Source organism: Mobula hypostoma, chromosome 1 (assembly GCF_963921235.1).
Source record: "Mobula hypostoma chromosome 1, sMobHyp1.1, whole genome shotgun sequence".
Lineage (NCBI taxonomy): Eukaryota > Metazoa > Chordata > Chondrichthyes > Myliobatiformes > Myliobatidae > Mobula > Mobula hypostoma.
Window position 1 is genome coordinate 120811438 of NC_086097.1, and position 72089 is coordinate 120883526.

Sequence of the window (72089 nt, forward strand, 5' to 3'; positions counted from 1 at the left end):
GACAGAGGCAGAAGAAAGGAAATTATAAGCAACACACACAAAATTCTGGAGGAACTCAGCAGGTCAGGCAGCATCTGTGGAAAAGAGGAAACAGTCGATGTTTCGGGCAGAGACCCTTCATCAGGGCTGGGAAAAAAGATGAGAAGACAAAGTAAGAAGGTGGGAGGAGGAGAGGAAGAAATATAAGGTGCTAGGTGATAGGTGAAACTAGGAGAAGGGGAAGGGGTGAAGTAAAGACTTGGGGAGTTGTTGGGGCAAGGGATAAAGGGCTGGAGAAGGACAAATATGATAGGAGAGGATAGAAGACAATGGAAGAAAGGGAAAGGGTAGGAGCACCAAGAGTTGCTGGGCAGGTAAGGAGTTAAGGTGAGAGGGAGAAACAGGAATGGGGAATGGTGAACGAGGGTTGGGGGTGGGGGAATCAATTACCAGAAGTTTGAGAAATGGATGCTCATGCCATCAGGTTGGAGGTTACCCAAACAGAAGATAAGGTGTTGTTCCTTCAACCTAAGTGTGGCCTCATCACAATAGTGGAGGAGGCCATTTATTGACGTATCAGACTAGGAATGGGAACTGGAATTAAAATGGGTGACCACTGGGAGATCCTGCTCCTTTCTCTGGCGGATGGAGCATAGGTGCTCAGTGAAGCGATCTCTCAATCTAGGTCGGGTCTCACCAATATACAAGAGGCCACAGTGGATGCACCAGATGCAGTAGGTGACCCCAGCAGACTCACAGGTGAAGTGTCACCTCACCTGGAAGGACTGTTTGGGGCCCTGAACAGTAGTGAGGGAGGTGGTGTCGGGGCAGGTGTGGCATTTATTCTGCTTGCAAGGTTAAGTTCCAGGAGGGAGATTTGTGGGCAGGGATAAGTGGACAAGGAAGTCGCATAGGGAGTGATCCCTGCAGAAAGTGGAAAGTTGGGGGTGGGAAAGATGTGCTTGATGGTGGGATCCTGTTGGACAATTATGTGCTGTATGTGAAGGCTAGTGGGTACCAAGTGAGGGCAAGAGGAACCCTATCCCTGGTGTTGCAGCAGAAGGATGGGGTGAGGGCAGATGTGCGCAAAATGAAAAAGACGTGGGTGAGGGCAGCATTGATGATGGGAGAAGGAAAGCCCTTTTCTTTAAAGGAGGATGTTTCATTAGTTCTGGAATGTCAACCCTCATCCTCAGTGCAGATGCAGTGAAGACAGGGGAGCTAAAAGAAGAAGATGGCAATTTCACAAGTGACAGTGTGGGAAGAGATATAGTCCAGGTTGCTGTGAGAATCAGTGGGTTTATGAAAGATATCAGTAGATAGACTGTCTCCAGACATACAGATTGAGAGATTAAGAAAGGAGAGGGAGGTGTCAAAAATGGATCAAGTAAATCTGAGGGCAGGGTAGAAGTTGGAGGCAAAGGGAAAATATAGGCCAGTTGACCTGAGTTCAGTGGTTGGAAAGACGTTGGAGTCTATTATTAACAATGAGATTTCAGGATACGTGGAGACATATGATAAAATAGGCCAAAGTCAGCATGGTTTTCTAAAGGGAAAATCTTGCATGACAAACCTGTTGAAATTCTTTTAGGGAGTAACACACAGGATAGTCAGAGGAGATAGGGAATGTTGTTTATTCGTACTTTCAGATGGCCTTTGACAGGGAGCCACACATGAGGCTGCTTAACAAGGTAAGAACCCATGGTATTACAGGAAAGGTACTAGCATGGATAGAAGATTGGCTGAGTGGCAGGGGGCAAAGAGTCGGATTAAAGGGAGCCTTTCTGATTGGCTGCCAGTGACCAGGGTTGTGCCGCAGCAGCCAGTGTTGGGGCCGCCTCTTTTCATGATATAGGTCAATGATTTCGATGAAGGAATTGATGGCTTTGTGACCAAGTTTGTGAAGGATGATGTTAAGATACGTGAAGGGGCAGGTAATATTAAGGAAACAGGGTGTCTGCAGAAGGACTTTGACAGATTGGGAGAATGGGCAAAGAACTGGCAAAACGATTATAGTGTAGGGAAATGCATTTTCATGCATTTTGGTAGAAGGAATAAAGGTGCGGACATTTTCTAAATTGGGAGGAATTTCAAAAAGGGATGTAGGATTCCTCATGCAGGATTCCCTAAAGGTTAACTTACAGTTTGAATTGGTGGTAAGGAAGGCAAATGCAATGTTAGGATTCATTTTGAGAGAACTAAGATACTAAAGCAAGGACATAATGCTGAGGCTTTATAAGGCATTGGTCAGAACACACTTGGAATATTGTGAGCAGTTTTAGGCCGTTTATCTAAGAAAAGATATGCTGACATTGGAGAGGATTCAGAGGAGGTTCACGAGAATGATCCCAGGAATGGAAGGTTTAAAGTATAAGGAACGATAGATGGCTCTGGGCTGTACTCACTGGAGTTTAAAAGAATGAGAGGGGATCTCATTGAGACTTATCGAATTTTGAAAGGCCTAAATACAGTGGAAGTGGAGAAGATGTTTCCTATAGTGGGGGAGTCTAGGATCAGAGGGTACAGCCTTAGAATAGAGGGAACTACACTTAGACCAGAGGTGAGGAAAAATTTATTTTGCCAGTGAGAGTTGAAATTGTGAAACTCATTACCATGTACGGCTGAGCAGGCCAAGTCATTGGGCATATTTAAGGCAGAGATTGGTAGGTTCAGGGTGTCAAAGTTGTGGGGAGAAGACAGGAGAATGAGGTTGAGAGGGATAATAAATCAGTCATGATGGAATGGCAGAACACACTTGATGGGCTGAGTGGCCTAATTCTGCTCCTATGTCTTATGGTTTAATGATCTTATCTGTAGGAAAAAGGTTCTGATTTACCTATGCCTATCATAATTTTATATACATCTATTAGGTTGTCCTGCCACCCCAGTTTCATGGCAAACCCAGCCTATTGATTCATTTCTAATAACTGCAGATGTCTGATCCAGACAACATCTTGCTGGATCTCCTCTGTACTCTCCAACAGGGTGCAGTGACCAAATCTGCATACAGTACTCCAAGGGCAGTCTAACTACTTTCCATAAAATTGCAACACGACTTTTATTTTCTGACCATTGTGATTCTAATCATTTGGATTAAAGTTTGAGTAGTTCATTTGAATGTGGTTTTAAGTTCACTGCTCTTTGTGGTACTTGGCTGAACCAGCTTAGAGAAATATCCTTGTCCATTATTCAAACAATCTGGAGTCATATCAGTGCTTATATTGGTATATGAACCATTTGAAGGTAATTTCCTCTTGAAGTACTTTGCTGTGTTAGCCCAAATCTACATTGACCTCATTGGTTTCATATACTTACATTCTTATATTCTGCCTGCTGTTGCTGTGGAAAGTTCTTCTTCTGTGAAAGATATCCTATTTTTGGACTACCCTTGACTTACTATGTTGGCTTTAGACTTCCATGTTGTAGTTATGTTTCTATCTTTACTACACAATTCTCACCATAAAGTATGACATGGACAGGTTTATTAAAGTGCACTCAGTGGCCACTTTCTTCAGTGCAATGTACTCCTGCTCGTTAATGCAAATACCTAATCAGCCAGTCATCTGGCCGCAACACAATGCATAAAAGCACGCAGACATGGTCAAGACATTCAGCTGTTGTACACACCAAGCATCAGAATGGGGGAAGAAATGACTTTGACCGTGGCATGATTGTTAATGCCAGACAGGTCGATTTGAGTATCTCAGAAACTGCCGATCTTCTGGGATTTTCATGCACAACAGTTAGAGTTTAGTGCAAAAAAACCAAAAAAAGCAATTCAGGAAGTGGCAGATCAGTGGATGAAAATGAAAGAGGTTGGAGAAGAATGGCCAGACTAGTTCAAGCTGACAGGATGGCGATAGTAACTCAAATAATCATGCACTACATCATCCTTGCTTTTATATTCTAGTCCTTTCAAAATGAATGCTAACATTGCATTTGCCTTTCTTACTAACAACTCACCTGCAAGTTAACCTATAGAGAATCCTGCAGTAGGACACCCAATTCCATTTGCATTTACGATTCCTGTATTCACTTCATTTGTAATGGTGTCAAAGGTTATGGAGAGAAGGCAGGAGAATGGGAGTGAGAGGGATAATAAATCAGCTATGATAGAATAGCAGAACAGACTTAATTGACTGCATGACCTAATACCTCACCTATGTTATTATTCTCCTTTCAAATCCTTCGTCTCAGAGATAGCTAGGTTCTGGTGAGAGCCGATACAAATGTTGGGAGAATAAAAAGATTGGACTTGGTAAATATAAATTGTCAATAGTTCACCTGGACAGGTTCTGTGATGTGTCTTTCCATGACCCTACAACTGTACCTCTCCTCCAATTCTAATATTTCAGAATTGAAATCATTCTGGAACATTTGCACTACATTGGCACAATGAATCAAGTGAGATATCTTTAGTTTTTCACTGAACCGGAGGACTTGGTTTTATATTGTATGTCTCTGAAACATTCCATTCAATGGAAAAGCTCTTATATAGTATTAAACGCAAGAGATTCTGCAGGTGCTGGAAATCCAGAGCAAGACACACAAAATGCTGGAGCAACACCGTAAGCCAGGCAGTATCTATGAAAGGGAATAAATAGTTGATGTTTCAGGGTGTGACACTTCATCAGGACTCATCTCCCTTTATTGGGATTCTGATGAAGAGTCTTGGCATGAAACATTGACTATTATATTCTTCTCCATAGATGCTGCCTGACATGCTGAGATTCCCCAGCATTTTATCTGTGTTACTCCTATATTTTTGTGTTGGCGCAAGGCCAAGTGGTTAAGGCATTCGTCTAGTGATCTGAAGGTTGCTAGTTCAAGCCTCAGCTGAGGCAACATGTTGAGTCCTTGAGCAAGGCACTTAACCACATTGCGGGCTGCTCAGTAAAATTCTCACTGATTTGATTTGATGCAAATAATGAAATTAACTGTATGTTTTGATATTTCAATGTATGTGACAAATAAAATTCATCTTTAAGGTCTTTATCTTTAATGACTGCACTTTCCAACTCATTATATTAACAATTGTTGGTTACATTATGCACAACTATCCACTGGTTGCAAGACTTCACTCAAGAATTGTACTAGTCCTCACACAAAGTACACCAAGGAACTCTCATACTGTTCTTGAACAGAGTTTTACCAATAATCTCTCCCTGTACGTTCCTGTACATGATTCTAACTCCATAATCAAGTTCGCAGATGACACCATGGTGGTTGGCCTGATCAGAGGGGATGGCGAGACAGTCTACAGGGAAGAGGTCCAGCACCTGGCCGCGTGGTGTGCCGACAACAACCTGGACCTTAACACCCAGAAGACCAAGGAAATCATTGTGGACCCAGGCATGCTAGGAGCCACAGTCACGTCCCCATCTACATCAACGGAGTTGTAGTGGAGCACGTATCAAGCTTCAAATTCCTTGGTGTCCACATTTCTGAGGATCTCACCCGGTCCCTGAACTCCTCCATCCTGGTCAAAAAGGCAACAGCGCCTTTATTTCCTGCGGAGCATGAAGAAAGCTCACCTCTGTCCCAGGACACTGATGAACTTTTACCGCTGTACCATTGAGAGCATACTCACCAACTGCGTCTCAGTGTGGTATGGCAATTGTCCCGTATCAGATCGCAAAGCACTCCAGCATGTGGTGAAAATTGCCCAGCGGATTATTGGCACCAAATTGCCTACCATTGAGAACATCTACCATAAATGCTGCCTGGGCAGGACGAAAAGCATTATCAAGGATGCATCTCACCTTAACCATGGACTTTTCACTCTCCTCCCATCCGGTAGGTGCTACAGGAGCCTCCGCTCCCGCACCAGCAGGCACAGGAAGAGCTTCTTCCCTGAGGCTGTGACCCTGCTGAACCTCACATCACAGCGCTAAGCAGTATTGCATCCATATTGTACTGTCTCAGTACTTTCATATTTGTGTGCTGTAGCACTTACTTTTTATTCACAGTTATTTTGTAAATAACACTATTCTTTGCATTTCTGGTTAGATGCTAACTGCATTTCATTGGCTTTGTATCTGTACTCGGCACAATGACAATAAAGTTGAATCTAATCTAATCTTATCCACACTTGCCAGGGCTCTCTAAAAGTCGGTTGCCTCTGTACTAAAGAATGCAGCCAATACCTCAAAATTTCAATGTGGTCAGGTTGCAAGCTTCACCTTTTTTTTCTGTACAGATCTTTTAACACTAGGCAGAGAACATTATAAAAGGACCCAGAACCTGAATATTGAAACAGCTACAAATAATGCTGTTTCCTCACTGCTCAGTGTACTTGACTGAATTAGAACTTATTTGCCTGAGATTTTTCAAATGTATCCTTAGCATTAGCAACACTTTTCACTGTAACAGACTTGGAAAAATGTTCCCATCCATTTTATGTCTGAGTTCAAATATTTTTGACTATTCATAGCACCAAGGCAGCCCACATAAATAGGAACACGTCAGTAGATGGTTTCCTCTTGTGCCAAGATGCCACACTCAGGGTGGAGAAGCAACAACACCTTGCATGACATCTGGATTGCCTCCAAACTAAATGCATGCATTTTGATTTCTCCTTCCAGTATAAAAAATACCCCTCTTCCTCTATTCCCCACTCTGATTTTTTATCTCTTTTCACTGCCTATTACTTCCCCTGGAAGAGGGAAACGGTAGTGATAGAGGACACGATATTCAGAGGAACAGACAGGAGATTCTGTGGACATGAACAGGACACCCAGATGGTATGTTGCCTCCCAGGTGCCAGGGTCAAGGATACCTTGGATTGCATCCACAACATTTTGAGGGGGAGGGAGAGCAGCCAGCTGTCTTGGTGCATATTGGTAACAGTGGCATAGGAAGGAAAAGCAAAGAGGTCCTGAAAAGAGATTTTAGAGAGCTAGGTAGAAAGCTGAGAAGCAGGACCTCCAGCGTAGTAATTTCTGGATTGCTACCTGTGCCGTGCACCAATGAGGATAGAAGCAGAATGATTTGGCAGATAAATGCATGGCTGGGAAGCTGTTACAGGGGGCAAGGCTTCAGGTTCTTGGATCATTGGGATTTCTTCTGAGGGAAGATTAACCTGTACAAAAGTGACATGTTGCACCTGAACCCAAGGAGGACCAATACTCTCACAGGCAGGTTTGTTAGAGCTGTTGGGGAGGGTTTAAACTAACTTGGCAAGGGGGTGGGAACCGGAGTGAAGAGACTCAGGATAGGACGGATGGCAAAAAAAGCAAAAGTAGTGTACAGTCAGACTGTCAGAAAGGGCAGGCAGATGATAGGACAAAATTGCAGCCAGCAAGGTAAGTACCAGTGCATTAGGAATGCAGAGTCAAAAAGACAATACTCAAAGTGTTATATCTCAATGCACAGAGTATAAGAAATAAGGTGGATGATCTTGTTGCACTATTACAGATGGTCTGTTATGATGTTGTGGCCATCACTGAATCGTGGCTGAAGGATGGTTGTAGTTGGGAGCTGAATGTCCAAGGTTACTCATTATAACGGGGATAGGAAGGTAGGCAGAGGGGGTGGTGTAGCTCTGCTGGTAAAGAAAGGCATCAAATCAGTAGAAAGATGTGACATAGGATCATAAGATGTTGAATCCTTGTGGGTTGAGTTAAGAAGCTGCAAGGGTAAAAGGACTGTGATGGCAGTTATATACAGGCTTCCAAACGGTAGCTGGGATGTGGACTTAGATTACAATGGGAAATAGAAAAGGCATGTCAAATGACAGAGTGTGAAGCAAAGTCATGATGGCGCTAAACAGTGACTCTTTTCTTGCATTTTCGTAAACAGCTCTATACCTATCTTTGGTATCTCTTATTTTCCTTTTCAAGGTTCTTTTGAAGACCCTGACCTGGAGTTACACTCTGACTTCAGTTCTTTGCAGGAATGGGACCCGCTCTCAGGGCCTCATGACTGGATGCTTTTTGATATCCCAAGGACGCGGCCTGGAAGACTAATGTGCTTTCAGGGTGCCGGATTTTTGTGGCTCTGGAGATGGGCTGATTTAAGGCGGGTGCCCCTGACCTAGACATCGCGGGAGAATACGGAACATCAGGAGTGGCGGGCTAGCTGCCAGCTGTGTGCCCTGAGACCTGAGCCCTTGGGGCTGGGAGCTCGGAACATGCAACACAACAGACTTTTAACACCATAAATCAGCGAGTTGTTTGTTATGCCTCCCCGCTCACTGTGAAATGGAAACATCTCTTTTTCCCTTATTAGGGATGCAGTGAGAGCCCGTGGTACATCCAATTACCGGGTGAATGAGTAGTCTTTGGTGTACTGCAAGTCTGTGTCTTTATTGAAGCTCTACTACATGCTTGAGTGCTCCGTGGAGGGTGCCGATGCTCTTTTGCTGGTGGCTTGGAGGGGGTTGAGGGGGTTGTTGCCTTGCTGCTGCCTGTGCGTGGGAGGGGGGAGCTGGGGGGGCCTATAGGGTTCTAGATTTAACTGTCATTCATTCTTTGGGGAACTCCTCTGTTTTTGTGGATGTTTGTGAAAAAAGGTAATTTCTGGATGTATATTATATACATTTCTCTGACATTCAATGTCCCTATTGAAAAAAAGGGCAATCTTATTATAATCGTGGGAGATTATAACATGCAGGTAGATTGGGAAAATTAGGTTGGTAATGGATCTCAAGAGAGTGAATTTGGTGAATGCCTACAAAATGGCTTTTTAAAACAATTTGTCATTGAGCCTACTAGGGGAACCGCTATACTGGATTGGGTGTTAGGTAATGAATCAGAGATGATTAGGGAGCTTAAGGTAAAGGAACACTTCGGAGCCACTGATCACAATATGATTGAGTTCAGCTTGAAATTTGATAGGGAGAAAGTAAAGTTTGACGTAGCAGTATTTCAGTGGAGTAAAGGAAATTACAGTGTATGAGTGAAGAGTTAGCCAAAGTAAAATGGAAGGACATGCTGGCAGGGTTGACTGCAGAGCAGCAATGGACTGAGTTTCTGAGGAAAAAATGAGGAAGGTGCAGGATAGATGTATTTCAAAAACAAAGAAAAACTCAGATGACAAAATAGTACAACAGTGGCTGACAAGGGAAGTCAAAAGCTAATGTAAAAGCAAAAGAGAGGGCAGACAACAAAATAAAAATTAGCAGGAAGAGAGAGGATTGGGAAGCTCTTAAAAACCTACAGAGAGAAACTAAAAGAATCATTAAGAGGGAAAAGATGAAATATGAAAGCAAGCTAGCAAACAATATCAAGATGGATAGAAAAAGCTTTCTCAAGTGTATAAAAAAAAATAGAAAGATAGGAGTGGATATAGAACAGCTGGAAAATGAGGTCGAAGAAATAATAACGGGGGGCAAGAAGATGGCAGATGTTGGTTTTGTGGAACGATCCATGTTCCAAACCTATTCTGGTATCTGTCCCCCACTTTTCCTTCGCTACATCGACGACTGCATTGGCGCTGCTTCCTGCACGCATGCTGAGCTCGTTGACTTCATTAACTTTGCCTCCAACTTTCACCCTGCCCTCAAGTTTACCTGGTCCATTTCTGACACCTCCCTCCCCTTTCTAGATCTTTCTGTCTCTATCTCTGGAGACAGCTTATCTACTGATGTCTACTATAAGCCTACGGACTCTAATAGCTGTATCCGTGGAAACACATTCTCTGATTTAAACGACTTATGCCAGCAGCAGTAATCATGAAATATATGGCTAGGTACCAAGAAATGACGCAAAAGGCTAAATTACTGGTGGTAGTTCTGACCTGGCCTCCCTGAAGCACAAAATCTCTGGTGCTCTCTACACAATGGATAGAAAAAGTTAAAAGCTTTGGCTCTGCATGTTGCCAATATATACTATACGTGGATATAGAAGTCTTATATGAAACAGCCTTTGGCTAGTTATCTGCACTTGTTATCATCAAGCACCTTCTACAATATTTCTTCTACTCAGGCTCTGTTTTGAAGATGAAGTACAATGTGTAGATATAGTCAGCAGAAGCAACTGTGGTTGCAATTCCAGCATAGCTGTCAATCAAACACAGTATGTGACTGCATTAGTTATGTCAGCAGCCTTGTAATCTAGGGGATGTGAGCTCAACTCTCACCACTGCCACCTGAGAATTTAAATTCAGTTTGAAAAATCAGGGCATATGCATTTGTATGAATGAACGTGACCATAACCCAGACAGTAGACAAAAACCTTTGAGGTTACTATTAGAAGATAGAACATAAAACAGTGCAACATGGGAACTGGCCCTTTGGCCAATACAGTTGTGCCAAACTAATTATGCAAACAATGTCTAAGTACACTATCCTTTCTGTCTCACATGCTCCATATCCCACCATTCTCTCCATATTCATAAACCTGTCTCTTATGTGATAACACTGGCTTCACTCTCTAGAAAGCCCTAAGCTCAAAAGAAGATTTTAAGCCCCATCTGATATAGGTATCTAAAGTTTCGAGTAGCCTCACTATAGCAGGTAATACTGTATTAACCTACTCTTCAAAGACTAACTACTTCCTTGTATAGTCTCTGCGGTGAGGTCTAGTTGAGTGAGGGTCCCTCACTGCCAAGGAGAAGATACTTCCAGCTGACAAAGTAGTTTAAACACTGTTTATTTTACTTTGTATTTTTTAATTTATATAAATAGTCCTTAACTCATATTTAACACTCATGGAGGATTTCTGATTTATAAAAGATTAGCAAATTACAAAAAAAAACAAACACAAGTACAATTCTTAAAAACTAAAAGATCATACCAATGAGTTGTAGAAGAATGAGGCGCCCGTTGGAGAAAGCGAAGGTTGAGGAGTGAATTCTAGTTCTTCTTTCTGTCACCCCATCTTCTGTCATTCTCTTTGTCATTCCTTACAATCCCTAGTGCTTTCTAGTGTTTTGCTATTAGTTGACATTATTTGCATGTGATGTTTTGCTGTGACAAAATAATCCGCACTGATAGTCTCAAAGTTTCTGAGGAAAGAGATTCCAGACAATTAATGCTGGGAGTGCTGACTCTCTGAGTACACAAACTACTGATGGCCATGTTTGATGTGCTAAGTGACATAAACCATTGTGCTGTGTTTGGCTAATGCACTCTCATTGTCACATCGCTCTGCAAAGCACATCTGTTGTCAGGCAGCCCCATGCCTGCGTATCACTTTGCAAAGCTGTCCTTTTAATTTCAGACCCTATTACTGTGTGTGCTTCACATTAAAATCTAAAGATTGATTCTTGTTTACAACAAGGAGCTGAGCAAGGAACATTGGTTAGAAGTTTAATTTTGTGACAAACAACTCTGACCTTTGATAAGGTTGTGCTGCTGTGCTGGAAAGCTGAGGTGAGTAATAAGCCTCTTGACTCCTGGAAAGTGAACATGTATGACACTTAAATACTTCTTTCATATTTGTCTTTATCACCACCCCTAGCAGCACATTCCAGGCACCTGCCGCTCTCCTTGTAAATGAGCATATCTCCACAACTCTCCCCGTCTATGAAAACATTAGGGACTGACAAACAACCAATGTGCAAAAGAAGACAAATAGTGCAGACAAAAATAAATAATAATTGATAGACAGATAGTTAGATAAATAAATCAACAAATAAACAAACACAAAAATAAATAGATAATAGATTAATAACTAATTCTGTGCACATGAGTTATAGACTCCTTGAAAGTGAGTATGTACGTTGTGGAATTGTTTCAGTATTGAGCTAAGGAAGTTATCCATGCCAGTTCAAGGAGCCTGATGGTTGTTGAGTAATAACAGTTCCTGAACCTAGTGATGTGGGGCCTAAGGCTCCCGTATCTCCAGCCCAATAGCAGCTGTGAGAAGAAGGCATGGCCTGGATGATGGGGGTCACAAACCTTTATAATCCCCTCAGCCTCCTGTCCCAGGGAAAATAAGCTGAGGCTATCCAGTCTCTCCTCGTGTTGCAACACTTTTTCCCAGGCAAGATTCCAGTGAATCTTCTCTCAATAAATGAGCAACAGACTATCCTTGTTGAAGTACTCAAATTATAAAGCTTTCTTTTGCATTTGTATCCAAGGGCTACATTCACTGTGTGAATTTGTGTCATTACCTCCTGCAAGCCAAGGTGTACTGTTCTCTCTTGAATAGAATGCCTGTCTCTAGCAAAGTATAAAGCATCTTTACATTCACTTTAAGCAATAAATTTTCCACTTCCTAATTGATCAACTTGGAGTAAGGGGCAGTTCATCTCTGCAACTGGTCCACAGCCTGTGTTCTGTGATTTTACATTGTGCTCCTATAGTTTTCACTTTCCCTATCTTCTGTGCCCACATCCCTTTTCCCAAAACCCTTTGTGGTGTGGAGACTTTTAAACCTTTTTCTCCCCTGCAAGCAGTAAATTCTCTTCCTTTCCCTTCACAGTAATAGTTGTTTAATGATTGCATGCTTTGTGCTAGAAGCCCTACTCATTCATTATCATTTCTATACAGTGCCCGAGGTGTGCAAAGAATACATATAAATGTTTAACTGTTTAAAATTAGCTGTAATGCCAAGCACAATTCCTATTCCAACCATGTCAGTGCACGGAAGTGCTTAGCAATCTGGGGTTATTTTTCTTGAGAAATGGAATTGTTCTAAAACCGTGTTGTAATCCTGAAGATGACAACATTCTACACATAATGACATCAGATGGAAGAATAGTGCCTACATTTGACTTGGTTCCTTAAGGTTGTCATAGGCAGGTTAGGGTGGGGGTTTGTAGTAGAGTTAAGTTCACACTACCTATTAAACGCTCCCAATGGCATGCATCTCAAATAGCCTCTGACGTCCAAGTCCAGCTCTTGGCCTTGAAGTGTGGCTCAGCTACACATTTCTGCTGACAAAAGACAAAGGCGGGTTACTGCCTTAAAACCAGTTGCTCTGGACAGGTGGGGCTTGCTGGCCATGGTTAGCAATTCATCTTGGAGAAGGAAAACTCTGATCTTAAACTTCCGTAGCTTTGTGGTTATACCCACACGTGGGGAATGCTTTGGGAGTAAAACTCTGGAGCTGGAGTCCCTAAGGCAGTCCTATGTTGAGTTCAACACTGACTGGCAATTCCTGCGATGTTGCAGGGGCCAAATTGTATCAGTTTCTGCCTTTTCTTTGGATTCATCAGCAGCATGGAGAGGGGCAGCTTGCTTGCTGCATGGGCAACAGGGTTGCTCTTCATATTGTACTGCCTTGGCTTATCGATCACAGCTAGGACACAACATCCATGGTTCATCCTAACCAACAGGGGGGCCCTGCTTTGAGGGCTATGAATTAAAGTTACTAATATCACTAGGCAAATACTTAATGCAATTTATGTTCTGCCCTCTGTTCTCCAAAACAGGTATAAATCCTCAAATCTAAAATGGAAGCAAAACTATTTGCTTATACAAGGGGGCATAATTTTACGGTGATTGGTGGAATATATCCCTCAAAGTTGCTTCCTAGGCTAATGGGGTGGATAAGAAGGCATATGGTGTGTTGTCTTTCATTAGTTGAGGGATTCAGTTTAAGAGCCATGAGGTAATGATGCTGCTGTGTAAGACCCTGGTTACACCACACTTGGAGTATTGTGTTCAGTTCTGGTCACCTCATTACAGAAAGGTTGTAGAAACTTTAGAAACGGTGCAGGGGAGATTTACCGAAATGCTGCTCTGATTAGATTAATGTCTCATGAAGACAGGCTGAGCGTACTAGGGCTTTTCCCTTTGGAGAAGAGGAAGATAAGAGGTCAACTGATAGAGGTATAGAAGATGATGAGAGGAAAATATCGAGTGGATAGCCAGAGATGTTTTTCCTAGGGTGTAAATGGCTAATATGAAGGACATAATTTTAAGGTGATAGGAGAAAAGTATAGGGTAGTGTCAGGGGTAAATTTTTACACAGAGAAAGGTGGGTGGGTGAAACACGTAGCAGAGGTGGTGGTAGAGGGGTGCATTGGGGACATTTAAGAAACTCTTAGACACATGGATGCTGGAAAAATGAAGGGCTACGTAGGAGGGAAGGGTTAGGTTTTTCTTTGAGTAGGTTAAAATGTTGAAACAACTGAAGTGTCTGTAGTGTACTGTTCTATGTTCTAACCATGAACATCATATAAATTGCTATATCCTTACATATTAAAATTATCAAGATTTTTAAAATGTTTCAACTTCAACATTTGTACTTACATAATTGCCCACATTACATATTATATATATGCATTTTCCTATGCCCTGCGGCAACCTAAAAGGGTTCCTTGAACCAAGAATAATTTTGTCACTTTAACATCTCCTGTCAGAATTGCCCCAGCATCCCTTTGTGTACACACAATCAGTCCATGTTTATAAGCTAATCTAATGTATATACAGCCACACTCAATAGTTATTTGTACATTATGTTTCATGAGATTTCTTTTATATCGATATTTATTGTGCTTTTATGCTTATTGTGGGTTTTTTTTTTGCTGCATCAGATCTAGAGTATAATCATTTAGTTCTCCTTTGCACTTGTGTACAGAAAAATGACAAGAAATAATCCTGAATTTTGAATCTTGAATTAATTTCTGGGCAATTTCTAAGAAATGAAACCAAGTCTGTTGAGGCTTGGTAAAACTATATATAATGCCTGCTGTATTCATGACATTGCAAAATTTATTTTCCTTTAATCATTGACCTTGCGCAGCTTCTCTGCGTGTGTGCTCTGTTGTATTCTTACAATGATTCATTGAAGCCCTCGAGGGAGAACAACATAATTCACCGATTGAATTGAACTTCAGATGACAAGGATTTCTATCAGGTGTGGTAATGCTCAACATTATATAATTATTCCCTGATTCTGAACAGAAAAGTTATAGTCGGTTCAACAGCCATAAATAAATATTTAGACGGTTCTCCCTACAGGAGTAAGGATCAGTAGAAAGAAATCCCAAGGGTGACAAAAAAAAAGCAGCTGTTCATCAACAGGGCTAATTCATGGCATTCAGTTTTTGATTCTGGCTTCTTCTGCCTTTCTTTCCACTCTTGATAAAAGGTCTTGACCCAAAACTTCAAATGTTTATTCTTTTTCACAGACCTGCTGAGTCCGTTCAGCATTTTGTATGCGTGTTACTCTTGATTTACAGTATCTGCAGATACTTTCCCCTTTGAGTACTCCAGAGCACCGGAATTTAGTATATTTAATTATTCAACCTGAATAAACCAGCCAAAATAACCTTTTTCTACAGAATCACGTTTAAGATCCCCCACTCCCCTCATGAAAAGTGATTTTTTTTTCATCATTCTTGGGATGTGACACTACAAATGAGAAAGATATCTATTGTCCAACCCTCATCTGCCTTGAGGCGATGTTGTTGAGATTCCAGGGAGCAAGCGTGATCCTATTGGAGCACTGTCCCACTGGACAGGGAGTTCCAAGATTTGGACCCAATAATGAACAGGAAACCATAATATTTTTTGAGCTGCTGTAGAAATGATTGATATCTTCAAGTTCTTTGACATCCATATCACCAGCAGCATCACCTAATCCCATCACTCTAATGCAATGATAAAGAAAGCACAGTAATATGCTTACTTTCTTCAGCATCTGAGAAAATTCAGCATGCCCATTGGGATTCTGTCCATATTTTGTAGAAGCACTTCAGAAAGCTGCTTCTCAGCCTGGTGTGGCGAACTGTCTGTTTTGGGTTAATGGAGCACGCAGATAGCGGTAAACGCTGCCCACTCCATCTCTGGCTCGTCTCTCCCTTCTATCCAGTCCATCTACATGGTGTGCTGCACCAGGAGGTCTAGTAGTATTATCATGGATGCCTGTCACCCTGGCCATTCCCTTTTCTCTCTTCACCCTTTTGGGAAAAGATGCAGGAGCTTGGAAGCCAGGACATCCAGACTCAAGTACAGCTTCTTCCCCACAGCTATCAGACTTCTGAACCGTTCACCTCTTTCACACCACTTTCCTGGTGGTGCTGCCATGTTTCCATACTCTTCCAGCTCTCCTGGTTATTCCATTATGGCCGCATTAGCAGTTCTTTTTGCACTACTTCAGATTTGCACTAAAATCTTGTGCCATGTTGATATTTTCTGCTTGACATTATATATATTATTGTTTATTATTTCCACGTATACATAGAACATAGAACAGTACAGCTCAGGAACTGATCCTTCAGCCCACAATATTTGTGCTGTCCCAACTAAGAGCCAAATCATAAATACTCAAACACTAATCCCTCCTACCTTCAATATCCCTCCATCTTCCTCACATTCATGTGCCTATCTAAATTTCTCTCAAAAGCCTCTAATGCATTTGCTTCCACCACCACACCAGGCAGCGCATTCCAGTCATCCATGACTGTCTGAGTAAAAAGCATGCCCCTCATATCCTCTTGGAACCTACCTCCTCTCACCTTCAATGCATGTCCTCTGGAATTAGACACTTCAACCCTGGGACACAGATACTCCCTGTCTACCCTATCTCTTGTAAACCTCTATCATATCTCCCCTCAGTCTCCGGCGCTCCAGAGAAAACAACCCAGGTTTACCCAGCCTGTCGTGATAGTACATTCCCTCTAAACCAGGTAGCATTCTGAGGAACCTTTTCTGCACCTCTCCAAAGCCTTAACATCCTTCCAATGGTTTGGGTGACCAGAACTGTATCAATACTACAGATGTGGCCTAACGTTGCAACATAGCCTCTTGACTCTTGAACTCAATACTTTGACTACTACAGGCAAGCATTCCATAAGTCTTGTTTACTGTCTATCGACCTGTGTAGCCACTTTCAAGGAGCTATGAATTTGGATCGCTGGGTCTCTCTGCTCAGCAACACTGTTAAGGATCTCACCTTGCATTTGTCCTGCCAAGGTGCAACACATTTGTCTGTGTGAAGCTCCATCTCCCATTACTCTGCCCATATCTTTCTGATCTATATCGCACTGTATTCTGTGTCAGTCATCTACACTATCCAGAACTCCGCCAACCTTGGTATCATCCCCAAATTTACTAACCCACCGATCTGCATTTTCATCCAGGTCGTTTATATACAGAACATTTCAAGTAGTAGAGGCCCCAGCACAGATCGCTGCAAAACACCACTAGTTACGTACCTCCAGCTCGAATAAGTCCCTTCAACTAATTACCCTCTGTCTTCTGTGCAGAAGCCAGTTCTGAATCCAAACAGCCAACTCACCACAGACCCCACACAGACCCCACACATCTTAATCTTCTGGATTAGGCTCCCATAAGGGACATTGTCAAGTGCTTTACTAAAATCCATGTTGACAATATCCACTACTCTACCGTCATCAGTCTCTCTTGTCACCTAGCCAAAAACTCAATCAGGTTGGTGAAACATGACCTGACATGTGTAAAGCCATGCTGGCTCTCCCTAATTAGGCCATGAGTTTCCAAATACTTAGACTGTATATCCTATCCATAAGTATTTGCTCCATCAATTTCCCAGCAACTGTTATGAGACTCACCAGTCTAGAGTTCACAGGATATTCCTCGATCCCTTCTTAAATAAAGGTCCACTCGCTTGCCTTCCAGGACCTTGCCTGTGCCTGCAGAGGACACAAAGATACTGTCAAGGCCCCAACAATCTCGTCTCTTGCCTACTTCAATAACCTGGGGTAAATCCCATTAGGCCCTGGGGATTTATCCACCTTAATACTCAATTGGAGGCCTAACATTTCCTCCTCCTTGATCTCTAAATGTCGTAACATATTTATTCACTCAGCACTGATCTCCTGGTCCTCTATGTCCTCTTCCTTGGTAAATACTGAAGCAAAGTACACAATAAGTACCTCACTCACATTTTCTGCATCTATGTTTATCCTTGAGTAGTCCTACTCTCTCGCTGGTTATCTTCTTGCTCTTGATGTACGTATAAAATGCTTTGGGATTCACCCTATTCCCACTTGCCAATGACTCTTCATGGCCCCTCCTGACTTTCCTAATTCCCTTCATTAGTTCTTTTCTGGCTTCTTTGTAATCTTCACATGCCCTGTTTCATCCTAATTACTGAAGCATTAGATACTTTTCCTTTTTCTTCTTGACTAAATTCATCACCTTTCTAGACATCCAAGGTTCTCTTATGTGTCCATCCCTGTCCTTCCTTCTAACAGGAACATACCTTCCCTGTAGTCTGTGCAATTGATATTTAAACATCCTCCACATGCCTGATGTGACCTTTCCAGAAAAAAAAAGTGTTCCTAATTAACTCTTCTTAGTTTCTACCTAATGCCCTTGTAATTTGCCCTGCTCCAATTTAAAACACTCCTGCAAAGACCATAACTATCTTTATCCATAGATATCCCAAAAGATAAGGAATTGTGATCACTGTTCCCTAACTGCTTACCCACTGAAAGGTCAGTCACTTGGCCAGACTCATTGGCCAACACCAGGTCCACTACAGCCCCTGCTCTCATTGGATCATCTACATATCCCTCCTGTGTACACTTAATAAATTCTTTCCATCTAAACCCATTGCACCAAGGGCCCAGTTTATATTAGGGAAATTGAAATCCCCCATGACAACAACCCTATTATTTTTACATATTTCCTTAATCTGATGACATATTTGTTCCTCAATGTCCCTGTGGCTATTTATACTTTTTACATGGGGCAGTACAGCAGGGTGACTGCTGGAAAAATAATATTAATGTGCCAGTGATCACCAACTAGGTTCAATTCCAGCCGCTGTCTGTAAGGAGCTTGTTCGTTCTCCTTGTGACCACGTGGGTTTCCTCCATTTGCTCCAGTTCCCCCCCCACCACTTTCCAAAATACACAGATTAGGGTTAGTGATGCTGGCTTTGGTAGTGTGGCAACATTTGCAGGCTGCCAGACACAATCCTCACTGATTTGATTTGATGCAAGTGGTGCATGTCATTATATTTTTCAATGGACTAGTGACAATCTTTACTCTGTGAACTTTGTGTGGACAAGGAATCCCATTGCGTTCTAGTGCATGTGATAATAAAGTAATCTGAAACTGAACCCTAATCTGTGTGTTTTGGGGAAAGTGTAGATACTTGAAAGTTTGCTATTTCTGTACAAATGTTGCCCTTGTGGTTCAGCTTTGAGTGGATTGAAACTGCTGTTAAATAAGCCTTGATAACAGTTCAGGAACAATTATTACCCTCAACCAGCAGACTTTTGAACCAAAGGAGATAACTTCACTCAGCTTCACTTGCCCCATCATTGAGATGTTCCCACAACCTACAGATCACTTTCAGGGACTCTTTATTTCATGTTCTTCATATTGTGACGAGAATACACATAAAATTAAGATGTTTGCTGGCCTGGGTTAGCATCAGTGGCATCAGCAGTTGGTCTGCCACCTGCCCTCAGGGGAAGGAGAGATAAGGAACAATGGAGCAGCGTCTGGAGATGTGTAATGGAGGGACGTGGGAGAGAGAGCTGTCTGGAGCGGCTCCCCCTTTGAACCCTGAACTGTTTGAAGTGGTGGACAGGCGATGCCCCAGCAGGGGGATAAAAAGGGACCGGTTCGCTAAGGAGGACACACGCCGCCCGAGGTAACGAGACCCTGGAAGCGGTGCGCCTCTCACGAGTGGGTGAGAAGTACCAGACAACAGCCAGGGTGGAAAGGTAAGATCAGCGGGAACCCGGTGTGTGTCCGCCCTTGCCTGGGTGCCGGGTTCACTGCAGAGGATCGACCGCATCTGGAGGAGGGGTCACAGTCGGTGACCTCAGGTGACATCACCAAGGACCCGCCCAAAAGTTGCTTGTGAGCCATATCGCCGGTCGGTGAGTGAAGCCGCTCGGAATGATCAGTTGTTCCTGTTCTATCTCTCTCTTCCCCCACGTTGTCCATCACCATGGCAACGATTACTGCGAACTGAACTACTAACTGGACTGAACTTTGAGTCACTTTGAAATTTGGTCATTTACCCCCAGACAACGATAGAGCTTGATTGATGCTGTTATCTTAATTCTGCGCACATGTGTGTTTATCATCGCTGAACTGTTGCATTTATTATCCTTTCGATTACTGTTTTGCTTGTTTCTTTAATAAAACTTTCTTAGTTCTAGTACTCCAGACTCCAACTGAGTGATCCATTTCTGCTGGTTTGGCAACCCAGTTATGGGGTACGTAACATAAGTGGGGTTCTCGTCCGCGATTTTGAATGCTAAATTTGGGACGGAGTAAATTGATTGGGTTAAAATTCCCGAAAGAAAGAAAAGACAAACAGCAGAAATGGAGGCTGAGGAATTTATAAAGGCGCCGACCTTGGAGGCATTAGAGGATGCCAGGAAATCGGAATTGGTAGCTGTGGCCAAACGGTTGAATCTTGCTAAGGTGAAGTCGACAATGAGGAGAGAGGAGATACACAGAGCTATTGTAGAGCACTATGTATCTAAAGGTGTGTTTCCCCAAGGTGAGCTGGGGATGGTGTCTATTGAAAAACCTGCTGGAGACGCGGTACAGGTACAGCTTGAAAAACTGAGACTCGAGCACGAGTTCCGGGTACGACAGTTGGAAAGAGAAGAGAAAGAGAGAGAGAGACAGTTAGAGAGAGAAGAGAAAGAGAGGGACAGACAGTTGGAGAGAGAGGAGAAAGAGAGGCAATGGGAGCGAGAAGAGAGAGGGAAACAGAGGGAAAGGGAATTTGAGCTGGAGAAGTTAAAGATAAGGGCCGAGCAGGGGCTCGTGCCGAACCAAGGTGGAGGGTTCCGGGCGACCCAGGAGGTTAGGCTGGTTCCCCCATTTGACGATACCGACGTGGATCGGTACTTCCTCCACTTCGAAAAAGTGGCTATAAGTCAGGAATGGCCGAGGGATAAGTGGGCTGTGTTACTTCAGAGTGTACTGAAAGGGAAAGCCCAACAAGCTTACTCCGCTTTATCCCCGGAAGATGCCCAGAAGTATGAGGTGGTGAAAGAGGCCATCTTCAGGATTTATGAGTTGGTCCCGGAGGCATATCGGCAGAGGTTCCGGAATGCGAGGAAGCAGTGGGACCGCACGTATTTGGAGTTTGCCCGTGAGATGCAGACATATTGTGAGCGTTGGTGCGCCTCGAAGGGGGTAGAGGGGGATTATGACAGACTGCTACAACTGATCCTGATTGAGCAGTTTAAAGGTTGTGTCCCTGATGGTATGAGACCCTACCTCGATGAGAAAGAGGCAGCCACATTAACCGCAACTGCTAAGTTAGCGGATGAGTATGCGTTGACGCATAAAATGAAGTTTGCCCCGAGTAAAGGCTACCAGAAGGGTAGTCAGGACGGCAGGGAGAGTCCGCCGGAAAAGTCAGAAAGTAAGCCGGGGACTAGTGAAAAGGATAAGGTAGACCGGGAGCAGTCTAGTAGGAAGTCTCCTGGGGTCGTCTGTTATAATTGTGGGAAAGCCAGACACTTTGCGTCCAGGTGCTTTGCCCCAAAGAAGGAGACGGGAAAAGGAAAAACTGCGATTTTGACTGGCTGTATCGAGCTGTTAAGCGAACCGCTAGGGAAGGCCAGGTCTGAAAAAGTCCAGGAAGGGCATGAGAGGTTTATCTCGGCCGGATTGGTGTCAGTGAAGGAGGGGTTAAAACCAGTTCCAGTGCGGATCTGGAGAGACATGGGAGCGTGTCAGTCACTAATACTGAAAAGTGTATTAGAGTTTAGCTCAGAAACCCAGACTGGGGAGGTCAAGGTCAAAGGTGTTGGGGAAGGGACAGAGTCAGTCCCTTTGCACCAGATACATTTACAAAGCAACCTGGTCTCTGGACTAGTCACGATCAGGGTGAGGTCCGAATTACCGATGAAAGACGTGGAAGTCTTGCTCGGTAATGACATCGCCGGGGGAATCGTGTTCCCAGTCGTGAGATTGACAGGTCAGCCTGCCAACAGTGAGGCCCCGCCCATGGACTCACAGGTTCATCATGGGGCTGCGGTAGTGAATTTAGCTGTGGTGGTAAATTTAGCTGAAACATTTCTGCCAACCTTGTATGAGACAGGGTGTAGTGAGATAAGAGGTAGTGAGGGAGCTGGGACAGACGTAGCAGTAGCCAGGAAAGAATTTGTGCAGACGCAGGAGCGAGACGAGGGGCTGATGGTTTTTACAGAGACAGCTCTCTCTGACACAGCCTTGACAAGGGAACTAGTAGGCTATTGTGTAGCGGAGGAAGTGCTAAGGAAAAATGGGAAATCAAGTACAGTACCCACAGATGAGGAATGGGGGGTGGTGCAAAAGAGTTATGGGGATGAGGTTTTTAACATGGCCCACGAGGTACCCCCCGGTGGACATTTTGCGGTGCTGGAGGAAACAGTTAGTGGAATCATGAAAGAGATTTACTGGCTGCCCAGGGGGAAAAATGTTATTGATCATGACTGACGCGAACTGAGACGGTCACCGACTTTTGATATGCTAACAAACCTAGTCGGTGTTAGCATGGAAATCAAAGAAGCTAGGGGCCCCCTGATAAGAGGAAAAAAACATTTTGAAAAGATTAGTATGGGATCGATCAGATGGGAGAAGGCTATGGTTTTGGCCAGGTCTACTGATAAGGTCTCTCCCTTAATCCCCGAACAAAGCGAATCTTTAGAAGTAATTAAACGACTCGCACCCGTATGTTTGATTGTCCCGAGGAAATGCAAAGAACTGGGACGTTGGGTGATGTCTGTTACAATAGGGCGGCCTAGTAAACAACACCCATATTTTTTGATTAATTCAGTGACTAAAGGGCTGATGAACACAGAGGTGTGTATGGCAATTTAATACGGCTGTCTGAAGCCAGCCTGATAGTGAACCTTGAAAAAAATGAATTCGGCCACACGAGGGTCACTTACCTGGGAATTGTGGTGACACAGGGGCAGCTGGCAGCGATGCAAGCTACAGTGCAGGCTATCGCTGACCTCCCAACCCCGACAGACAAGAGGGCTCTCAGAAGGCTCTTGGAGATGGTGGGGTACTGCAGGAAGTTTTGCAATAACTCTGCGGTCAATACCCGTCCCCCGCCTACTAAGCCCTTGCGAGAGAAAACTGAGTCGGAATGGGACGACTCTTGTTATTGTGGTCCGGGAAAAAGCCAAATGAGAGGTTACATTGATCGCAATTCATCAGTGTTTTTGGCCACTATGAAGTTTGCTGAGTTGGAGCCTGGTCTAAGGGATTATTAATAACACGTGTAAAAGGAACAGAAAATGTGATGACTGTCTGTCAAGGTGTTGACAGCTTCAAACTCGCTGTGTTAGCCAAATAGCTGATAAAGATGTACATTTGTGTATGTATCAAATAATGTATTCATGTTTGTAATTTTTACCTCCCGGTAAAAATTCTTAAAGGGGGGAAGTGTGACGAGAATACACATAAAATTAAGATGTTTGCTGGCCTGGGCTAGCATCAGTGACATCAGCAAGTGGTCTGCCACCTGCCCTCAGGGGAAGGAGAGATAAGGAACAATGGAGCAGCGTCTGGAGATGTGTAATGAAGGGACGTGGGAGAGAGAGCTGTCTGGAGCGGCTCCCCCTTTGAACCCTGAACTGTTTGAAGTGGTGGACAGGCGATGCCCCAGCAGGGGGATAAAAAGGGACCGGTTCACTAAGGAGGACACACGCCACCCGAGGTAACGAGACCCTGGAAGCAGTGCGCCTCTCACGAGTGGGTGAGAAGTACCAGACAATGGCCAGGGTGGAAAGGTACGATCAGCGGGAACCCGGTGTGTGTCCGCCCTTGCCTGGGTGCCGGGTTCACTGCAGAGGATCGACCGCATCTGGAGGAGGGGTCACAGTCGGTGATCTCAGGTGACATCACCAAGGACCCGCCCAAAAGTTGCTTGTGAGCCATATCGCCGGTCTGTGAGTGAAGCCGCTCGGAATGATCAGTTGTTCCTGTTCTATCTCTCTCTTCCCCCACGTTGTCCATCACCATGGCAACGATTACTGCGAACTGAACTACTAACTGGACTGAACTTTGAGTCACTTTGAAATTTGGTCATTTACCCCCAGACAACGATAGAGCTTGATTGATGCTGTTATCTTAATTCTGTGCACATGTGTGTTTATCATCGCCGAACTGTTGCATTTATTATCCTTTCGATTACTGTGTTGCTTGTTTCTTTAATAAAACTTTCTTAGTTCTAGTACTCCAGACTCCAACTGAGTGATCCATTTCTGCTGGTTTGGCAACCCAGTTACGGGGTACGTAACAATATTTATTGCTTATTTATTTATTTATTATTTCATTTTGTATTTGCACAGTTTGTTGTCTTTTGCACACTGGTTGAATGAACACCCAGTTGGTGTGGTCTTTCATTGATTCTATTATGTTTACTATTCTATAATGGATTTACTAAATAAGCCCACAAGGGAATGAATCTCAGGGTTGTACATGATGACATATATGTACTTTGATAATAAATTTACTTTGTACTTCCAGTGCATATTGTTCACACTATATACAGCAAACACGATATACCGTTGGTGGGTGGAATGGGCTTCTAATGTATTTTGTCCAGTCTAGGTCAGGGGCCCCCAACCCTTTTTGCACCGCGGACCAGTTTGATATTGACAAAATTGTTGTGGACCGGCCGACCAGGGGCAGGGGGTGGTAGGGTTCCCAACTTTCTCACTGTGTTACCCCGAGAAAGACTACCATGACCATGAAGCCTTGTGCGGGCACCTGTGTGCTCATGTGTGCCGTGCGCATGTGTGTACGTGCCGATTGTTTTCTACAAGTCGTTTTTGGCGATTCTTTTCAGTGAAACTACACTGTACATACATTATTTCTACTTTATATAGGCTGCGTATTTATCATATCATTCCTGCTTTTACTATATGTTAGTGTTATTTTAGGTTTTATGTGTTACTTGGTATGATTTGTTAGGTTATTTTTTGGGTCTGGGAATGCTCAAAAATTTTTCCCATATAAATTAATGGCAATTGCTTCTTCGCTTTACTCCTTTTTGGCACGAAAGGTTTCATAGGAACGCTCTACCTTAGCGGGGGAAATACGGGACAAGGGCAGTCTTTTATGGGACAAACCAATTTAACCCAACATACGGGATGTCCCGGCTAATACGGGACAGTTAGCAACCCAATATCGCTGAATCAGTGGGAGCCCTGGGCTTATTTCCTTGCAACAAGACGGTCCCATTGAGGGGTGATGGGAGACACCGATACTCAAAGGGGGTTCCTTATGTCCAGTCTATTCCACAAATCTAGTTTTCATTGCATTCATTGCAGAAAATCCTGCTTCACAAAGATATGATTTTGGAAATGGAAGCAACGTTTTCAGTGCTTTCGTGGCTTTCTCAGGGTATTTAGCCTGGACTTTGATCCAGAATGCCGGCAGAGGTGTTATGTCAAACATACTTTTCAGCCCACCATCATTTGCAAGCTTGAGGAGTTGATCTTCTTCCCGCGCTGACGTGGATGATTCACTGGGGACATTCACAAATGGGTCACGGTCCCATTCCTTTGCACGTCTTGGGTGATTTGCGGTTGGGAAGTAACGCTCGAATCCTGTTGACAGCGAGGTTAGGTGATCGTGCACCAGCTTTGAGAAAGACGGTGCAGTCTCAGTCTCTCCCAAAATCCCAGCTAATATTGGGAACATGTCAAATATGCCCCTGTCCACTCGCCGTCCCCACAGTTCTAGTTTGGCTTTGAAAGCAGACACTTTATCTGCCAACTTGAAGACAGTTGTCACTCTCCCCTGAAGTGACAAATTGAGTTCACTGAGCAGTTTGAAGACGACACACAGATAAGCGAGTTCTGCTATCCACTCCTCGTCACTGAAGTGTGCTGCCAGTGGTGACCTTTTTCCTGAAAGAAATCTCTGTAGCTGCTCTTAACTCAAAAACCCTGGCCAGGGCTCTCCCCTTTGATAGCCACCTGACTTCAGTGTGTAAGAGAAGGCGTTTGTGCTCTGCATCCATTTCCTCACAAAGCTGCTCAAACAGAGCTGAGTTAAGGGCTTTTGCTTTGATGTGATTGATAACTTCAACAACACCACTCAATACGCTGTTAAGATCAGGTGATATTTTCCGGCTAGCCAGCATTTCCCTGTGTATGACACAGTGTGTAGACTGGCATTCAAGAGCAACCTCTTTGACTCGGGTAGTGAAACCAGACAGACGTCCAGTCATAGCTGCAGCCGTGTCTGTGCATATTCCAACACAGAATGACCAGTCCAGTTTGCCTGACATGTCGTCATTCAAAGACTTGAATAGTTCTTCCCCAGTTGTGTTAGTTGGCAGCGGCAGTGCACACAACATATCCTCCTGAACATCGTCTTGAAATATATATCGCACATAAACCAGCAGCATTGCCATGTTGTCGACATCGGTAGTCTCATCGACCTGGATAGCATACCATGGTGACTCGTTAAGCTGTTCCAACAACTGTGCTTTGATGCCCTCCGCTATGTCATCGATTCCTTGAAACTGTGGTAGCTGAAAGTGAAACCTGTGCCATCTTGTTAGCTGCAGCTTCTTCCAACAGTTCAGGCGACACATGTCCTTGGCAGAAGGCAGAGTCAATTCTTCACCAACGGTGAAAGGCTTCTTAGCCTTAGCAATACGGCTAGCCACTAAGTACGATGCTCTCAGAGCAGCAGCATTTGTGGAGGTGGTGGATCTCAGTACTTCCTTCTGTCCTGCTTGCTCACGTTTTTTTTTTCCACTCCAAAAACTCGACGGGTTTGTCTTTAAGTGCAGGGTGCTTGGACTCAAGGTGCCGAAGCAGATTTGGGGGCTTCATTACCTCATTAGACAGCTTGTCTCCACATATCACACACAGGGGGCTTGGAGCGTGTGAGTCACTGGTCGCAATAAAGCCATACTTTATGTACGTTGTATTTTCTGTTGAAGGAAGCTTTCTTTTTTTTTGCAGTCTCTGCCTCTGCTGTCTCTGCGTTATCATCATCATTAGGCCTTTTATGTCCTCTTCCAAAGAAATTCTCAAGCAACGTTTGTTTTTTACTCATATTGGCTGATGACATCTGGTGTGGGTAATATCTGACATGGGTAATGACCACGCGTGCATTAAAGCTCAACAGTGGGCGTGACAGGGAATGAGGAAAGGTGCAGCTGACCCATATCGCTTCATATTGCCAAATCATATAGTTTCCTCGTGGCCTGGCAGCACATGCTTTGCGGCCTGGTGGTTGGGGACCACTGGTCTAGGCCATTTTGTTCCAAATGACACTGAGCTTGAGAAACTGTTGCAGCTTCTTCCATCCATCCATGTGCAGAGTATTCAAAACATCGCGGATGCTTCAAAAGCAAATAACAAATGACAAAAATCTGAAATAAAAACAGAAAAGGCTGGAACTAGGGAGATCAGGTAGCATTTCAGCAATGAGGAAGAGTTAAAGTATTACAAATTTGCTGTGATGTGTTGGCCAGGGTGAGACATGCAACCAAAACAACATTCAGCAATTATAAAGAATAAATAAATATATACTGTATATATATATAAATAAAGCTAGAGGTTAAGGTAAGGGTACAGAATTAAATGTGCATAAATACATAAATAGCAGCATGTATTTACAATGTAGCCAGTATTATAAAAATAGTTTTAAGTGTCTACGGTGTGGTGCAGTGACTGAGGTAATAGATTGAAGGGGATGGGGTGGAGTAACTACCCTAGAATGGCTGATCAGATTAACTGCCTGGAGGAAGAAACTTGTAAGATGCATGAAGCTTTTTTGTTTTAATAGCTGTATAGTGTTTTCTGGAACAATGCTTTCAGAAAAGGTTTTGAATCTTTTAGAAATGCTTCAAACTATTCACTATCCTTTACAGATACTCTTGTTATTCTCTGTTTTTCTTTCTGACTTCCAGCACCCACAGTTTATGTTTATTGCTTTACGGTCTGTTTCCACTTCATGAACATTGCCTTATCTATTGGTCTTTCCACTTTATATCAAATGTTTGATAACTGTCCTCTCAATCTCACAATTTCAGCATGTTTTTTTTGTTTCTTTGTTCCTCTACCTCTTGTTTCTTAAACTTACATTTTCTCAAGACAAATTTGCTGTCATCCATATGCCTTTGTCACCCTTCCTTGTTTGACTCAGTATGTGTCAAGTATCTTCTCCAAATCCCCACCTTATGACAAATGTTCCCTTTATTCTTTCTGCTCCTCCCTACCCTATGTCGTTCATCAAATACCTATTTTCTACATTTTCCGTACTCTAGCAAAGAGCTATTGATCAAAAATGTTACCTCTCTTTCCTTCAGCTTTCACGCCGCCTGTCCTGCTGAGTTCTGGCATTGATGCCACTATTAAAGTACAGTGGCCTTGTAAGTGATTGTGATGGACCAGGAAGTAAAACCTGTTATGTTTTGTAACTCCTAAACATGTAACTAATTAAAAGAAAAACACAGGGAGCGGCGGGATGAACATACACTCAGTGGCCATTTTATCAGGTACAGGAGGTAACTAATAAAGTGATTATGATCAATCCCCACACCTCCAGGCTTGATTCTAATCCGTTCCTGTCTGTGCTGAGTTTTCACCTTCTCCCCGTGCTATGGGTTTCCTTCAGTTGCTCCAGCTCCCCCCCACTCGTTGGTAGATTAATTAATGACTGTAAACCTCTCTTGTTTAGGGTGTATGGTGGAGAAATTCTATGATTAGGAGAACGAAATTGATGGGGAATGCTCTGAAACACAGTGGGCAGAAAGGCCTTCTCTATGTCATAAGATTATATAAGAAAATATGAGCATTGGTATCATCTGTGACATTCCCCACCTTGACTGCCGAAGGATTTAGGTGAGATGGTTGATGGCCCTTCCACTAATATTTCCTAGTGTATTATCTCAGCCAATCCTGGAAGAGCAGAAACTGAGTGTCAAGTCCATTTTGTCTTTGATGCAATTTGATTGTAGTAAATATACCAGGTCTGATGACTTTACTGCAAATAAGAGGGTGTTTTGTTTCAAATGTTTAACTCAAGAAACAGGTCATAAGGCCATAAGACATAAGAGCAGAATTGGGCCATTTGGCCCATTGAGTCTGCACCTCCATTTGATCATGACTGATTTATTCTCCCTCTCAATCCCATTCTACTGCTTCTCCCCGTAAATTTTGACAGCCTTACTACTCAAGAACTGATCAACCTTCACGTTAAATATACACAATAACTTGGCCACCACAGTCTTCTGTTGCAATGAACTCCACAATTTCTTCTCATCTCTGTTCTAAAGGGGCATCCTGAGGCTATTGCCTCTGGTCTTTGTCTTTCTCACATTTGGAAACATCCTCACCATGTCCAGTCTATCTAGGCCTTTCAACATTCAATAGATTTCAATGAGATCCCTACTCATCCTTTTAAATTCAGTGAGTACAGGCCCAGAGCCATCAGACGCTCCTCATTTCAGCTCTCTCCCCATCCAACCCTTTTATTCCCAGGATCATTCTTGTGACACTCCAATGCTGGCACGTTTTCTTAGTTATGGGGCGGCAAGGTAGGGTAGTGGTTAGTACGATGCTACGACAGCTCAGGGCGTCAGAATGCAGAGTCCAATACTGGCATCCACTGTAAGCAAGCTCCTTCACGCCTGCGCGAGGGTTTCCTCCAGGTACTCTGGTTACCTCCCACAGTCCAAAGACGTACCATTCAGTATGTTAATTGGTCTTTGTAAATGTCCTGTGATTAGGCTAGGGCAGATTGCTGAGTGGTGCAGCTCGAAGTGCCTGAATGACCTGGTCTCTGCCCACTCTCTAAATAAATAATTAAATAAATAAACATGGGCCCAAAGCCACTCACAGTACTCTAAGTGCGGTCTAACCAAAAACTTATAAAGCCTCAGCATTACATCCCCACTTTTATATTTGCCTCCTCTCAAAATGAATGCCAACACTGCATTTGTCATTGTTAATCCTATGTGTACATTTCAGAACATGAGAAATACAGGGCTTTCTTACACTGAGCAGAAAAGAAGATGCCAGATCAACTTTTGGTCGTGAAGAGTCATCACTGAGCAAAATAAAATGAGGGAAGTAATATTTAGCTGCAGAGAGACCAAAATGGTTAATCTCATTTAGCTTGTATAAGGCATTGGTGAGGCCGAATCTGGAGTATTGTGTTCAGTTTTGGTCACCAAATTACAGGAAGGATATTAATAAGGTTGAAAGGGTGCAGAGAAGGTTTACAAAGATGTTGCCGGGGCTTGAGAAACTCAGTTACAGAGAAAGGTTGAATAGGTTAGGACTTTATTCCCTGGAGCGTAGAAGAATGAGGGGAGATTTGATAGAGGTATATAAAATTATGATGGGTATAGATAGAGTGAATGCAAGCAGGCTTTTTCCACTGAGGCAAGGGGAGAAAAAAACCAGAGGACATGGCTTAAGGGTGAAGGGGGAAAAGTTTAAAGGGAATATGGGGTGGGGGCTTCTTCACACAGAGATTGGTGGGAGTATGGAATGAGCTGCCAGACGAGGTGGTAAATGCGGGTTCTTTTTTAACATTTAAGAATAAATTGGACAGATGCATGGATGGGAGGTGTATGGAGGGATATGGTCCGTGTGCAGGTCAGTGGGACTAGGCAGAAAATGGTTCGGCACAGCCAAGAAGGGCCAAAAGGCCTGTTTCTGTGCTGTAGTTTTGCTGTGGTTTCTATGGTTGTCCAAGCATTCCTCAACCCGGCACACAGTATCGATGTGTCCCATGTATATGATATACTGTCAATACCGAAAACATATCTAGATGCTGTAAACATTAGACTGACATCTAATTAGGATGATGTCACATGCACATTGAAACATACAGCGAAAAGCATCATTTGTGTCAAATCAAATTAGTGATGATTGTACTGGGCAAATGTCACCTTCATTCTACTAGCCCTAAGCATACATCTTTGGAATGTGGGAGGAAACTGGCCCACCCTGAGGAAACCCACATGGTCACAGGGAAACGTACAAACTCCTTACGGATAGTGGCAGGAATCAAACCCTGATCTTACAGCTGCTGCTATGATAGCGTTACACTAACTGCCACGCCACCATGCCACCCCATTCCCTTAGGTCCCTTCCCATAATTCCCAATTTAATGTGCAAATCCATGTTCACTTTGTACAATTGCCGTACAGTTTACAATCAAAATCACATTTTTCCTTTATTGCTTGGGTTGGAAGTCTGCTCTGATTTTAGGGAACATTACTCCTGAGGGCACTTAAATAAGACTATCAACCTCCAGCTGTGTTTTAAAGGATAAATGTGATGAAGAATGCAACTTGTTCACATCAAGAGATTTTAGTGTGCATAATAAAATGCCTCTGAATTATAGCCCATTGTGACTTTTTACATTTGATGAATTTCAATAGAGCTTCTTGATCTCATTGTCACCAATTCAACTGTCATAAATGCATCCTCCTGTGATATTTTTGGAAGAAGTGACGCCAATGTGTCCTTCTGAAGACAACCCCCATAACCATGCTCCAACACTGGGGAAAACTTGAATGCTTCAGAGCTAAGCTTAACAGTTGAAATCTCTAAGTGCATGGAATGCCATAAGCCAATAAGACACAGCATCAGAATTACACTATTCAGCCCATCAGGTTTGCTCCACCATTCCATCATGACTGATTAATTATCCATCTCAACTCCATTTTCTAACCTTCTCCCCATAACCTTTGATGCCTTTAATAATCAAGAACCAATTACTCTCCATTTTAAATATACCCAATGACTTGACTACCACAGCTATCTGAGGCAATGAATTCCACAGAAACACATCCTCTGCTTAAAGAAATTCCTCCTCACCTCTGTCTAAACAGATATCTATGTACTCTGAGTCTGTGCCCTACGGTTCTAGACTACCCCGCTACAGGAAATATCCTCTCCACATCAACTCTATCTAGGCCTTTCAAAATTCAATAGTTTTGAATGATATCACTCTCATCCTTCTATACTCAAATTAGCATATTTCTTCCATGTGGTATTGTAACAGAACTTTTAAAACTGCTGTTTTAAAAAACATAAAGTAATAGAAAAGATATGCATTTAAATATTCATATTTACTCATACTGTAGATGGAGCAAACATTCATTTCTAAACTTAAATAATAGTATTCGAGAAAGAGAACACCGATGGCAAAAATCTTTGTACTCAGTTAGGAAAGAAAAAAAGTAAACACTATTTGATGCTCAGGGGTGATCAAACAATAGATGTGAATTACCTATCCTTCCTCCATTATTCAAACAAAGGTGTTGTAGGACCCAAGACAACGTGTCAATACTTTGTGACAAAACTCATACACATCAGATCCATGACCTTTGACCCTGTTCCCACTCAGAACAAGGAGCAAGGCCGGGACTGAGCCCCTGGATGTTCAAGTTTTAGGGCTTAAATGACATGAGAAGATGAAGGGAAATGGAGGAGTTGAAGAAGGAAGCATTTGATATAGAATACAGAGATAATTAGGGAAAGGAGAAAGGAGGATCTTCTTTTCCATACTTTTCAAAGTCAAAGTAAATTTATTATCAAGGTGTGAATTTGTCACCACGTGCTACCTTGCAATTAATTTTCTTGCAGGCATTCACAGGAAAATAAAGAAATACAATAGAATTTATGAAAAAATATTCAGAAACATTTTAAGACTGACAAACAATCAATATGCAAAAGAAGTCAAATCATGCAAATAACAATAAAAAATGTAAATAAATTATGCTGAGAACATAAGTTGTAGAATCCTTGAAATTCAGTCTCTAGGCTGCGAAGTCAATTCAGTGTTGAAGTATGTGAAGTTATCTATGGGGGTTCAGGAGACTGATGGTTAAGGGCAATAACTGTTTCTAAACCTGGTGGTGTGGGACCTAAGACCCCTGCTCCTCCTACCCGATAGTGGCAGAGAGAAGAGAGCATGGTATGGATGACGCTATTACAGATCAGGGCGCCTAAGTTCAGAGTTCAATCCTGGCATCCTCTGTAAGGAGTTTAAACATCCTCCCCTTGGAATGTGTGTGTACTTCCGGGTGCTCTGGTTTCCTCCCACAGTCCAAAGATGTACTAGTTAGTAGGCAAGTAGTCCTGTGATTAGGCTATGTAGCAAAACTCAAAAGGCAGGAAGGGCCTACCCTGTGCCGTATCTCGAAGTAAACAAACAAATATAAAAATGATGGGTGTCCTTGCTGATGGATTTGATGATGATGATAGACTTCTGGATGTAAAGATATGATCAGCCCAGCAGAACTCAGACCAGAAAAACTCACTCCCATTCTTCCATGGAAAGTAGTGCATTGCTTTACTCTCAGTTCCTAAAACCATTATACGAATTATGTCACTGCTAGCTTTTGCTTATTTGTCCTTAAAAACTGCTCTAAATTTAAACTTAAAATACAACTTGAAGTTGGGATGCTTTATTGCTTAATGCAATTTGGAGAGATGCTATGAAAGTGGAGAATGGTCCCTAAGGTGGAAATGATATATAATATCAATAACGTTCTTCAGCGTAGCATTATTGAAAACTTACCTAGCTACCAACACTATTGAAAGTGCCCTCAAATGCACATGGAAAATGACCCAAGAGAATGATTTAAAATCTAGCGTGAGCGGGGCAGAAAATATTCAAAGTTATGACTAAATCTTTCCATAAAGCCACGAGAGAGTGTTAACATAATGAATATTTGACATTGTATCACGGTTCTCTGAGAGTTCTTTGTTCTGCGTGAGGGAAGGTGACACAGTGTCTTTAATTATTAATCCTTTGAGGACTGTGTAAGGTTACCAAAAGGCCATTTTATCATGCCTGCTGCGTTAAGTTGTTGATGTTGCTATCACTGTGACTTCCACTGAGCTCAATGCCTTCTTACCTCATTATAGTTTAGTAACAGTGCAATATTAATGACTTTCACATAACTCCAAAGCATTTATAAATCATGTACTTTTCATTATCCCAAACAAGTTATTCACAGATTATTTACTTAACCCATTTCCAATTTTAACAGAACCTGACAAAAAGAGAAATAACAGAGCGAAGTAAGATTTTAATGGAAAGCATGGTGGTTGTGACATATCGAAAGAATATCCCAAGGCATAGGACAAGGATTACCAGAGGAAAGGGTGAGCAGTTTCAAGTTCCAAGATATCAACAACTCTGAAGTTCTATCCAGGACCTGACATATCGATGCAATTACAAAGAGGGCACACCAGCAGCTATATTTCATTAGGTGTTTGAGGAGGTTTAATACATCACCAAAAACTCTAGCAGATGTCCCCAGATGTATCGTGGAGAGCTTTCTGACTGGTTGCTTTACATTCTAGTATAGATGAGACACTGAGCAAGCTGAGGGTTGTAAATTTAATCAGTTCCATCATGAGCATAAGCCTCCCCACCACTGAGAGCATCTTCAAAAGTTGAAACTTCAAAAAGTTGGCATCCATCATTAAGGACCCCCATACCCTAGGACATGCCCTTCTTCTCATTACTACTATTGGCGAGGTTCAGTACAGGAATCTGAAGACACACACTCAATGTCTTAGGAACAGCTTCTTCCTCTCCGCCATCAGATTTCTGAATGGACAATGAACCCGTGAATATTACCTCACTATTGTTATTCTCATTTTGCACTACTTACTGTATTTTTATATGTAGTTGTAATTTAAAGTCATGTTTTATGCATTGCATTGTACTGCTACCACTAAACAACAAATTACGTGACATATGTCAGCGAGAATACACCTAATCTGATTCTGATTCTCATTCTCATTCTGAAGCCCATAAACTGATTTAAGCTAGTCTGCAAAATAGGTACAGAGCACAAAATGGGCCACACAACACAAAACCTCATTTCCTGGAAATACCAGTTAGATATCCCAAGGCAGCTGTCAATCAGAAATGATCTCCACAGGCAGTGGGCCGGGTTTACATTTTGCAATTTTCTCCAAAGATTCTGCAAAGATGGTGCTGGCTAGACACGGCTATACCTAGCATACAGCTAACAAAACTACTAACAATTCTACTAAATAATACTTTTTGAGACAATGATCATTTCAGGCCTGTAATTTCCTATTGGAAGGTGTGCCTTTGAACCATTCAAATGACCTGGCGTTTTTGTGGAATCCTGAAGAATTCGGTGTAATGGACTCTTGAGAATGCAGTTTTGGCCATGGTGGCCATTGCTAGAGTGGACTTGGGACCACACAGAAATAGTGGGGCTCAGGTCATGAGAGAGTGTTAATATAATGAATATTTGACACCGTATCATAGTTCTCTCAACTTTGTTCTGTATGAGGGAAGGTGTTAGAGTGTCTTTAATAACAGCAACATTCATCGAAAGAGAGGGATGCCACACAAGCACAGATGCTCTCTCGATGAGTGTCTCTCCAGTCAAAATGGCCCTCAGTTGGCATCTTCCAGAGAGTAAATGAAAATATCTCTTTTACTTCTTTTATGCCTGTTTTTGACCTTAAATGTGTCACTGGGACTGTTAAAGCCTATGAGTTATAGTTTTGAGATTGTATGAGTGATCCAGCACTTTGCTCTCTCCAAGAAGATTCCAGGAGCAAGCACATACTTGAACAGCCTCAACGTAAAGAAACTTTGAGACAAGGCATGAAACCAATGTTTGACTCCATTTTGCCATTTAAAGTATCCATTAATCACTGATTAAAGCATTGAGGGAGTGATGCACTATCAATTACTCCAAAAGACTGGAAGTAGAATAAATACTGAAAGGCTTTTATTAACAGTAAAATGAATCCACGTCCATGCTGTACCATGTCTGTCCTGGACCGAGGGAGGAGCAGTGACACAATCATCTTTATTCAGGGGTCTGTGGGAGGAGCCACAGGAGCAGTCAGCAGAGGGGCGTGTCCAGGCATGTCCAGACAGGTAACCCAGTTACAACCTATATAAGCAACACTCATCAAAGTCGCTGGTGAACGCAGCAGGTCAGGCAGCATCCCTAGGAAGAGGTACAGTCGACGTTTCAGGCCGAGACCCTTCGTCAGGACTAACTGAAGGAAGAGTTAGTAAGAGATTTGAGAAGACAGGAGGGGGAGGGATGGAGCCAAGAGCTGGACAGGTGATTGGCAAAGGGGATATGAGAGGATCATGGGACGGGAGGCCTAGGGAGAAAGAAAGGGGGAGGGGTGAAGCCCAGAGGATGGGCAAGGGGTATAGTCATAGGGACAGAGGGAGAAAAAGGAGAGTGAGAGAAAGAATATGTGTATAAAAATAAGTAACGGATGGGGTACGGGGGGGGTAGGTGGGGCATTAGCGGAAGTTAGAGAAGTCAATGTTCATGCCATCAGGTTGGAGGCTACCCAGACGGAATATAAGGTGTTGTTCCTCCAATCTGAGTGTGGCTTCATCTTTACAGTAGAGGAGGCCGTGGATAGACATGTCAGAATGGGAATGGGATGTGGAATTAAAATATATGGCCACTGAGAGATCCTGCTTTCTCTGGCGGACAGAGCGTAGATGTTCGGTGAAACGATCTCCCAGTCCGTGACGGGTCCCGCCAATATATAAAAGGCCACATCGGGAGCACCGGACGCAGTATATCACCCCAGCCGACTCACAGGTAAAGTGTTGCCTCACCTGGAAGGACTGTCTGGGGCCCTGAATGGTAGTGAAGGAGGAAGTGTAAGGGCATGTGTACCACTTGTTCCGTATACAACAGGAATTCTGCAGATGCTGGAAATTCAAGCAACACACATCAAAGTTGCTGGTGAACGCAGCAGGCCAGGCAGCATCTCTAGGAAGAGGTACAGTCGACGTTTCAGGCCGAGACCCTTTGTCGGGACTAACCGAAGGAAGAGTTAGTAAGAGATTTAAAAGTGGGAGGGGGAGGAAGAGATCCAAAATGATAGGAGAAGACAGCGGGGGGAGGGATGGAGCCAAGAGCTGGACAGGTGATTGGCAAAGGGGATATGAGCGGATAATGGGACAGGAGGTCCAGGGAGAAAGACAAGGTGGGGGAGAAACCCAGAGGATGGGCAAGGGGTATAGTCAGAGGGACAGAGGGAGAAAAAGGAGAGTGCGAGAAAGATGCATGTATAAAAATAATTAATGGATGGGGTACGAGGGGGAGGTGGGGCATCAGCGGAAGTTAGAGAAGTCGATGTTCATGCCACCAGGTTAGAGGCTACCCAGATGGAATATAAGGTGTTGTTCCTCCAACCTGAGTGTGGCTTCATCTTTACAGTAGAGGAGGCCGTGGATAGACATGTCAGAATGGGAATGGGATGTGGAATTAAAATGTGTGGCCACTGGGAGATCCTGCTTTCTCTGGTGGACAGAGCGTAGGTGTTCGGCAAAGCGGTCTCCCAGTCTGCGTCGGGTCTCGCCAATATATAGAAGGCCACATCAGGAGCACCGGACGCAGTATATCACCCCAGTCGACTCAGATGTGAAGTGTCGCCCTCCCTCCGCACTAATCCTAACCTTATTATTAAACCCGCCAATAAGGGGGGGTGCTGTTGTAGTCTGGCGTACTGACCTCTACCTTGCCGAGGCACAGCGACAACTCGCAGATACCTCCTCTTACTTACTCCTTGATCGTGACCTCACTAAGGAGCACCAGGCCATTGTCTCCCACACCATCACCAACTTCATCCGCTCAGGGGATCTCCCATCCACTGCTACCAACCTTATAGTTCCCACACCTCACACTTCCCATTTCTACCTCCTACCCAAGATCCACAAACCTGCCTGTCCTGGCAGACCTATTGTCTCAGCTTGCTCCTGCCCCACCGAACTCGTTTCTGCATACCTTGACACGGTTTTATCCCCCCTTGTTCAATCCCTTCCTACCTATGTTCGTGACACTTTTCGCGCTCTTAAACTTTTCGATGATTTTAAGTCCCCTGGCCCCCACCGCTTTATTTTCACCAGGGATGTCCAGTCCCTATATACTTCCATCCCCCATCAGGAAGGTCTCCAAGCTCTCCGCTTCTTCTTGGATTCCAGACCTAATCAGTTCCCCTCTACCACCACTGTGCTCCGCCTAGCGGAATTAGTCCTTACTCTTAATAATTTCTCCTTTGGGTCCTCCCAATTCCTCCAAACTAAAGTTGTAGCTATGGGCACCCATATGGGTCCTAGCTATGCCTGCCTTTTTGTTGGCTTCGTGGAACAATCTATGTTCCGTGCCTATTCTGGTATCTGTCCCCTACTTTTCCTTTGCTACATCAACGACTGCATTGGCGCTGCTTCCTGCACGCGTGCTGAGCTCGTTGACTTTATTAACTTTGCCTCCAACTTTCACCCTGCCCTCAAGTATACCTGGTCCATTTCCGACACCTCCCTCCCCTTTCTAGATCTTTCTGTCTCTGTCTCTGGAGACAGCTTATCCGCTGATGTCTACTATAAGCCTACTGACTCTCACAGCTATCTGGACTATTCCTCTTCTCACCCTGTCTCATGCAAAAATGCCATCCCCTTCTCGCAATTCCTCCGTCTCCGCCGCATCTGCTCTCAGGATGAGGCTTTTCAATCCAGGACAAGGGAGATGTCCTCCTTTTAAAGAAAGGGGCTTCCCTTCCTCCACCATCAACTCTGCTGTCAAACGTATCTCCCCCATTTCATGCACATCTGCTCTCACTCCATCCTCCCGCCACCCCACTAGGAATAAGGTTCCCCTGGTCCTCACCTACCACCCCACCAGCCTCCGGGTCCAACATATTATTCTCCGTAACTTCCGCCACCTCCAACGGGATCCCACCGCTAAGCACATCTTTCCCTCCCCCCCCTCTGCTTTCCGCAGGAATCGCTCCCTACGCGACTCCCTTGTCCATTCGTCCTCCCCATCCCTCCCCACTGATCTCCCTCCTGGCACTTATCCTTGTAAGCGGAACAAGTGCTACACATGCCCTTACACTTCCTCCCTTACCACCATTCAGGGCCCCAGACAGCCCTTCCAGGTGAGGCAACACTTCACCTGTGAGTCAACTGGGGTGATATACTGCATCCGGTGCTCCCAATATGGCCTTCTACATATTGGCGAGACCCGACACAGTCTGGGAGACCGCTTTGCTGAACATCTACGCTCTGTCCGCCAGAGAAAGCAGGATCTCCCAGTGGCTACACATTTTAATTCCACATCCCATTCCCATTCTGACATGTCTGTCCACGGCCTCCTCTACTGTAAAGATGAAGCCACACTCAGGTTGGAGGAACAACACCTTATATTCCGTCTGGGTAGCCTCCAACCTGATGGCATGAACATAGAATTCTCTAACTTCCGCTAATGCCACACCTCCCCCTCGTACCCCATCCGTTATATATTTTTATACACACATTCTTTCTCTCACTCTCCTTTTTCTCCCTCTGTCCCTCTGACTATACCCCTCGCCCATCCTCTGAGTTCCCCCCCCCTTGTCTTTCTCCCTGGGCCTCCTGTCCCATGATCCTCTCATATCCCCTTTGCCAATCACCTGTCCAGCTCTTGGCTCCATTCCTCCCCCTCCTGTCTTCTCCTATCATTTTGCATCTCCCCCTCCCCCTCCAACTTTCAAATCTCTTACTAACTCTTCCTTCAGTTAGTCCTGACGAAGGGTCTCGGCCTGAAATGTCGACTGCACCTCTTCCTAGAGATGCTGCCTGGTCTGCTGCGTTCACCAGCGACTTTGATGTGTGTTGCTTGAATTTCCAGCATCTGCAGAATTCCTGTTGTTTACAACATATATGCATGGTTTACCACATTCACCCCTCCTTTTTAAAAAGAGTCTGGCGGGGTGAAGTGACTGACAATATTTAAAACAAGTATATTTACAGGTCAAGCCTATCAGACGGTCGAGTCCGTCGCTGTGATCTACGTAGCACCGGTGGTGATTGCATCGGCGACGGTGGTTGTGTTGGCTCCGGCCTGACTTGAGGTGTCAGCACGTTGGGCATCGGTAATCCCTCGTGTGTGTGCGTCGCGCCCGGTATGGGAGTGTCGTGTGCTGTCTGTGTAGGGCTTGGAGTGTACGGTGTCTTGTGGGTATATATATCGGTGGACACGGGGTTAAGTCACCATGGAGTGTTCAGGGTAGGAGCCCGGAGCTCCTGCGGGCGCCAGGTCGCGGATGGAGATCGTGTCCTCCCGCCCATCAGGTAAAACCACATAGGCATACTGGGGGTTCGCATGAAGTAAGTGAACCCTCTCGACCATCGGGGAGTATTTATTGCCCCTCGCATGTTTCCGGAGCAGCACTGGCCCCGGGAACATCAGCCAAGTTGGTAGGGTGGTCCCAGTGGTCGACTTTCTGGGAAAAGAAAAGAGCCGCTCATGAGGGGTGGTATTGGTGGCTGTGCATAACAGGGAGCGGATGGAGTGGAGTGCCTTGGGAAGGACCTCCTGCCAGCGAGAGACTGGCAGTTCCTTTGACCTGAAGGCTAAGAGTGTGGCTTTCCACACCATGGCATTCTCCTTCTCCACCTGTCCATTCCCCCGGGGATTATAGCTCGTGGTCCTACTAGTTGCAATTCCCCTAGCCAGTAGGTATTGGTGCAGCTCATCACTCATAAACAAGGACCCTCTGTCACTGTGAATATAGCATGGGTATCCGAACAGAGTGAAGAGCTTGCGCCGGGCTTTTATGACTGACGTGGTAGTGGTATCGGAGCAGGGGATGGCGAAGGGGAACCGCGCATCCTCATCGATAACGTTAAGAAAGTACACATTGTGGTCGGTGGAGGGAAGATAATACCATGGTGTGGAAGGCCACACTCTTAACCCTCAGGTCAAAGGGACTGCTGGTCTCCCGCTGGCAGGAGATCCTTCCCGAGGCACTCCACTCCATTCGCTCCCTGTTATGCACGTCCACCAATGCCACCCCTTATGAGCGGCTCTTTTCTTTTCCCAGAAAGTCGACCACTGGGACCACTCTACCAACTTGGCAGACGTATGCGACGCACACGCACGAGGGATTACTGACACCTAAACGTGCTGACACCTCAAGTCAGGCCGGAGCCAGCACGACCACATCGCTGGTGCAATCACCACCAATGCTACATAGATCACAGCGACGGATCGACCGTCTGATAGACTTGACCTGTAAATATACTTGTTTTAAAATTACTGTTAATAAAATTGATGCACTATCAATTACTCCAAAAGACTGGATGTAGAGTCAATATTGAAAGGCTTTTATTAACAGTAAATGGTCCAGCGTCCATACTGTGTCTGTCCTGGACTAAGGGAGCAGCAGTGACACAATCGCCTTTATTCAGGGGTCTGTGGCAGGAGTCACAGGAGCAGTCAGCAGAGGGGCGTGTCCAGACATGTCCAGACAGGTAACCCAGTTACAACATATGTATATGGTTTACCACAGGGAGTTTGAGATAGCGAGGCGAATGCAGAAGGCAAGTGAGAGTTTCAGTTTCAGCGCTTGCCACAGTCAGCCACGCAGCGGTTGGCCAGTCACAGATTCCTCCTCCATTAGCAATCAAAAAGCAGGCCAGTTATTCACAAATTATCTACTTAAGCCATTTCCAATGTTAACTTCACCTATCACTTGCCAATTTGTACTGCTTCTCTTCCCCCCATCTTCTATTTCTGGCAGAAAACCCATGTAGTCACAGGGAGAATGTACACACTCCTTACAGGCAGCAGCAGAAATTGTACCCAGGTCACCTGTACTGTCACCCGTTGTGCTAACCATTACATTACCATGCTGCCTTGTACAGTACAGAATTGTTTGCGTCAATTATCTGTACAATGCACTATTGATAATTGACTCAAAGCTCCTGAGATAATTTGAAATTAAAGAACATGCTACCTCTCTTAAAGATGTAAAGATTGTTATAAATGTAGAGTAATAGGAGTAATTCATTTCAGTGCTATGATCAATACCTAACAAATCAGATTTCACACCAAGTTGCAGTCAAACTCAATAAAAATAATCAATAATCCTTACTTCCCACACCCTTTTTTGACATTATCCACAGCTGCCATTTTTCACAACAAGTATATGGCTGGATGATGTAGGTTTAATCACATGAGGAAATAAAGACTTTTGCAACATCAATAAGTATGCCAAGTGGCACACTGCACTGTTTAGTTTATAATACTTATGTTTTGTGGCCTAAGCATGAAATCTGCAGGGTGTTGGAAAGTGTAAAGAAATGTAATTGAAATCAGAACTGGATTTTTATTGCCACTAATAGGAATTACAACAAAATCCCATCTACACTATTTTCAATTGTATCAGCTGACTTGGATTTGTGCAATCACAGGACTAAAATTATGCCCTATCTGAAAATAATATTGATTTTTCCATTCTCTTGTGAAAATCTAATTCCAAGAGGACCATAAACGTCATAGGGTTCGGAGGCTTGCGTGTTCCAGTCACCTGTGTTGACTGGAGTTGGGGCCTTGTGCTTTGGCTCTTGGTAGGGACACCTATAACAAACAGGTCAAAAGGTAGAGGCTAGACTAAGCGTACTCCACAGGTCCTCCAGGTTCGGGGGTTCAGCTCAGGGCTAACATCTCTAAATGGCCCAAAAAAAATTGTTATGGAAGCAGCAATGAAGAATCCTTCTATAACTGTGTGTGATGGTATGAGGCAGAAATGAGGACCTTGAACCACACCTGGGGCACAATAGAGTGGACAGAGAAGGACAGATGGAGACCCTTCACTGCTGCCTTAAATGCCTGCGGCATAGCGGGAAGTAAGTTGTACAAATCTTGTTCTTTTTTTTAAGATAAGGAGTAAATCTGACTAAAATTTGTTATGAAATGTTATTGGCTATATTTCTCACACCTTGTCAGCTTGGCCAACATCTCATCTGTTGTGTTGGAATACATTAGCTTCCTTATTAATGATAAATTCCAGGAAAAAAATCACCTGTTTTCTAGGTCCCAAAGGTGCCATTAAACAAAACTTGGCTACAGATTTCTACTTACTTATATTTGTAGTTAAGAACTACTAATGATCTGCTAAGTACTGGGGTGCCAAGTAGGACTGTCGTGTTTCTCCTGGGTACAGTTGGACGTGTTAAGAATGTTTTTATAAATAGCAGACGCCTTGCCAACATAATTAGGTTAGGATGGTTATCACTCAAAACCGAGCCCACAAGAATCCTCCCATTAAAATAGGAGAAGAGCATCTTTATACCAACAAACAGCCTGTTGGAGATCTGTCGAGCAGCATCTATGCAGGAAAAGAATTGTCGACATTTCAAGTTGAAAACCTGCATCATGACAGGCAGCATCTGCAGTCTCTTGTATCTAGATGCCGCTTCATCCACCGGTATCTGCTGCTCTACTCTTCCTACACCCATGACTGTGTAGCCAGGCTCAGCGCAAACGCCATCTATAAATACACCAATAACACAACTGTTGTCAGCAGAATGTCAGATGATGATAAGCAGGCACACAGGAGTGAGATAGATCAGCTGGCTGAGTGGAGTCACAACAACAACCTTGCACTGAATGTCGGTAAAACCAAGGACTTGATTGTGGACATTAGGAAGGGGAGCTCAACGGAACAGGCGCCCATGCTCATCAAGATGTCAGCAGTGGAAAGGGTGAGTAGCTTCAAGTTCCAGGGTGTCAACATCTCTGAAGATCTACCCTGGGTCCAGCATATTGATGTGATTATGAAGAATGCACGCCAGTAGCTACATTTCATTAAGCGTTTGAGAAGATTCGGTATGGCTCCAAAGACCTCATGATGTGGAATCGATATGGGTAGAGCTGCATAACACCAAGGGGCAGAAAACGCTGTTGGGAGTTGTGTACAGGCCACCTAACAGTAGTAGTGAGGTCGGAGATGATATTAAACAGGAAATTAGAAATGTGTGCAATAAAGGAACAGCAGTTATAATGGATGACTTCAGTCTTCATATAGATTGGGTAAACCAAATTGGTAAGGGTGCTGAGGAAGAGGATTTCTTGGAATGTATGCGGGATGGTTTTTTGAACCAACGTGTCGAGGAACCAACTAGAGAGCAGGCTATTCTAGACTGGGTATTGAGCAATGAGGAAGGGTTAATTAGCAATCTTGTCATGAGAGGCCCCTTGGGTAAGACTAACCATAATATGGTGGAATTTTTCATTAAGATGGAGAGTGACATAGTTAATTCAGAAACAAAGGTTCTGAACTTAAAGAAGGGTAACTTTGAAGGTATGAGACGTGAATTAGCTAAAATAGACTGGCAAATGACACTTAAAGGATTGACGGTGGATATGCAATGGCAAGCATTTAAAGATCGCATGGATGAACTACAACAATTGTTCATCCCAGTTTGGCAAAAGAATAAATCAAGAAAGGTAGTGCACCTGTGGCTGACAAGGGAAATTAGGGATAGTATCAATTCCAAAGAAGAAGCATACAAATTAGCCAGAAAAAGTGGCTCACCTGAGGACTGGGAGAAATTCAGAGTTCAGCAGAGGAGGACAAAGGGCTTAATTAGGAAGAGGAAAAAAGATTACGAGAGAAAACTGACAGGGAACATAAAAACTGACTGTAAAAGCTTTCATAGATATGTGAAAAGAAAAAGATTGGTTAAGACAAATATAGGTCTCCTACAGACAAAAACAGGTGAATTGATTATGGGGAGCAAGGACATGGCAGACCAACTGAATAATTACTTTAGTTCTGTCTTCACTAAGGAGGACATAAATAATATTCCGGAAATAGTAGGGGACAGAGGGTCTAGTGAGATGGAGGAACTGAGAGAAATACATGTTAGTAGGGAAGTGGTGTTAGGTAAATTGAAGGGATTAAAGGCAGATAAATCCCCAGGGCCAGATGGTCTGCATCCCAGAGTGCTTAAGGAAGTAGCCCAAGAAATAGTGGATGCATTAGTGATAATTTTTCAAAACTGGTTAGATTCTGGACTAGTTCCTGAGGATTGGAAGGTGGCTAATGTAACCCCACTTTTTAAGAAAGGAGGGAGAGAGAAACCAGGGAATTATAGACCGGTTAGCCTAACGTCGGTGGTGGGGAAACTGCTGGAGTCAGTTATCAGAGATGTGATAACAGCACATTTGGAAAGCGGTGAAATCATCACATGAAGTCAGCATGGATTTGTGAAAGGAAAATCATGTCTGACGAATCTCATAGAATTTTTTGAGGATGTAACTAGTAGAGTGGATAGGGGAGAACCAGTGGATGTGGTATATTTGGATTTTCAAAAGGCTTTTGACAAGGTCCCACACAGGAGATTAGTGTGCAAACTTAAAGCACACGGTATTGGGGGTAAGGTATTGATACGGATAGAGAATTGGTTGGCAGACAGGAAGCAAAGAGTGGGAATAAACGGGACCTTTTCAGAATGGCAGGCAGTGACTAGTGGGGTACCGCAAGGCTCGGTGCTGGGACCCCAGTTGTTTACAATATATATTAATGACTTGGATGAGGGAATTAAATGCAGCATCTCCAAGTTTGCAGATGACACGAAGCTAGGCGGCAGTGTTAGCTGTGAGGAGGATGCTAAGAGGGTGCAGGGTGACTTGGATAGGTTAGGTGAGTGGGCAAATTCATGACAGATGCAATTTAATGTGGATAAATGTGAAGTTATCCACTTTGGTGGCAAAAACAGGAAAACAGATTATTATCTGAATGGTGGCCGATTAGGAAAAGGGGAGGTGCAACGAGACCTGGGTGTCATTGTACACCAGTCATTGGAAGTGGGCATGAAGGTACAGCAAGCGGTGAAAAAGGCGAATGGTATGCTGGCATTTATAGCGAGAGGATTCGAGTACAGGAGCAGGGAGGTACTACTGCAGTTGTACAAGGCCTTGGTGAGACCACACCTGGAGTATTGTGTGCAGTTTTGGTCCCCTAATCTGAGGAAAGACATCCTTGCCATAGAGGGAGTACAAAGAAGGTTCACCAGATTGATTCCTGGGATGGCAGGACTTTCATATGATGAAAGACTAGATGAACTAGGCTTATACTCGTTGGAATTTAGAAGATTGAGGGGGGATCTGATTGAAACGTATAAAATCCTAAAGGGATTGGACAGGCTAGATGCAGGAAGATTGTTTCCGATGTTGGGGAAGTCCAGAACAAGGGGTCACAGTTTGAGGATAAAGGGGAAGCCTTTAAGGACCGAGATTAGGAAAAACTTCTTCACATAGAGAGTGGTGAATCTGTAGAATTCTCTGCCACAGGAAACAGTTGAGGCCAGTTCATTGGCTATATTTAAGAGGGAGTTAGATATGGCCCTTGTGGCTAAAGGGATCAGGGGGTATGGAGGGAAGGCTGGTGCAGGGTTCTGAGTTGGATGATCAGCCATGATCATACTGAATGGCGGTGCAGGCTCAAAGGGCCGAATGGCCTACTCCTGCACCTATTTTCTATGTTTCTATGTTTCTATCAAATTTATACAGGTGTACTGTAGAGAGCATTCTAACTGGTTACGTTACCATCTGGTATGGAAGAGCCACTGCAAAAGACCAGAAAAAGCTGCAGAGGGCTGTGAAGTTAACCAGATCCATCATGGACTCTAACCTCCTCACTATGAAGGATATCTTCAAGCAACACACACAAAATGCTGGTGGAACGCAGCAGCCCGGGCAGCATCCTTAGGAAGAAGCTTTGTCGACGTTTTGGGCTGAGACCCTTCATCAGGACTAACTGAAAGAAGAGATAGAAAGTGGGAGGGGGAAGGGGAGATCCGAAATAATAGGAGAAGACAGGAGGGGGAGGGATGGAGCCAAGAGCTGGAAAGTTGATTGGCAAAAGGGATACAAGGCTGGAGAAGGGAGAGGATCATGGGATGGGAGGCCTAGGGAAAAAGAAAGGGGGAGAGGAGTGCCAGAGGAAGATGGAGAGCAGGCAAGGAGTAATTGTGAGAGGGACAGAGAGAGAGAAAAAAAGGAAAAAATAATAAATGAATATGGGATGGGGTAAGAGTGGGAGGAGGGGCATTAAGGGAAGTTAAAGAAGTCAATGTTCGTGCCATCAGGTTGGAGGCTACCCAGACGGAATATAAGGTGTTGTTCCTCCAACCTGAGTGTGGCTTCATCTTGACAGTAGAGGAAGCCATGGATAGACATATCAGAATGGAAATGGGACATGGAATTGAAATGTCTGGCTACTGGGAGATCCTGCTTTCTCTGGTGGACAGAGCGTAGGTGTTCAGTGAAACAGTCTCCCAGTCTGCGTCGGGTCTCTCCAATATATAGAAGGCCGCACCAGGAGCACCGGACGCAGTATATCACACCAGGTGACTCACAGGTGAGGTGTCACCTCACCTGGAAGGACTGTCTGGGGCCCTGAATGGTGGTGAGGGAGAAAGTGTAAAGATATGTGTAGCATTTATTCCGCTTACAAGGATAAGTTACAAGGATATCTTCAAAAGGCTTTGCCTCGAGAAGGCAGCATCCATTATTGGGGATCACTGCCACCCTGGAAATACCCTCTTCTCATTACTACAATCAAAGAGGAGGTACATGAGCCTGAAGACACACAATCAACATTTTAGGGACAGCTGCTTCGCTTGTGCCATCAGAATTTTGAACAGACAATAAACCCATGAACTCCACTTCACTAATTTTGCTCTCTTTTAGGACTACTTATTCATACATATATTTTTGTCCTAGACCTGATTCTCTGATTCTAGTTCTGAGTTCCTCCAGGGGATACCAACACCTTTTATGGCCTCCATTTATTTTTGGTCTTTTTTTTAATGTGGGCAACACTGGCAAAGCCAGCATTTGTTAACCAAATGTCATTAAACTAAGAAGGTTGCTTTCAGCTACTTTTTTAACTAATTCAGTTCTTCTGTTGGGATTACTTCCACAATGCTGTTATGGAAGAAGTGTCAGGACGTAGAGCCAGCAACCGTGAAGGGCCAGTGATATGTTTCTAGATCAGGATGGTCTGGAACTTGGAGGGGAACCTGTAAGAGGTGCTGTACCCAGTCTTTGTGCTTCTTGGTGATAGAGGTCACAAGCCTGGGGAGAGCTCTCAAAATAGCTTGGATGAATAACTGCAGCTTATTGTGCATATGTTATACACGACAGCCAGCGTGTACTGGTGATGAAGGGAATGAATTTTTAGAGTGATTGATTGTGTCCAATTACGTGTGTTGCTTTGTCTAGGATGGTTATAGACCCACAGAGTCATGCAACACAGAAATAGACGCTTCTGCTGACTGTAGAGTGGATAGGGGAGAACCAGTGGATGTGGTATATTTGGATTTTCAAAAGGCTTTTGACAAGGTCCCACACAGGAGATTAGTGTGCAAACTTAAAGCACACGGTATTGGGGGTAAGGTATTGGTGTGGGTGGAGAATTGGTTAGCAGACAGGAAGCAAAGAGTGGGAATAAACGGGACCTTTTCAGAATGGCAGGCGGTGACTAGTGGGGTACCGCAAGGCTCAGTGCTGGGACCCCAGTTGTTTACAATATATATTAATGACTTGGATGAGGGAATTAAATGCAGCATCTCCAAGTTTGCGGATGACACGAAGCTGGGTGGCAGTGTTAGCAGTGAGGAGGATGCTAAGAGGATGCAGGGTGACTTGGATAGGTTGGGTGAGTGGGCAAACTCATGGCAGATGCAATTTAATGTGGATAAATGTGAAGTTATCCACTTTGGTGGCAAAAATAGGAAAACAGATTATTATCTGAATGGTGGCCGATTAGGAAAAGGGGAGGTGCAACGAGACCTGGGTGTCATTATACGCCAGTCATTGAAAGTGGGCATGCAGGTACAGCAGGCGGTGAAAAAGGCGAACGGTATGCTGGCATTTATAGCGAGAGGATTCGAGTACAGGAGCAGGGAGGTACTACTGCAGTTGTACAAGGCCTTGGTGAGACCACACCTGGAGTATTGTGTGCAGTTTTGGTCCCCTAATCTGAGGAAAGACATCTTTGCCATAGAGGGAGTACAAAGAAGGTTCACCAGATTGATTCCTGGGATGGCAGGTCTTTCATATGAAGAAAGACTGGATGAACTGGGCTTGTACTCGTTGGAATTTAGAAGATTGAGGGGGGATCTGATTGAAACGTATAAGATCCTAAAGGGATTGGACAGGCTAGATGCGGGAAGATTGTTCCCGATGTTGGGGAGGTCTAGAACGAGGGGTCACAGTTTGAGGATAGAGGGGAAGCCTTTTAGGACCGAGGTTAGGAAAAACTTCTTCACACAGAGAGTGGTGAATCTGTGGAATTCTCTGCCACAGCAAACTGTTGAGGCCAGTTCATTAGCTATGTTTAAAAGGAAGTTAGATATGGCCCTTGTGGCTACAGGGGTCAGGGGGTATGGAGGGAAGGCTGGGTTCTGAGTTGGATGATCAGCCATGATCATAATAAATGGCGGTGCAGGCTCGAAGGGCCGAATGGCCTACTCCTGCACCTATTTTCTATGTTTCTATGTTTCTATGTCAATCAACCATCCTCACCAATCCATTATACCTTGGTGTACTCACCTAAATACTTCTTAAATTCTGTGAGATTATCTGCATTCATCACTCGTTCATAAAGTGTGTTTGAGATTCCAAAAATCCCCTGCGTGAAAAATATCTTTCTGAGATTCTCTTTAAATTTCTTATCCATTACTTAAATCATGCAGCCTCTAACTTTAGATACATCTGTAATGGGATTAGTTCCCTATCATCTACCCCATCTACATCCCTTTTTTCTGTATTCTGTTACCCTTACCCTACCTCAAGATACTATAGTAATGATCTGATCTGTTTGAACATTATGCAAGACAGGCTTTTCACTGTGCCTTCGTACATGTGACAATGATAGACCAATTCCAATCACATTTCCAAGACATTCAATTCCTGCTGCTGTCGGCAAAGAGTTTGTATGTTCTCTCCGGGACTATGTGGGTTTCTTCTGGTGCTCCGTTTTCCTCCCACATGCCAAAGATGTACAGGTCAGTAAGGGTTAGTAAGTTGTGGGTATGCTATGTTGGCACCAGAAGCATTGTGACACTTGATAGATGCCCTCAGCACAGCCTTGGACCATGTTGGCCGTTGTCACAAAATAACACATTTTACAGTATGCTTCAAGGTACAGTACATGTGACAAATAAAGCTAATATTAGTTTATCATTCACATCCACTGTAAAAACTAAAATTCCATGATCCAGCTTTCAAGATTATTATGCCAGGACACACTGCATTATTCTGTTATTGTTAAGGAAGTCTGGTATTGTATGATCTAGTGCCCATTATATATGAAATATTTTTCAAAACTTAAAACATTATTTTTATAAAATACCTTATAAAAGAGTAAAACTTTCATTCCAATATGTGGTTTAGTCAGTCAATGCACATATTACAGAAAAAATAACCTTTACTTTCTCTGTTCATGTATTAATCCTGTAAATATTGCATTAAATATTAAGTCAGATCAGTATTTCAGTGATTACCAACTTTGACAACTTATTCATTTTACATTTCAATCAATATTTTAAAAAGGCATAAAATAGCAAATCTCTTTGTTTTCCCTAAATCATCAAAGTGTTCATATTTTACCCATCAGAATCTGAATCAGAATCAAGTTGAAGACCACTGACATATATGTTGTGAAATTTTTGTTCTGATATTTTAGATAGAAAAGATTAAAGAGATCCTTTAACTTTAAAGATTATTTGTCACACGCACATCAAAGATATAGGGACATGAAATCAAATCAGCAAGCATTGTGCTGGGTGCCGGCAAGTGTTGCCACACTTCTGGTACCCACATAACATACCTACAGCTCACTGACTCTAACCCATACACCTTTGGATTGTGGGAGGAAACCAGAGCACCCAGAGGAAACCCATGCAGTCACGGGGAGAGTGTGCAAACTCCTTGCAGACAGTGTGGAAATCGGAACCCCGATGTTAAAGCTGATGCAGTACTAGTGAGTGTACCGCTCTAAAAAAGTGTATACTTATACAAAGTTACGTAGCATAGTTGACAAAGTGCATGAAATCTTTGTAACTTCTCATTGCAGGGTGCTGAGGTGCAGGGTGTTCAGCTTCAGTCAAAGTGATGGTGCTTCCCTCACAAGTAAAGACAGGAATTAAGGATTCAAGCATCTGCCTTTGTCTTTGAGACTATTTAGCCCACAAAGTATGACGACAGAAGGATGACATAAAGATGTGTCCGTATACAGCTTACTATTATTGCCGAGATGTTGATACTGTTTAAATAGCAAGCTTATAGCAGCTGAGAAGAAGAGTGGAAGAAATCGGGTAGAAAAAGTCGTTTTTTTTTTAAACACTGCTCGGGGAGAAGGGTCTGCACTGCGCAGGCGCGTGACGTAGCGTGCCAAGGTTTAAAAGCAGACCTCCACATACAGTGGCCATCGTTGTAGCGGCCATCGTCGGAGTGAACTAAGTCAGAATGGGACGGCTTTGGCTCAACAGGCTTCGGTGAGAACAGGCAGAGGCCAGGGTAGGTTCCGGTAAGTTTTTTGTTCAGATTGTCTAGCGTAAAGAGAATGCCAGCCAGGAAGTTGGAATGCTCCTCTTGCAGGATGTGGGAAGTCAGGGAGCCCTCTGGTGTCCCTGACAACGACACCTGCAAGAAGTGCATCCAGATGCAGCTCCGGACAAACCGCGTTAGGGAACTGGAGCAGGAGCTGGATGACCTGCAGATCATTCGGGAGAATGAGGAGATTATAGATAGTAGCTACAGGGAGGTAGTTACGCCAAAGGAGCAGAGGACAGGAAATTGGGTCACTGTCAGGCGAGGGAAGAGGAAAGGGCAGGCAGAGCAGGGTTCCCCTGTGGCCATTCCCCTCAACAACAAGTATACCGCATTGGATACTGTTGGGGGGAATGACTTACCTGGGACAGGCTGCAGTAGCCAGATCTCTGGCACTGAGTCTGGCTCTGCAGTGCAGAAGGGAGGGGGGGAAAAGAGGAGAGCAGTAGTGATAGGGGATTCGATAGTTAGAGGTGCAGATAGGAGGTTCTGTGGTCGTGACAGACAATCAAGGATGGTTTGTTGCCTCCTGGGTGCCAGGGTCAAGGATGTCTCTGATCGCTTGCATGACATTCTGAAGTAGAAGGGTGATCAGCCAGATGTCGTGATGCACATAGGCACCAATGACATAGCAAGGAAGAGTGAAGAGGTCCTGGACAGTGAGTATAGAGAGCCTGGTAGGAAGTTGAAAAGCAGGACCTTCAGGGTGGTAACCTCAGGATTGCTACCTGTGCTAGGTGCCAGTGAGGGTAGAAATAGGATGCTCTGGAGGAGGAACAATTGGCTGAGGAAATGGTGTAGGGGGCAGGGTTTCAGATTTCAGGATCATTGGGACCTCTTCTGGGGCAGGTGGGACCTGTACAAGAGAGACGGGTTACACTTAAACTACAGGGGGACCAATATCTTTTCAGGGAGGTTTGTTAGTGCTATTGTGGAGGCCTTAAACTAGATTTGCAGGAGGATGGGAACCAGAGTGCCAGAGCTGACAGTGTGCTGGGGTGAAAATAAATGATGTTAAAAGTTCAAGCAAATCCGCTGATAGAAAGGCTGTGAGTGGTGGTAAAAATCTTCTGAGGTGTATATATTTCAATGCTAGGAATATTGCGGGGAAGGCGGTTGAGTTGAGGGCGTGGATTGACACGTGGAATTATGACGTTATAGCAATTAGTGAAACTTGACTACAGGAGGGGCAGAACTGGCAGCTTAATATTCCAGGGTTCCGATGTTTCAGATGTGATCGAGGCAGAGGAATGAAAGGTAGGGGAGTAGCATTGCTTGTTAGGGAAAATATTACAGCAGTGCTCAGGCAGGACAGATTAGAGGGCTTGTCTGCTGAGTCCTTATGGGTGGAGCTGAGAAACAGGAAAGGTATGGCCACATTAGTGGGATTGTATTACAGACCACCCAATAGTCAATGAGACTTGGAAGAGCAAATTTGCAGAGAGATAGCAGGCAACTGCAGGAAACATAAAGTTGTGGTGGTAGGGGATTTTAATTTTCCATACATTGATTGGGACTCCCATACTGTTAGGGGTCTAGATGGTTTAGAGTTTGTAAAATGTGTTCAGGAAAGTTTTCTAAATCAATATATAAAGGGACCAACTAGAGGGGATGCAATATTGGATCTCCTGTTAGGAAACGAGTTAGGACAAGTGACGGAAGTCTGTGTTGGAGAGCACTTTGGTTCCAGTGATCATAACACCATTAGTTTCAATCTGATCATGGACAAGAATAGATCTGGTCCTAGGGTTGAGGTTCTGAACTGGAAGAAGGCCAAATTTGAAGAAATGAGAAAGGATCTAAAAAGAGTGGATTGGGACAGGTTGTTCTCTGGCAAAGATGTGATTGGTAGGTGGGAAGCCTTCAAAGGGGAAATTTTGAGAGTGCAGAGTTTGTATGTTCCTGTCAGGATTAAAGGCAAATTGAATAGGAATAAGGAACCTTGATTCTCAAGGGATATTGCAACTCTGATAAAGAAGAAGAGTGAGTTGTATGAAATGTATAGGAAACAGGGAGTAATTCAGGTGCTTGAGGAGTATAAGAAGTGCAAGAAAATACTTAAGAAAGTAATCAGGAGGGCTAAAAGAATACATGAGGTTGCCTTGGCAGTCAAAGTGAAGGATAATCCAAAGAGCTTTTACAGGTATATTAAGAGCAAAAGGATAGTAAGGGATAACATTGGTCCTCTTGAAGATCAGAGTGGTCGGCTATGTGCGGAACCAAAGGAAATGGAGGAGATCTTAAATAGGTTTTTTGCGTCTGTATTTACTAAGGAAACTGGCATGAAGTCTATGGAATTGAGGGAATCAAGTAGTGAGATCATAGAAACTGTACAGATTGAAAAGGAGGAGGTGCTTGCTGTCTTGAGGAAAATTAAAGTGGATAAATCCCCGGGACCTGACAGAGTGTTCCCTCGGACCTTGAAGGAGACTATTGTTGAAATTGCGGGGGCCCTGGCAGAAATATTTAAAATGTCACTGTCTACTGGTGAGGTGCCGGAGGATTGGAGAGTGGCTCATGTTGTTCCGTTGTTTCAAAAAGGATCGAAAAGTAATCCAGGAAATTATAGGCCAGTGAGTTTAACGTCGGTAGTAGGTAAGTTATTGGAGGGAGTACTAGGAGACAGAATCTACAAGCATTTGGATAGACAGGGACTTATTAGGGAGAGTCAACATGGCTTTGTGTGTGGTAGGTCATGTTTGACCAATCTATTGGAGTTTTTCGAGGAGGTTACCTGGAAAGTGGATGAAGGGAAGGCAGTGGATATTGTCTACATGGATTTCAGTAAGGCCTTTGACGAGGTCCCGCATGGGAGGTTAGTTAGGGAAATTCAGTCGCTAGGTATACATGGAGAGGTGGTAAGTTGGATTAGACATTGGCTCGATGGAAGAAGCCAAAGAGTGGTGGTAGAGAATTACTTCTCTGAGTGGAGGCCTGTGACTAGTGGTGTGCCACAGGGATCAGTGCTGGGTCCATTGTTATTTGTCATCTATATCAATGATCTGGATGATAATGTGGTAAATTGGATCAGCAAATTTGCTGATGATACAAAGATTGGAGGTGTAGTAGACAGTGAAGAAGGTTTTCAGAGCCTGCAGAGGGATTTGGACCAGCTGGAAAAATGGGCTGAAAAATGGCAGATGGAGTTTAATACAGACAAGTGTGAGGTATTGCACGTTGGAAGGACAAACCAAGGTAGAACATACAGGGTTAATGGTAAGGCACTGAGGAGTGCAGTAGAACAGAGGGATCTGGGAATACAGATACAAAATTCCCTAAAAGTGGCGTCATAAGTAGATAGGGTCGTAAAGGGAGCTTTTGGTACATTGGCCTTTATTAATAAAAGTATTGAGTACAAGAGCTGGAATGTTATGATGAGGTTGTATAAGGCATTGGTGAGGCCGAATCTGGAGTATTGTGTTCAGTTTTGGTCACCAAATTACAGGAAGGATATAAAGAAGGTTGAAAGAGTGCAGAGAAGGTTTACAAGGATGTTGCCGGGACTTGAGAAACTCAGTTACAGAGAAAGGTTGAATAGGTTAGGACTTTATTCCCTGGAGCGTAGAAGAATGAGGGGAAATTTGATGGAGGTATATAAAATTATGATGGGTATAGATAGAGTGAATGCAAGCAGGCTTTTTCCACTGAGGCAAGGGGAGAAAAAAACCAGAGGACATGGGTTAAGGGTGAGGGGGGGAAAGTTTAAAGGGAACAGTAAGGAGGGCTTCTTCACACAGAGAGTGGTGGGAGTATGGAATGAGCTGCCAGATGAGGTGGTAAATACGGGTTCTTTTTTAACATTTAAGAATAAATTGGACCGATACATGGATGGGAGGTGTATGGAGGGATATGATCTGTGTGCAGGTCAATGGGACTAGGCAGAAAATGTTTCGGCACAGCCAAGAAGGGCCAAAAGGCCTGTTTCTGTGCTGTAGTTTCTATGGTTTTCTATGGTTTATAATTTTTGATAGCAGACTGGGAAAATATGTGATTGTTTTGTAATTGTTGCACGACAGATACATTTCCAATAATGCAAACGATATTTTTTTCAATCTTAAATGAAGAAGGGGCATTTATTTATTAATATCTTTCTGTGAAAGGAAACTTAACCTTCTTGTGGCTAAATAATATCATGTCTGATAATGATGAGATGGCCTAAGAGGAGGTGGAAGAGCTTCAAGCCTGGGGTTAGTCAGGTAATCTCTTTCTCAATGTCAACAGGACAAAGGAGATGGTTATTGACCTCAGGAGAACTTGCACCATTCACACCCCTCTTCACGTCAGTGACACAGCAGTGGAAACTGCGAGCGGTTTCAAACTGCTGAGAATGCACATCTTGCACAATCTCTGATAGTCCAGAACACATCCTCCACAGACGGGAAAGCTCACCAACGCCTCTATCTTCTAAGAAGGCTGAAGAGATCTGGACTATACTCATCAGTACTCAAGATTTTCTAAAGAATGAGAGCCGAGAGTATCCTAACATGCTGCATCACTGTGTCTTATGGACATAACACCGTGGTGGTTGGGGGTAGGAGTACTCTATGACCATTAGTCAAAACTGGCCAACGCATCACTGACTCCAGCACACCTGCCATCAATGAAATATATACAGAAAGGTGCTATAAAGTGGCCAGCAATATCAGGAAGATTCCCACCCACCCTGCTCGCGGACTGTTTGTCCCAAACTTACCAGGAAGGAGCCTACACAGAATCCAAACCAGGACTACCAAGCTCAAAAACAATTACTTCCCCCTCAAATCATCAGGCTGATCAACACCACCATCCACTAACCCATGTCACCACCACTACATCAGAATGAGAATCAGAATTAGGTTTAATATCTCTGGCATATGTCATGAAATTTGTTGTTTTTGCACCAACAGTACACATATAAATATTTATATATTTACTTATTTATAAATAAAATAGTTAAAGTAATTAATTAAACAAGTGGTGCAAAAAATATAGTGAGGTAGTGTTCATGGGCCCAAAATCCGTTCAGAAATCCGATGGCAGATGGGAACGTGGGAAGAAGCTGTTCCTGAATGGATTCTGTACATAAGATGACCTGCCAAGGGCCACCTTATGCCAAATACTCCTGCATCTACCCTCACTCTGTGTACATGCAATCAGTCTATGTATATAAGATAATTTTATGAATTTACTTTTATTATGTTCTTTGCAGTGTTGTTTAAACTTATTGTGTTTTTTATGCTGCATTGCATCCAGAATAATAATCATTTTGTTCTTCTTTACACTTGTGTACTGATGAATGGCATTAACAATCTTGGAATCTTGAACCTTGAGATGGAACTTTGTAATGGCGCTTTATTCTTTTGTCGTGCTGTTGCCTACTTTCAGAAGACAATGCCTTGTCTAAACAATATTACCTGTCATCTTGACATATTGGACCCTGAGATTTGAGTTTTACTCTGTCAGAACCGCTGTTTTTTACTGCTTTTGCAACTCTTGTTTTCAGAATCATGTATTATTAATGGTTGTGGAAAACTGAAATGAAGATCTCTTTGTCTCAGCTACAACTGATGGCCAATGATAAACTGGGATTTTTCTTTTAAAGTCTTTTAATTTTTTTTTGCTGCCTCCTTGTTTGCTAAAGCAGACTTTGCTTAGATTCTGATGCAAGAAGCAAAATTAATATAACCACAATCTTACTTAGTAAAGGCCGTCATTTTACAATTTATTCAATTATGTATTATTATGAATTATTCAAAGCAGAAATATACACCTTTGTTGCAGCTAAAGTAGATATTTCATCTTCATGGGCATTTGGAATATGTGAAAACCTATACATATGAATACACATCCACCTGTGGATGAAATATGCATGAAAGATAATTATAAATTATTTGTAAGGGGTATGAAAGAGACATGGCTTTTATATGTCACACTAACTTTTCTTTAATGTTATGATGTATTTCAATGCATTTAAAAATGCTGCAGGAACTCAGCAGGTCAGGCAGCATCTATGGAAAAAACAGAGGATGTTTTGGGCTGACATCCTCCATCAAGACTCAGTCCAAAACATTGACTGTTAGGTAGGAAATTACTGATGGGGCATATCCATCTGCATGACAATAGTAGAAATCATTGGTTGCATCACCATCTTGTATGGGTGCGTTACTGCACAGGAATGAAATAAACTGCAGAGAGTTGCAAAATTAGTCAGCTCCATCATGGACACTTGCCTCCATAGTATCCAGGAATTTTCAAGGAGCAGTGCCTCAAAAAGGCGGCCTCCATCATTAAGGACCCCCATCACCCAGGTCATGTCTTGTTCTCATTGTTACCGTCAGGACGGAGGTGCAGAAGCCTAAAAGTACACACTCAACAATTCCAGAACAGTCTCTTTCCCTCTGCCATCCAATTTCTGAATAAACATTGAACCCTGGAACACTACTTCACCACTTTTTAATTTCTATTTTTGACACTACTTTTTTTTTAGGTTAGATTATGAGGACACGCAGTCTTCTTTTATTGTCATTTAATAATGCATGCATTAAGAAATGATACAATGTTCCTCCAGAATGATATCACAGAAATACATAACAAACCAACTGAAAAACTGACAAAAACCACATAATTATAACATATAGTTACAACAGTGCAAAGCAATACCATAATTTGATAAAGAACAGACCATGGGCACGGTAAAAAGTTTCAAAGTCTCTCGAAAGTCCCATCATCTCATGCAGACGGTGAACCTCCAGCACCACAAACTTGCTGATGCAGCATCCTGGAAGCATCTGACCACAGTCCGACTCCCAGTCTGTCCGAAAACTCCGAGCCTCCGACCAGCTCTCCAACACCGAGCACCGAGCACCATCTCTGCCGAGCGCTTTAATATATATACACTTACTGTAATTCACAGTTTTCTTTCTCTCTGTTATCATGTATTGTGTTGTACTTCTGCTGCTAAGTTAACAGATTTCACAACATATGACGGTGATATTAAACCTGATTCTGACTCTGATTCTGGCTTGGGAGTTCAGTCAGTTGTGCCTTGGTGAGCTCCCACAGTACAGATCCAACTGCAGTGTTCCAGAATTAAATTTTTTTGATGATTATCATTTTACTGTTCTATTTACTTGTGACCATGGTTAAACAGTTTCTCAGCAATGGCTGCCAGAAACAATTTGGCTAAATTTGACTTTGGAGTATGCTGTAAAATTGATGGAAATGAGTATCCGGAAAGAAGAATAATGAGTAGCTGAACCATAATTATTTGTTTTATAAAACAACACAAAATCAATGTAATTGTCATTGATCATAATTTTTAAGTCCAGAAGATAAGGTCAGAATCACAACCATTAAATGTGCTCCTTCTTTTAGCCCTGCTGAAGGGTTCCAGCCCAAAATGTCGAAATCCTTCAGCAGGATTCTTTTCCATAGATGCTGCCTGGCCTGCAGAGTTCCTCTAGCATTTTTTGTGTGTTGCTTCGATTTCCAGCATCTGCAGATTTTATCTTGTTTTTGACTTCCTCTAGCCCTCCTGATTTCCTTCTTAAATGTTCTCTTGCATTCCTTATGGCCCTCAAGTACCTCAGTTGTTCCTCGCTGCCTATACCTGCCAGGTACCTCATTCTTCTTCATAACCACAGCCTCAATATCTTTCAAAAAAAAACAAGGTTCCCTAAACCTGTTAGCCTTTCCTTTTATTCTATCAGGAACATACAAACTCGCTTTTGAAGGCCATCCACTTACTAAACATCCCTTGGCCAGAAAACAACCTGTCCCAATCCACACCTGCCAGATCCTTTCTGATGCCATCAAAATTACCTTTTCTCCAATTTAGAATCTCAACCCAAGGACTAGTCTTATTCTTCTGCACAATTACCTTGAAACTATTGGAATTATGATCAGTAGATCTAAAGTGCATTCCTTCACACACACACTTCTGTCACCTACCCTGTCTCATTCCTGATAGGGTATCCAGCATCACACTCTCTCTTGGGACCTCTATATATTGATTAGGGAAATATTCCTGAACCGATTTGACAAACTCTATCCCATCCAGTCTTTTTTTTTACATTATGGAAGCCCCACTCAATGTCTAGAAAGTTGAAATCACTGACTAATGCAACCTTGTTTTTCTGGCAACTTTCGGTTAGTATTCTACATACTTGCTCTCCTAAACCTCACTGACTATTGGGAGGCCTAACAGTATGGCACTGAGGAGTTTTGTTAACAACAGAATCTGTAAATACAGATCCATAATTCCTTGAACCCTCCTCCCTCCCAAGTCAGGAGGAGAAAACATTCCCACTAGGATATTGGTGTCCTTCCAGTTCAGGTGTAGAGGTGCCAGATTCCCTGGAAGAGACTTCAATGATCCAAAAATCTGAAGCCCTCCCTCCTTCACCATTTCCTTAGCCATTTGTTAGACTGTATTACCTTCCTATTTCTAGCCTTACTAGTACATGGCATGGGTACCAATCCTGAGATCAACATCCTAGAGGCCCTATCCAAACTACCTGAACTCACTTTGCAGAACCTCATCACCTGCCTATGTCATCAGTACCAACATGGATCATAATACCTGGCTCTCACTCTCCCCCTTAAGAATGCTTTGGACTTTATCCGAGCTGTCCCTGACCCTGATAGCTGGGAGGTAACATACTAGATGGGAATATTATTCTTGTCCACAGAGCCTCTTGTCTGTTCCCCAACCAATAAATCCTCTATCACTATAGCTCGCTTCTTCTTCTCCCCACTTCCCTTCTGAGTCACAGAGCCAGATTAATTGTCAGATACCTGACTACCGCAGCTTTCCTCTGCTATCTCATCTCCCTGCTCCCCCCACCAACAGCATCCAAAGTGGCATTCCTGTTGTTGAGGGGAACAGCCACAAGTATACCCTGAACGGGCTGCCTAGCCCCTTTCCATCTCCTGACAGTCACCCAGTTAATTCTGCCCTGCACCATAGTTCAACTGTCTCCCTGCTTCACTTATCTATCAACCCGTCAGCTTGTAGGAGTAGTCGTCAGGAGCACTCCACTGTGCTGACTGTGAAGGGAGGGAGCAAGGGAAAAAAGGAAAGAATTGCCTCTGTAATGGGTCTCACTTCTACCGTTGTGTATTCTTGCCTATGTAACAACTATATATAACTTTATGTATATGTGGGTGGCACAGTGGTGTTGCAGTTATTATAATCACTTTACAGCGCCGGTGATCACTGATCAGGGTTTGATTCCCAACACTGCCTGTGAGGAGTTTGAACACCTTCCCAGTAGCTGCATGAGTTTCCTCCAGGTGCTCCGGTTTCCTCCCACCTTCCAAAGGTGTACAGGTCATGTAAGTTGTGAGCACGCTATGTTGGCGCCAGAAGCATTGTGACACCTGCAAGTTGCCCCCACCCCAGCACAATCCTCGGACTGTGTGGGTTGTTGACGCAAACCAATGTTTAATATTTCAATGTGCATCTGAATCTGAATCGGAATCAGTTTAATATCACCAGGATATGTAGTGAGACTTGTTAACTTTACAACACCAAGACAAAGAAATACAAACGTACATGATAAATAAATATCAAGAAAAAAGAAACTGAATTACAGTGAGTATAGGTGTCTAGTTAACTTCAAATAAATAGTAAAAACAGTGAGGTAGTGTTCATGGACTCAATGTCCATTCAGAAATCAGATGGCAGAGAGGAAGGAGCTGAGCGTCTGCCTTCAGGATCCTTTAATTCCTTCTCAATGGGAAGAGGACATGTCCTGGGTGGTGATGGTACTTAATGATGGGCGCTGCTTTTCTAAGGCACCACTCCTTGAAACTACAAACATGAGGAATTCTGCAGATGCTGGAAATTCAAGCAGCACACATCAAAGTTGCTGGTGAACGCAGCAGGCCAAGCAGCATCTCTAGGAAGAGGTACAGTCGACGTTTCAGGCCGAGACTCTTCGTCAGGACTGTACCTCTTCCTAGAGATGCTGCCTGGCCTGCTGCGTTCACCAGCAACTTTGATGTGTACTCCTTGAAGATGTCTTGGATACTACGGAGGCTGATACCCATGATGGAGCTGACTAATTTTACAAGTTTCTGCAACTTACTTTGTTCTTGTGTAGTAGCCACCACCGCCCCCCCATACCAGACAAATAAAGTTAATCTTTAATCTTCACCTGAAGTTAAGTTCCATGCTGTCCATATATAACACATGGTCTGCAATGTTTTACACCTGAAAGCAGGAACCAAGAGAAGACATGTATAGAGTAGAATTTTAGTGATTTCTCATTGCAGGCAGATTAATGATCGTGCTTGCTTCGCTCAATAAAGAACAATGGCTGGCTCAATACCTCTGTCAACCTCCGAATGACTGATGTTAGAAATGTTCCTTACAGCAGTCTAAAGGGTCAAACATTGCACAGTGCTGCAGGCTTTCCTTCTGTTAAAGACAATCAGCTGGTCAACAAGCAGAAAATATCACAATTGCATCAGTGTCTCCATGCTGAGCTTTAACTTAGAAAGAAAATTCCTTTAGTCAGTTACAGGAGCTCTAGGTAATTTCTCAATAAAAAGGAGAGGATAGGAGACTGTGAGGGAGATTGTATCAGGTGTACACAGAACCATCCAGTCCTGCTTCACATATATCTTATCTACAATTTCCTCAAATAATTCAGCAACCAGATATGAAGGGTCCTCACTTGTCCATCAATTCCCTTTGGAGCTCTTCTTCCTTCCCTTTCTCCCATGACTGACTCTCCTCTCCTATCAAATTCATTCCTCTTCAACTCTTCACCTCCTCCACCTATCACCTCCCAGTTTCTTACTTCATCCTCCCCCCTCCTCCACCCACCCACCTTCCCCCTCACCAGTCACGTGTCAGCTGGTACTCCTTCCCCTTGCCCCAGCTCCTTACTTTAGCTTCATCCCCCATCAATCCCCTTTTCTTTCCTGTCCTGATGAAAGGTCTCGGCCTTAAGCGTCGACTGTTTATTCCTCTCCACTGATGCTGGCTGATCTGCTGAATCCCCTCCAGCATTTTGCGCGCATTACACAGCAACAAGGGGCCACCGAAAAATGTTCATTTACGTGATTTGAGCTTTGTAATCTGTGTAGGAATAATTAACGTGATGAAATAAAAATAATTGACTGGTCTTCAAAATTTGTATGAGCACAGCTGCAGCAATGAGCAAATCAAATGAGATTCAAAACAGAGTTCCGGTAAAACACAACAAGTGGGGCTATAATTGTGTAAAGAGAAACAGCCAACATTTTGGGTCTGTGACAAACTGGATTGATGCATTAACAGCTTGAGTGAAACCACATCACACTGATCACACATTATTCCTCTGCCTGATAGATCAAACCATACAGAACCATATTCAAGTAAGGCATAGAGTACATGTAGATGGAAATTGTTTATTTTACGTGTTATCCAAGCGCAAACACAATACTAGGAGTCTATAGAACCCACATCTCACATTGAGTTCCAAGCCCATCTGCTCTTTCAAAAATCATCTGCCCATTCATCTAGTGCTTGTAGAGAAATAACATTAGAAGAACAATGATCGCAAGCAACTGGATGTTGGCCGTAGTCAGACAAGCCTGCCAGATCTAAGGCTGAGTGTTTGTGCTTTATCTCAATCTAAAGGAAAGCTGTAAACTGAAGGAAGCATCAGAGGGTGACTAAGATGAATCTTTGATCAGATGCACTGAAAGTAAAATGATGTAACCTAATGTCCAGTCTATGATGTCGTGAATCACACTGACTGTGTTCATGCCCTTCTTCCAAGCTGTGAGATAGTAAAATCTGCCCATAGTAATTACCTAAATATAATCCACTTCACAGTTCTTTGTATCAGGACACCAACTGGCATTTTATTTCTATTTGATATGGCAACTGTCCGTCATGTTCTTCGATGACAGCAGCAGGAGGGTCTTTAAAATAGAAAAATCTTTGCACTGGGGCACTTCCACTCTCTTGAGCTCAGAAGTCCGAGTCCAGTGATGCGAGCAAGTGTCACAAACTGGGGACTTCCTTGGTTGCAGTGAGTGACCACGAAGTCTTCTGTGCCTTGTCATGCCCTTCGCTCTCCAGAGAGCGTTGCAGAACGGCTTTCAGAATCTCTTATTATCACCGGCATGTGACGTACAATTTGTTAACTTAGCAACAGCAGTTCAATGCAATACATAATCTAGCAAAGAAAAAATAATAATAAATAAAATTAAAATAATAGTAATAATAAATAACCAAATCAATTACGTATATTGAATAGATTTTAAAAACGTGCGAAAACAGAAATACTGTATATTAAAAAAGAAGTGAGGTAGTGTCCAAAGATTTAGGAATCGGATATCAGAGGGGAAGAAGCTGTTCCTGAATCGCTGAGTGTGTGCCTTCAGGCTTCTGTACCTCCTACCTGATGGTAACAGGGAGAAAAGGGAATGCCTTCTACTATCCACAACAGCATCAATCTTAGTGTCATCTGCAAGCTTAGAAACACAGCTTTCTACTTCCTCACCCAAATCATTTGTAAAAATCACCCTTTCCCTTCCTCACTGGGACAAACCCATCCAGAATACCATGCAAGTGCTCCCTAAACAACATCCACATTTCAATTGTGTGTTTCACTGACCACGTCCATTTCCAATTTATACTATCAACTTCCTGTCCAATAGCATCATAATTCTCCCACCACTGCTTAAATACTTGTTTCTAGCTTTGCATAATGCACTGTCTTTTGCATGTTAGTTGTCTTCCGTCCTGTGGGGTGCAATCATTCACTGATTCAACAATATTTCTTGGATTTACTGAGTATGCCTGCAAGAAAACCAATATCAGGGTTGTGTATGGTGATATATATATATATATATATATATGTGTAGCGATGTGCTACACACAGCGCTAGAATAACCACACGGAGTCGGTGAGTTGGAGTTGCGATAAAGAGATTTATTCAAACTTCATGGCCTGCTTTAAAGCCTTCCTATTCCCGCCCTCCCTGGGCAGGACTGCTGTGGGGAATGCATATTCCCAGAACCTTTCTGCGTGCGGGATTTTCCCCCTGCTGGTGAAGATTGCCTGGCGCCCTTTTCGAGTCTGGCCTCTCTGTTGGTGTGCGCCGGTTCGTGTGTGCTAGAAAGTGGGTCGCCACATATATATATATATATATATATATATATATATACACACACACATATAAACATACTTTGATCATAAGTTTACTTTGAACTTTGAACTTTGACATCAAACTGGCAAGCAGCAATCCAACTTTCAGATCAAAACTTAATTTTGTCATTTAGATAAGAGTCCTCGGGAGGAGAAGATGGCAACGTGACGCAGCTCGCAGCAGCCACTCCGGTGGTGATGTCTGTTAATTGTCAATTAGGGTGCCGTGCACAATCCTGATTTGATGGAGACGGACGTGAGAGCATGGAGGAACATCTGGAGAAACTTTTGAAATGCCTGCTTCGCTGCTGCTGCTGCTACTGTGTGGTCCAGAATCTCCAGAGGAGAAGGCCCCGAGTCCTCAGCTTTGCTCGTTGCTCGGCGGCCGGGGGGGGGGGGTGGCCCAAGCGCTCGGCAGAAGATGGTGCTCGGAGGGGCTGTATCGGAGGGCTGGTCAGAGGCTCGAAGTTTTCGGACGTGCTCAGAGTCAGCTGCAGTCAGGTGTTTCCAATGCATCGGCAAGTCGTCAGTGCTTGGAGGTTCTTGGCAGGGAGAGTTTCTCCCTTCTGCCGCCTGCTATCGGGACTATCGGGAGCCAATTGGGACTTTGAGATTTTTTTTTACTGTGCCCATGGTCTGCTCTTTACCAAATTATGGTATTGCTTTGCACTGTTGTAACTATATGTTATAATTATGTGGTTTTGTCAGTTTTAGTCTTGGTTTGTCCTTTTTTTTTGTGATATCATTCTGGAGGAACATTGTATCACTTTTTAATGCATTCATTTCTAAATGACAATAAACGAGGACTGAGTGTCCTCATAATCTAATCTAATCTTAATGGCATATTTATGCATCATTTGAGATCTACAATTTCAGCAGTTTCTTGCCTTCTTAATTGAAATGATGTTATGTTAGTTGTGACTTAGTTAACAGCTTCCCAGTTTTGAACTGAAGAAGCAAGGGTTCAAATCACACTCTAGACACCTACATGTAAATATCTAAGCCAAGAATTAAGAAGTGGGTGCCCTAAGGTGCTATCAGCTTGTTGAGCTGTTAAGCTGAACTATTGTCAGCACTCTATTGGACCTGAGCTATAGGAGAAAGCTAAATAGATTAGGACTTTATTCCTTGTAATGTTGGAGAATGAGCGGACATTTATTAGAGGTGTACAAATTATGAGGGATATAGATAGCAAGCTTTTTTTTCCACTGATGTTGGGTGAGACTGAAGCTGGAGGCCATGGGTTAAGGGTGAAAGGTGAAATGTTTAAGGGGAACATGAAGGGGAACTTCTTCACTCTAAGGGTGGTGAATGAGCTGCCAGCAGAAGTGGCATATGCAGGGATGACTTTAATATTTAAAAGAAATTTGGATAGGCAAAATGGGTGGGATGGGTATGGAGGGCTATGGTACAGGTGCAGCTCAATAGGACCAGGCAGAATAATAATTTGGCAAGGACTAGATGGGCCGAAGAACCTGTTACTGTCCTGTAGTATTCTAAAACTCCATGACTCTATGCAGTAAGTAGTCACACTTTTTTGAAGAAGGTGGGAAGAGTTGTTGGGCTTTATCACTAATCTGCTAGATGATATCTATCCCTCACTCAACTTTATTAAACATAATTATTTTGTTGTAAAACATGCACAACTACTTGTCCTACTCTGGTTTTGAAATCTGGATTTTTTTTTACTTTAATATGTCTGATTTTAAATCTTTCCACCAATGAAAAGTATTCTTTCAGTTGCCCAGGCAACAGACTTTGCAATTCTTTCCCCATTCTCTCTGCTTCTCCATTTTCTTCCTTTCAGATGTTTCTTAAAAACCTTCCCCTTGAGAAGCTGTTTCCCACGGTGGAAGAGTCTAAGACCAGAGGACACAGCCTCAGAATAGAGGGGCATCCTTTTAGAATGGAAATGAGGAGGAATTTCTTTAGCCAGAGAGTGGTGAATCTGTGGAATTCTTTGCCACAGGCAGCTGTGGAGACCAAGTCTTTATGTATATTTAAGGAAGAGGTTGATAGGTTGATAGATACAGGAAGAAGGTAAGGAGATCAGGGCTAGGAGGAAAATTAGATCAGTCATGACGAAATGGAGAAGTAGACTCGTTGAGCCAAATGCCTAATTCTGCCTAACTGAACATGAAAATATGGTTTTTGAAGCTTTACAACACACACAAAATGCTGGAGGAACTCAGCAGGTCAGGCAGCATCTATGGAAAAAAGTACAGTCGACATTTCAGGCCGAAACTCTTCAACAGGACTGGAGAAAAAGATGAGGATTAGATTTGAAAGGTGTGGTGGGGAGGTAGCGAAGAGAGAAACGCCAGGTGATAGGTGAAACTTGGAGAAGAAGGGATGAAGCAAAAAGCTAGGAAGTTGATTGGTGAAAGAGACAGAAAGCTATGGAAGGAAGAAGAAGGGGGAGAGGAGCGCCAGAGGGAGGCGATGGGCGGGCAAGGAGATAACATGAGAGAGGGAAAAGGGGATGGGAAATAGCGAAGGGTGGGTGGAGTGGAGGCATTACTGGAAGTTTGAGAAATCAGTGCTGATGCCATCAGGTTGCAGGCTACCCAAACGGAATATAAGGTGTTGTTCCTCAAACCTAAGTATGGCCTTATCTCGACAGTGGTGGAGGCCATGGATGGGCATATCGGAATGGGAATGGGAAGTGGAATTAAAATGGATGGCCACTGAGAGATCCCGCTTGTTCTAGTGACAAAGTGTAGATGCTCGGCGAAGCGGTCTCCCAGTCTACATTGGGTCTCACCAATATACAAGAGGCCACACCGGGAGAACTAAACACAGTATATGACCCCAACAGACTCAGGTAAAGCATTGCCTCACCTGGAAGGACTGTTTGGAGCCCTGAATGATAGTGAGGGAGGAGGTGTCGGGACAGGTGAAGCACTTGTTCCACCTGTATGGATCAGTGCCAGGAGGGAGATCAGTTGGGAGGGAGGAATGGACAATGGAGTTGCATAGGAGCAATCCCTGCAGAAAGCAAAAAGCGGGGTGGAGGGAAAGATGTGTTTGGTGTTGGGATCCAGTTGGAGGTGGCAGAGGTTTTGGAGAATTATGTGCTGGTCACTTGCCTGCCCATCGCCTCCCTCTGGTGCTCCTCCCACACAACCCCCTTTCTTCTTTCTTCCACGGCCTTCTGTCTCTTTCATCAATCAACTTCCTAGCTCTTTGATTCGTCCCTTCCCCTCTTAGTTTCACCTATGGCCTGGCATTTCTCTCCCTTCCCCCTACCTTTCAAATCTACTCCTCAGCCTTTTTCTCCAGTCCTGCCGAAGGGTTTCAGCCCGAAACGTCAGCTGTACTTTTTTCCATAGATGCTGCCTGGCCTGCTGAGTTCCTCCAGTATTTTGTGTGTGTTGCTCGGATTTCCAGCACCTGCAAGGTTTCTCTTGTTTGTGATTTGAAGCATTACACTTGTGTTACAAATAGTTTGCTTTTACCTAATCAATAACAAGGAACTCAAATTAGGAAATATTCAAAAGAAAACTTCATTCACAAATTCCTTTCTAGGCAGGCATGCTAATTGCTAGACACAAACACGAGGAAATCTGCAGATGCTGGAATTTCAAGCAATACATATAAAAGTTGCTGATGAACACAGCAGGCCAGGCAGCATCTCTAGGAAGAGGTACAGTCAACGTTTTGAGCCGAGACCCTTCTTCAGGACTAACTGAAAGAAGAGATAGTAAGAGATTTGAAAGTGGGAGGAGGAGGGGGAGGTCCAGAAAAGACAGGAGGGGGAAGGATGGAGCCAAGAGCTGGACAGGTGATTGGCAAAAGGTATATGAGAGGATCGTGGGACAGGAGGCCTAGGGAGAAAGAAAAGGGGGAGGGGGAAGCCCAGAAGATGGACAAGGGGTATAGTGAGAGGGAGAGAGGGAGAAAAAGGAGAGAGAGAAAAAGAATGTGTATATATAAATAAATAAATAACTGATGGGGTACGAGGGGAAGGTGGGGCATTAGCAAAAGTTTGAGAAGTCAATGTTCATGCCATCAGGTTGGAGGCTACCCAGACGGAATATAAGGTGTTGTTCCTCCAACCTGAGTGTGGCTTCATCTTTACAGTAGAGGAGGCCGTGGATAGACATGTCAGAATGGGAATGGGATGTGGAATTAAAATATATGACCACTGAGAGATCCTGCTTTCTCTGGCGGACAGAGCGTAGATGTTCGGTGAAACGATCTCCCAGTCCGTGACGGGTCCCGCCAATATATAAAAGGCCACATCGGGAGCACCAGACGCAGTATATCACCCCAGCCGACTCACAGGTGAAGTGTTGCCTCACCTGGAAGGACTGTCTGGGGCCCTGAATGGTAGTGAGGGAGGAAGTGTAAGGGCATGTGTACCACTTGTTCCGTATACAACAGGAATTCTGCAGATGCTGGAAATTCAAGCAACACACATCAAAGTTGCTGGTGAACGCAGCAGGCCAGGCAGCATCTCTAGGAAGAGGCACAGTCGACGTTTCAGGCCGAGACCCTTTGTCGGGACTAACCGAAGGAAGAGTTAGTAAGAGATTTAAAAGTGGGAGGGGGAGGAAGAGATCCAAAATGATAGGAGAAGACAGGAGGGGGAGGGATGGAGCCAAGAGCTGGACAGGTGATTGGCAAAGGGGATATGAGCGGATAATGGGACAGGAGGTCCAGGGAGAAAGACAAGGTGGGGGAGAAACCCAGAGGATGGGCAAGGGGTATAGTCAGAGGGACAGAGGGAGAAAAAGGAGAGTGCGAGAAAGATGCATGTATAAAAATAATTAATGGATGGGGTACGAGGGGGAGGTGGGGCATCAGCGGAAGTTAGAGAAGTCGATGTTCATGCCACCAGGTTAGAGGCTACCCAGATGGAATATAAGGTGTTGTTCCTCCAACCTGAGTATGGCTTCATCTTTACAGTAGAGGAGGCCGTGGATAGACATGTCAGAATGGGAATGGGATGTGGAATTAAAATGTGTGACCACTGGGAGATCCTGCTTTCTCTGGTGGACAGAGTGTAGGTGTTCGGCAAAGCGGTCTCCCAGTCTGCGTCGGGTCTCGCCAATATATAGAAGGCCACATCAGGAGCACCGGACGCAGTATATCACCCCAGTCGACTCAGACGTGAAGTGTCGCCCTCCCTCCGCACTAATCCTAACCTTATTATTAAACCCGCCAATAAGGGGGGGTGCTGTTGTAGTCTGGCGTACTGACCTCTACCTTGCCGAGGCACAGCGACAACTCACAGATACCTCCTCTTACTTACTCCTCGATCGTGACCTCACTAAGGAGCACCAGGCCATTGTCTCCCACACCATCACCAACTTCATCCGCTCAGGGGATCTCCCATCCACTGCTACCAACCTTATAGTTCCCACACCTCACACTTCCCATTTCTACCTCCTACCCAAGATCCACAAACCTGCCTGTCCTGGCAGACCTATTGTCTCAGCTTGCTCCTGCCCCACCGAACTCGTTTCTGCATACCTTGACACGGTTTTATCCCCCCTTGTTCAATCCCTTCCTACCTATGTTCGTGACACTTTTCGCGCTCTTAAACTTTTCGATGATTTTAAGTCCCCTGGCCCCCACCGCTTTATTTTCACCAGGGATGTCCAGTCCCTATATACTTCCATCCCCCATCAGGAAGGTCTCCAAGCTCTCCGCTTCTTCTTGGATTCCAGACCTAATCAGTTCCCCTCTACCACCACTGTGCTCCGCCTAGCGGAATTAGTCCTTACTCTTAATAATTTCTCCTTTGGGTCCTCCCAATTCTTCCAAACTAAAGGTGTAGCTATGGGCACCCATATGGGTCCTAGCTATGCCTGCCATTTTGTTGGCTTCGTGGAACAATCTATGTTCCGTGCCTATTCTGGTATCTGTCCCCTACTTTTCCTTTGCTACATCAACGACTGCATTGGCGCTGCTTCCTGCACGCGTGCTGAGCTCGTTGACTTTATTAACTTTGCCTCCAACTTTCACCCTGCCCTCAAGTATACCTGGTCCATTTCCGACACCTCCCTCCCCTTTCTAGATCTTTCTGTCTCTGTCTCTGGAGACAGCTTATCCGCTGATGTCTACTATAAGCCTACTGACTCTCACAGCTATCTGGACTATTCCTCTTCTCACCCTGTCTCTTGCAAAAATGCCATCCCCTTCTCGCAATTCCTCCGTCTCCGCCGCATCTGCTCTCAGGATGAGGCTTTTCAATCCAGGACAAGGGAGATGTCCTCCTTTTAAAGAAAGGGGCTTCCCTTCCTCCACCATCAACTCTGCTGTCAAACGTATCTCCCCCATTTCACGCACATCTGCTCTCACTCCATCCTCCCGCCACCCCACTAGGAATAAGGTTCCCCTGGTCCTCACCTACCACCCCACCAGCCTCCGGGTCCAACATATTATTCTCCGTAACTTCCGCCACCTCCAACGGGATCCCACCGCTAAGCACATCTTTCCCTCCCCCCCCCTGCTTTCCGCAGGAATCGCTCCCTACGCGACTCCCTTGTCCATTCGTCCTCCCCATCCCTCCCCACTGATCTCCCTCCTGGCACTTATCCTTGTAAGCGGAACAAGTGCTACACATGCCCTTACACTTCCTCCCTTACCACCATTCAGGGCCCCAGACAGCCCTTCCAGGTGAGGCAACACTTCACCTGTGAGTCAACTGGGGTGATATACTGCATCCGGTGCTCCCAATATGGCCTTCTATATATTGGCGAGACCCGACACAGTCTGGGAGATCGTTTTGCTGAACACCTACGCTCTGTCCGCCAGAGAAAGCAGAATCTCCCAGTGGCCACACATTTTAATTCCACATCCCATTCCCATTCTGACATGTCTATCCACGGCCTCCTCTACTGTAAAGATGAAGCCACACTCAGGTTGGAGGAACAACATCTTATATTCCATCTGGGTAGCCTCCAACCTGATGGCATGAACATTGACTTCTCAAACTTGTGTTAATGCCCCACCTCCCCCTCGTACCCCACCTGTTATTTATTTATTTATTTATTATACACACATTCTTTTTCTCTCTCTCCTTTCTCTCCCTCTGTCCCTCTCACTATACCCCTTGCCCATCCTCTGGGCATTTTCCCCCTCTCCGCCTTTTCTTTCTCCCTAGGCCTCCTGTCCCATGATCCTCTCATATCCCTTTTGCCAATCAACTGTCCTGCTCTTGGCTCCATCCCTCCCCCTCCTGTCTTCTCCTATCATTTTGGATCTCCTCCTCCCCCTCCCACTTTCAAATCTCTTACTAACTCTTCCTTCAGTTAGTCCTGACGAAGGGTCTCGGCCCGAAACGTCGACTGTACCTCTTCCTAGAGATACTGCCTGGCCTGCTGCGTTCACCAGCAACTTTTATGTGTGATGCTAATTGTTAGAGTGAGTTTTTGGGCAGACGATTCATTTACACCTAAATGACTCTGGCCACCAGCCTTCTATTTGACAAAGTACTGCGGATTGAGTTCAAAACAATGCATTTCCTAAAAGCTGTGAATATCGGAATACTAGCCAGACACTGCGGATGGAAGTGTGAAGTTTACAAGTAGCTTCGATGACAGTATTATCTATACTTCATAGATATGAATTGTCTTCTATGTTAGCATGTAAAATACCAAATAAATGTTTTGTGGATTTAACTTGCATTCCTAAAGGCAGTGGATACCAACCCAGACATGTTGGTGTCGGAAGGAAAGGATGAAGTCAGTCGGTGTGATGTTTTGTATGTAGCTTTGAAAGGAAGCATTGTCTATGCATTGTCTATAACTTTG